The sequence below is a fragment of the Silene latifolia genome, chromosome 6, assembly GCF_048544455.1.
Source record: "Silene latifolia isolate original U9 population chromosome 6, ASM4854445v1, whole genome shotgun sequence".
Classification (NCBI taxonomy): domain Eukaryota; kingdom Viridiplantae; phylum Streptophyta; class Magnoliopsida; order Caryophyllales; family Caryophyllaceae; genus Silene; species Silene latifolia.
The window spans coordinates 20,720,393-20,787,170 of record NC_133531.1 but is presented as its reverse complement, the minus strand read 5'-3'; the positions used below and the strand labels follow the sequence as shown (position 1 = coordinate 20,787,170).

At 35.9% G+C, this 66,778-nt stretch overlaps 1 protein-coding gene across 1 annotated transcript; it reads right to left on the bottom strand.

Moving 5' to 3' along the window:
- Nucleotides 1-16,079: 16,079 nt before the first annotated feature.
- On the bottom strand, nucleotides 16,080-16,863 carry LOC141587722 (uncharacterized). Its single transcript, XM_074409193.1, has 2 exons — nucleotides 16,848-16,863; nucleotides 16,080-16,654 (listed from the first exon to the last, which is right to left on the bottom strand). Exons 1-2 carry the CDS (start codon nucleotides 16,861-16,863, stop codon nucleotides 16,080-16,082), a joined length of 591 nt encoding a protein of 196 aa, XP_074265294.1.
- Between the last annotated feature and the right edge of the window lie 49,915 nt (nucleotides 16,864-66,778).

Below are 66,778 nucleotides of genomic sequence, written 5' to 3'. Positions count from 1 at the left end.
TCGGTGGTTCTTGTCTTCGATCTACCTCGAGACAAGGGAGAGAGGCTCACGACGAAGCTCCTTCCCTTTCTTTCGACTTGAGCTCCCTAGGACGTTGGGGACCCGGGTCATCTGCTGGTTTTGCGGTCCTCATCCGCTTCATGAGGGCCATGGTTCGTCCGAGTTGATGGAGAAGGGGTCTTCTCTTGGTCTTTGTCGGCCCGGACTACGTTGGAGGTATGAACCTTCATCACTTCTTTGCCTTATCGAATTACGAAAGATAATTATTGACCATCTTACTTCACGGCGTGGGTGTACTCCTACTTTCCGAGCCTCTCGCCCAAGAGGACGGAGAGTCGCGGAGAGAAGGCTTATCCCGTTGTGAAGGATTGGGTGATGTGTCGCACGAGGAGCAAGCGTTCCTCTCATGGTGTCTACGGACGTGAACGCTCTTCACCGACGTGAGCATCTCACTTATATTCGTTTTGCTTCTTCATTACTTTTTAACCGATCATAAGAATGATTTCTTGCTTGTCTTTTCCCGGTGGGTGCCCAGGCCTTGGGCGGAGTACGCCGACGTTCCTCCTTTTTTGTGGTGAGGTCCTTCGACCTAGGAGCTCGAGACGGTTCTTTGTTGAGGACGTCGATGGGTCTGTGTGGGTATCCGGGCGGCGTTTGGCTCGTCAATGCTCTCGGACGTCTTGACGGTTCCCATCGATCCTCCTGGACGATGTTCGGGGAGCCTTCGAGGCCGAGAGGGAGACCGACCTGGGCCGGCGTTGGTGGTGACGCCCTCCTTCTTCCTGGTGAGGACTACTCGGCGTTCCTCTACGGGAGGTTGGCGTACTGGCCGGTTGTGGTGAGCATTTACTCTCCTTATGACCATTTCGAAAGTATGATGAATGATCATCGATTTAATGGCAATCCTTTGTCTTTGCGGGAGGTTGAGGCGGCGGGCATTGAGCCCCGTAGTACCCCGAGACCCTCGAGTACACTGACGCGACCGGGAGGACGACGATCTCCGAGCCGCGTGACTTTGACGTGGGCTGTGACGGATGCTTTGGCTTGGACGATTGGTAGCATCTGATTCGGAGGGTGAGCCTCTAATTTGTATGATTTTTGTGTAAGAACACATTTGATTGAACTTATCCAATTATTGAGAACCTCCTTTTGAAAATGCAGGTTGCGCTCTCGGTTTGTGGCGTTATGAAGGGTAGCCAACCTTTGCAACTCTACCGTCAAGGCAATTGTCGTGTCGAGGTCGTCGGTATGAACCTTTCGTCTACTTCATTTTTAAATTTTCTAACTTTTCTTATGATTGCTTGAAATGATTGACATGAGCCAATTTTGTTATTTGTAGAGGAGCATGGTGCCCGGTCTCGGGAGGAGACAAAACTCGTTTCTTCGAGGAGCTCGAGGTTCGCGACGCCGAGGTTGTTGCTCTCGAGGCGAGAGTTGCGGAGTTAGGCGGCGACCGGCAATAGTTTTGTTGTTGTTTGTTTTGTTGTTGGTTGTATCTTGCACATTTATACATTTTAGGACCAACATTTTGGACATTTTGATTTTGCTTGGGGCTCGAGCCCCCGCTTGTTGTACATGTCCTCTTTTGTATATATGATGGCCTCGAGTGCCTTTGTTCTGCTGGGTTGCGTTGCTTGTACATGCAGTTAGCTTTGAACAGTTTGGTAGATGACGGTTTACGCCGTCATGCTGCCGAAATTTACATAGAAATCACGTAAAACATACATTTGTATATATGGCCTAAATTAGCGCAAAACGAATGACTCAAAAGTGTAAAAAAAATGCAAAAAATGCAAAAATGAAAAAAAAATTGCCGGAAATGACCGGACGGTAGGGAGGGTTACCCCAAAAAAATGAAAAATAGAAACCTATAAGTTAGAAATGTAATATAGACGGAGTGGAATGATTCCCCCAAAAAAAAGGAAATAACAAAAAGAAATATATAAGTTTGAAATAAATTACATTTAATTGGAGAGATGATTCCCTGAAAAAAGAAAAATAGAAAGAAATATATAAGTGTGCTAAAATGACGAAAATGCTGATATTGCCTCGAAATGCGTGCCCGCGGAATTAGGAAACACGAACTATGGTAATTTTGAAGTATTTACCGAAATAATAACCCGTATGAATAGGAAGTTATTTGCCAAGGAATTTAAGAAAGATCCAACGCGGAAAATCACAGACATTCTTTGAGGAAGAGGCGCAGCAGAGTCTGCGTCCCTTTGAAGAGGCGATGAGGTCTTTGCTTGTTCCCCTTGTATCCGTCTGGCGGATTTTAGGAAATAGATTTTAGTATAAATAGAAACGTCGATAGAGGTTTTATTCACACAATTCTTCCGTCTCTTCCTTCGTCTTATTACATAAAATTCTCAAAATAATCATTCATCATGAATACTTTAGAGATTCGTCTAAAAGAGTGGACAATTGAGTTTTCCAACGTGGAGAAACACGACATGGGTGCTTATAATCTTGGATCATTGTTGAGTTTGAAGCTTATCAAGGTGGTCAAACCATTCCTAGATGCTTGTCTTGATTATTGGGACCCGAATTATCACGTTTTTGCTTTCCCCGAAGGTGACATTTGCCCATTTCCTGAAGAAATTGCTGCGATCGGTGGGTGGGACCCAGAACACTTGCCTTCTATTCCTTCTACTTTACAAGGGTATAAAAACAAGTTTAGAGACTTGCTTGGGTTGACAAGAATTGAGGTGGACCGTCTAGTGACCTCGAAAGGAGTGCGAATGTTGGACTTTATTGACCGATTCATTAACAAGGCCGACCCCACCATCTCTTATGTTGTTAGGCGAAGGGCATTCGGATTTTGCTTGTTACATGTATATGTCCTTCAAGGGCATGTTGATGAGGATTTGAGAGGTGATCCCCGTCTCCCCGGGCCTAGTTGAGCAAATGGAACTGCAAGAGCCCGGCTGTTTATGTTTAGGAGAGATCCTATTGGGTTTGGATAACAGGAAAGTCAATCGCGACCTACCTTATTTGGGAAGTCCCATTATTTTGCAGGTAAAAGAACACTTTTCTCTTTCTTCTCTTTTTTTTTCTCTTTCTTTTTTTTCGTTCGTTTTTATTTTATTTTTTTTCTTTTCTTCTTTTTTTTTTTCGTTCGTTTTTTTTTCGTTTTTTTTTTGTTTTTTTTTTGTTTCTTTTTTTCTTGTTTCTTTTTTTTAATACCCGCTTTTGGTAGGTTTGGCTTATGGAGCGTCTTCGATTGATCGAGCCCCCAGTTCATGTTCCTTCTTATCATGCTCGTTCGATTGCAATGAGGACTAGGCTCTACATGGTGGACTTCACTCGGGTCTGCAATTATTGGGAAAACAAATTAAAGAGTGATGATGGCCCCTTGATTAGATGGATTGTACCCTGGTGGCATCTCAATTCTGTCACTGGAGTATCTTCCTTGGATCCTACCCGATCTGTGCGCATTCCTGGCTTGGAATTCATGGTATACATCTTCCCAGAGAGGCTGATGAGGCGGGTTGGACTGAAGCGCATAATCCAAAGCTTGACACGTCCCAGACTAGTAGCGCTTACTACCGAGAGTCGAAGGGAGTGGGCCATCAAATGGCCTCAAAGAAACGTATGGTTATTGAACTCTTCCTTCGTTAGTGCCTTATGGGTGTCGGACTCCTATCTGCGGTGGAGGAAAGCTACTACTCCGAAGGAGCGTGAGAGATTGAGGAAGCGCGAGCCCGTTGACTACAAGGTGCGCGAGGTGGAAAAGGAGAAAGAGAAGCATCTGACTGAGGGAGAGGAAGAAGCCGGGTTTCGAGTTGTTCATCCTTCGAAGAAACCGAAGACCTCTCCTGTCGTGGACAAAGTGATTGACAAGAATGGGAAGGCTAGACCGTGAGAAAGACCGTTGGTGATTAGGTCCGGCGTGGCGCAAGAGCGTCCTCTCGAGGTCGTGACAAGAAATATGACAAAAATGACAAGGGCAAAGGGAAAATGGAGGAATAGCCCAAGTTTTTATTATTATTTATTATTATGATTGTAATAAGAAGGTGGAGTTTTTAGAATCCTAGCCTATTTTATTCTTTTCTTTAGCGTTATTACTATTATGCAACGTACTATTATTATTATTAGAAAATGAATAAAGGAGGTTAATTGGTTATGAAACCGTTGTGATTTTCTATTTATTATTCTTGTCGAATTCCAAATGCAACTGCAAATGTCCTTCTATTTACATTTTGAAATTAATGGGTTGTATCCTGCGAAGGATTGCCTACGTATTCATTAAGAAAATGAAATCAAACCCTTGCGCGTAGTTCGAGTAAATGTAAAAGAATAATTGTTCTAAGCAGGAGCTTGTAATGAACTTAGAAGATAAGCATGAGCTTTTTACTTACTCTTAAGGTGCAATTTAGTTTATTTTACAATATGAGGATGACAATTTGTCAAAATGCAAGAGCAGGGTGACATTAGCTTATTTCAGCTTGGCCAGGGGCCGTTTATTTAGTGCCACAAGAGCGACACGTGAGGTTACGCGAGGCGCGTTTTTGTTCCTATTCTAGGCATAATACCGCTTTAGTTGGTTAAGGTTTGTCGGGTTGGCAAATTCATTCCCATCTAGGTCTGTGATTCTAACCGCACCCCCTGGAAGTATGGACTTGACTAGAAATGGCCCGGCCCAATTAGGTTTGAATTTTCCTCGTGGATCGACAGGTAAAAGAGCTCTAACTGACTTGAGTACTAAGTCTCCTTCCTTGATGTTCCTTGGCTTGACCCTTTTGCTGAAGGCTCGTTTGATACGTGCTTGATATGTTTGGACATTATGTAATGCGCGTAGCCTACATTCATCCAGGAGGATGAGTTCTTCATATCTATCCCTCTTCCAATCGGCTTCCGGAATTTGACTTTCGAGTAGGATACACAATGATGGTATTTCTAACTCGACTGGCTGTACAACTTCCATGCCGTAGGTCAAATAGAAAGGGTGGCCCGGTGGGCGTCTAATGATGTGCGATATCCCCATAAAGTAAAGGGTATCTTACTTGGCCAATCTCGATAATTGTCAATCATTTTCTTGAGAATTGTGACAACGTTCTTGTTTGCGCTTCTCTACCGCGCCATTAGTCTGTGGTCTATATGGCGAAGAGTGGTGATGCCTAATTTTGTACTTGGCTAGCAATTGCTCAGTCTCGGCTTGGAAATGTGATCCATTATCACTAATGATCTCATGTGGGCAACCGTATTGACAGATGATGTTGTTTTGTATGAACTTTGCTACATTTTTGGCCGTGAGACTAGTGTAGGAAGCCGCTTCTACCCATTTGGTGAAATAGTCAATTGCCATTAGGTAAAACAAAGTGACCTCTGTTACCGGAGTTATCTTCCCGATTATATCAATTTCCCAGGCAGAAAATGGCCAAGGAGATGTCATCGTATAGAGCAATGAAGGAGGGACATGCTGTACATTCCCGAAGATTTGGCAGTTGTGGCAATGTCTTACGTATTTGATGCAATCGGATTCCATTGTGGTCCAATAATATCCCAAACGTGTGATTTTATTTGCCATCATGGGCCCACTCATGTGAGGACCGCATTCTCCATCATGGACTTCTTCCATCACTTTTCGTGCTCCTGTGAATGATCAAGGCAACGAGGATTACAACCAAGAGGTGTTCTTTTGTATAACTCTCCTTGCATGAGAACGTATTGGGAAGCTAGTAGGTGTATAACACGTTGTCCCCTTTTGTCCATATCCGGTGGATAGGTACCGTTGAGCTTGAAATTTAGGATTGCTTGGAACCAAGGTTCCTCTGTGATTTCCTCTTCATCGGTGATTTGGTGGACATAAGCTCGCTCGATCGTCGTTCGATACATAAAGGCATTTCACCATGTCATCTCGACATATTAATCAGAGATGCGAGTTTTGCAAGAGCATCTGCAAATTGATTTTCTTCTCGAGGTAGGTGTAGGTAGGTCACGTGATCAAAGAATTGGGCAACTTGGTCTATTCTGGCTTGATAAGGTGCTAGCTTCGGATTTTCCAAGATCCCGTAACTTGATTGGTGATCAGGGACGAATCCCCATCCACTCGGAGGTTTTTAATGCCTAAGCTCACCGCGCTTGTAGTCCAATGAGACAAGCTTCAGATTCTCGGCATTATTTGTCACCTCGAAGTCGAGTTTGACAGAGATCGGTGTATGCTCGCCTTCAGGAGAAATGAGCAACACTCCTATTCCAAATCCTCTTAAGTTTGATGCTCCATCAAAGTAAAGGTCCCAGGAGTCTACATCGGTTTGGAGTATATCCTCGTCTGGAAATGACCAAGTATCTATTGTTTGTGCATCATTGATGGGATTTTCTGCAAAGAATTCGAGAACGGCGCGCCCTTTATAACTTTCGGGGCACGTATTTGAGATCGAACTCGAGAGCATCAAGGTCCATCTTGCTAGCGTCCGATTGAGGACGGGTTTCTCGAAGAGGTATTTGACAGGGTCCATTTTGGAGTATATTTTGACGGAGTAGCTAAGCATGTAATGACGTAGCTTCTTCGTTGCCCACACAAGAGCGAGGCATGTCTTTTCGAGTTGTGAATATTTGCACTCGTACTCCAAGAACTTATTACTAAGGTAGTAGATAGCCCTTTCTTCCTTTCCTACGGTTTGAGCTAGCATGGCGCCCATGACTGTTTCGGTTACTGTGAGATATAAACTAAGAGGTTGATCTTGTTGAGGTGGCATGAGCACTGGTGGTTTAGCTAATATCTCCTTGATCCTAGTCGAATGCCTTCGACGGTCATCATCCCACATGGTGTGATCTGTTTTCTTGAGCTTTTTGAAGATAGGTTCACAGATCATGGCGAGTTTCGATATGAATTGACTTATATATTGCACTTTTCCCAAGAATCCACTGACTTCTTTTTCCGTTTGAGGTTGTGGCATTTCGATCAGAGCTTTGATCTTGGAAGGGTCTATTTCTATACCTCGTTGGCTAACGACGTATCCCAGGAGTTTGCCAGATGTTACTCCGAATGCGCACTTCTGAGGATTGAGCCTCATGTTGTACTTTCGTAGCCTTGAGAAGAATTTGCGAAGGTTCGCAATATGCCCCTCTCTATCCTTGGATTTGACAATCATGTCGTCTACGTACACCTCAACTTCTTTGTGCATCATGTCATGTAGGAGTGTAGTTGCGGTGCGTTGATATGTAGCTCCGGTGTTGATTAACCCAAACGGCATGGCCGTATAGCAATAGGTTCCCCATTGAGTGACAAAGGCGGTCTTATGCATGTCTTCTATGGCCATCTTGATTTGGTTGTAACCCGCGTACCCATCCATGAAGGATAGTAACGCATGATCTGGTATTGTCCACCAATATGTCGATATGTGGTAGAGGAAAGTCATCTTTAGGACTTTCTTTGTTTAAGTCCCTAAAATCAACACAAACACGGATTCTCCCATCCTTTTTGGGTACGGGTACTATGTTGGCTACCCAGTCAGAGTACTCGGAAACTTTGATGAACCCGGCTTTGAATTGCTTATCGACTTCTTCTTTAATCTTGAGAGTCCATTCTGTCCTCATTCGACGAAGCTTTTGTTTCACGGGCTTGAAACCTGGCTTAATTGGGATTCTATGTTCGGCGATATCGCTGTCGATCCCTGGCATGTCTTTGTAGGACCAAGCGAAAACGTCTTTGAACTCGTGCAGGAGGTCTATGAAATTGGCCCTTTCGGTAGAGCTCAAGGTAGTCCCTATCTTAAGTTCCTGGGGTTCTAGTTCGGTTCCTATATTGATGGGTTCGGTGTTCTCTATTACTGGTCCCCCTTCTCCCTCTTATAGTATTTCCTTGGCTATGTAGGGAGGTATCTCAATTGAGTGCCTGTGCAGGTCATCCTCGCATCATCGTAAACAGAATTGCATTCAAGATAACACAAAGAGTAAGCGAACTCGATTTATTCATATTAAATTTTGAGAAAAGTTGAAACAAAGAAGCCATCTGATCTGTGGTCAGCGGCGGTAAAGGGACAGTTGTTGGGACATTTCCCGAACTACCGTTACTATTTGAGGCTAAGCTAGGAGAAACAAAGGGAATGGGGACGGCACGGGGAGGAGACTCCCTAGTGACTTCTCTAGACTCCGACTCGACTCGACTCGAATTCATCGTCTTCTGGTTCTCCTTTGAACATCTCTCCTTCTCCAGTGGTGAGCTTGAAAAGTCTTCCTTGATTGTTGGTCCACTTGATCGATTTTCTCCATCCTTTCTGCTGGTTCGCGTTTGTTTCTGTGATTAACGCGGTAGGGTTGAAGTGATCGTCTTGAAATATCATGGTAATGATCTCATCTGCGCGGCTCTAACAAATCGATCTTCTCCAAATAGTAGACTAATAGCATGTTCGCCTAAGCAAGGTGTTGACGGGCCTTGACTAGTAGGAAGTTTTACGGAGGAATGAAGTAGCAATCGTGAAAGATCTCGATTCCGGCTAGCTTCCTTCCGAGGTAGTGCCAAGGTTCGGGAAATCCGTGAAAGAGTGCTTGACTTCCTTCCCTATTTAGGGTAGGGAAATATGGTCCCATTTGGACTCCTACGTGCTTACAGCTTTGAACTTGAGCGAGCATCTCGAGAACTTCCTCTTTAGTGGGTTTGTATCCTAGTCCAAGTGGTATTCTTTTTGAGTTGCCTTCCTTGTAGGGTGCGAAAGTGTTTCTTGGGCAGGGTTCAAAGGCATTCCCGAAGTATCCTGGATTTGAGCATGTGGTTGACCACCAAGTTGGAGTAGGGGTCGAGTATGGGGGTGCCAACTCACTTTCTATGACACTTATGCTTTGAAAGCCCCCAAGTTCATATATTGGATCCGCAAGGACTTGATTATTTGACTTCTTTTCGATTATTGCCTTGATGGGCGGCGGTGATCGTCACCACTTTGCCATTTAGTGGGATTTTGATCTTTTGGTGAAGGGTGGACGTTACCGCTTTGGAAGCGTGAATCCAAGGAAGCTTCAATGTCCACTATTTGGAAGTTAACCTTTCTCTTAATTGGACCTGTGGCTATGGTTAGGTTAATGAGTCCTACTACCTTTCGTCGCGTACCATCATATGCGCGGACACCTTGATTGGTAGGGGTCCAATCCGACTCTTTCATGCCTAGTTTGTATGCCGTTTTCAAAGGTATGACGTTGACCAGCGAGCCAGAGCCATCATCCACCAAGGTCATTGGCACATTCTTCTTTAAGCAAACGACAGTGATGTAAAGAGCCAAGTTGTGACTAGCGCCAAAGGGCGGCAAATCTTCATCTGAGAAAGTAATAGGATTACTTAGCTTCGGTGATTCTTGGAAGACCAAGTTGACTACATCGTCGGGTGTGGAGTTATGTGCTACGTTTAGTTTGGCCAAAGCTTGCAGTAAGCTTGGCGATGTGGGAATAAGCTTGCTACTAGTTGCGGATCGAAAGATCTCGCCAAGTTGGTTGGACCATTTTGAGTAGTATTTTGATATGGACGCCCCGAACGAGTTAGGTGGTCTACATCTTGGTCTTCACCATTTTGGACTATTTCCTTGACTAGGGAGTGTTCAATGAGATACTCGTCTTCATCATCATCGGCCCATACTCCATTGACTGTAGCTAGTTCCCTCATTCTCATGATCTCGTCCTCTAATTGTGTAATTTGGTCGATTAGTTTATCAACCACGGCGACTATTTCTTGCATAGTAGTATTTTGGGAGAAAATTAGTGGCGCATGTTCTTTAGATGTTGTATTGGGGTCATATAAAGTTGTCACCACATTTTCCAATTCCGAAACTTGACTATCCACACTCGTTGCCCATGCGATGAAGTCGGTAATGGTAGGGGAAATGGTAGAGTAAAACCCTTCATTCTCGATCGCGTGGATCTCATCTTATTTGGAGAAATGAGGTGTGAACAATCTAAGGTAGATTCTTCACTTGTGATCACTACAATTCCAAGAGGATTCTCAGTGTTGTTGGGCTTACCTCCCGGCGGTATTGGTAGTCGACCATCCTCAATCATGTCTTGAAGCACATTCTTCAATTTGTAGCATTTTTCTGTGTCATGTCCCTTGCCCCTATGATATTCGCAGTATGAGTTCTCGTCCCAGAACTTGGATTTCTTTTCTGGTTCGGTCGTAGGGCCTATGGGTTGGAGTTTGCCTTGTTTTATTAACCTTTTTAGAGCATTGGAGTAAGTGTCCCCAAGATTTGTAAATTTCCTCGGTGGGATACTCTTCTTGGATGGCTCGAGGAGGTTAACTTCATCGGTTTTGCTAGTGGAGCCGTAAGAACGACTTGTTGAGCCTTGATATCCTCGGCCTGCCGTTTTGGACAAGAGCCCTTTACGGATGTCATCTTCGATCCTTGTTCCTAGTACGGTTAAATCTTTGAAAGTCTTGATGTTTTGATACCTCAAATGATTTGCATAGATGGGCTTTAGGTTGTCCACGAATTTCTCCACAAGGGTAGCCTCATCCGGGCGTTCAACAAGTTGAGTACTAGTCTTCCTCCACCTACTTAGGATGTCGGTGAAACCTTCTTTGTCATTTTGGGTAAGAACCTCTAAAGTGCGCATGTTAACTTGGATCTCAGCATTATCCGCATATTGCTTAGCAAACTCGATCGCGGCGTCTTCCCAAGTAGCGATTTTCTTGTGATCTAGCGAATAGAACCATTGCTTTGGGATGGTGTCAAGAGATGAAGGAAAGATCCTTAAGAACATCTCGGGTTTGATGCCTTTGATAGACATGTAATCCATGAAGGCACGGATGTGGTTCAAAGGTTTTCACGCCCTTGAATTTAGGGATATCCGTCATGTTGAAGTTGGTTGGCAACTTGGAACTCACGGCCTTATACTTGCGGTTATTCTCCCTATAAATGTCATCCCCTTTAAGATACATCAATTGCTTCTCTAAGTATTGGAGTCGTTTCTCAGCTGCAGTCATACCCATGGGAGGGTTTTCGTCCCCGAAGTCATTCACGGAGTCATCAACGATTTCACTTACTCGAGGAGGCATCCTCGTTTCTACGGCATATATTCGGCCCTCGATGGTGTCAAGGCAATCATACACTTGGTCTTCATAACTTGAGACGAGCTAGCGCGGTTAGGATTTGATCATTACTATCTGGAGTTGATTGAAGTTCACGTCGCTTGTTCCGGCATCTTGAAATCGAATAAGAGATCGGCGATGAATCAAAACACGATCGACCACTCTAGCACACTTACTTGAAAAGAAATGTTTTGACTCGTGAAATGGGAGTGTGCCACTTGTGTTAGTGAACTTTTGAGGAAATGACAAAATTTGAAAAATGTTGGTCCTAGTCAACTTTAGTGTAGTTGTAGGAGTGGACTCGAAGTGAGGTTTTGAAATGGGTTTTGAGGCCCGAAATTTGACTCGACAGAGGACAAAGTTTTGACTCGGTTTTGCGCTAATCATTGGCTTTTTTCGAAATTTACATCTTAAAGGGATTTTGATTTTACAAAAATCGTCATGGTTTCGTTTAGAAATGGTGATCACGTAAGATACAAACATTTATACAAGCATTATAACGGGATGCCGAGTGCATTTAAAAGGGTTTTGGTTTAAAGGGTGGGTTGCCATACCGAACAATCAAACCCGAAGTCTGTGGAGAGGCTCGTACCAAACAAGAGTAAGGCCGATTCCTAGTCCATTTCCTCAAGTAGTGAAAGTCCTTGATACAAACAAGAGTAAGTACCATGGTATGGATGACGTAAATCGTTATCCATCCTTAGGCCCAAATAAGAATTAGGACCGTTTAGACGGGACGATTGGTCGAATGGGTTGGGTTGGGCCTAGGAAGGCTGAATAAACGATCTAGGAAGACCGAGTTATGAAAACCGACAATTGTCTTGTACAAACTATTTCCTAACCTTGTTCAAGTTTCACCCTTGGCTACACGTAAGTGTGTTATCCCCAGCGGAGTCGCCAAACTGTGGATGCGGGCCCACGGGGGCGCTTGGGAGGAGAACAAGCGTTTGCATTTGTGGAGTCGCCACCAATTTATTGTGTAAAATTGGAAACCGTTCGAATACCTCGTGTCATGTCAAGACACAAAGTAGTGACATGAACACCAAGAACTCATTACCCTTAGCATTCTATGTCTAGAATGACTCGTGGATGCCAATGAACACGTATGTTCACAAAGATCCGGAGTAAGGGGTAAAGGAAGCTCTTTTGATCGAACACCTAATCCCGCCCGCCTCGATAGCGGCCTCTACTAATGATTAGGGAAAATCGTCTATACTTGATATATTGTCGATTATATGCATGCAATGCAACATCCAAGTTTTAATCCTAACATGTGAGAATTAATACTAAGTCGGTTAACACGTAATTTAATCATACATTTGGGTCAAGGTTGGGATTTAGATTCAATTACATATGAAGGCATACAAACAACGCGATAAAAGAAATACAATAATACAATAATGAAAATTACAATAATTACATCGGATTAATGATTTATGTCGAAAATACATTTAAAACGGATAATTTGAGAAAGAACAAAATAAATAAATGAACAGATTATTAACGATGATACGAATAACAATTAATTGGATACGTAAACTAATAAACTAGGTCAAGGCGAACGGAAGTTCGAGAGGCAATCAACCTAGAACAGTGCACGGCTCGGAAGAGAGCGCGATGAGTTCTTTGCGTCATTCCCAGGTTGAGTTCGCCGTGAAGCCGAAACTGCAAATCGTTAGTATTCGTGGGTGAATTTAATGATTGATTGCGATATTCGACTCGGATGAAAGTGATTTAATACATTAATTACATATGAATGAGTCATAAAAACGATAAAACATGGATGAAACGAATGTAAACGAATTAATTACATGAATGAAAGATTGATTAATGACATGGGTGAACTAATTAGGTTAAATATGATGAATTAATGAAGAACTAATTACGGATAAACAGATGGGAATATATCAAAGATCGAATTTCAGAGACTTAATATGAATGAATCGAATCTCTACAACCCGGATTGATTTTAATGACGAAAAACCAAAATATTGGCTATAAGGGATTTAAGTCGGGATTTAATGACGAATTATATATTAATAGTGATTAATAATATGAAAAACTATTATGTGAACGAAATAAGAGCAAACAATGGCGAAAGAAATTAAAGAAACGAAACTAACGAGAAGACGAAGGAAGAAGAAGAGAAGCGAGAACGGCAAGCTCAGGAAGAGGCGCAGCAAGTGTTGCGTCCTTTCCAAGAGGCGCAGTGCTTTGCGTCCTTCTCGACGCCGTCTTCTTTAATCCGTGAAAAGGATTTAAACAAAGTGTTTTAGAAATCGGTTTTAAGCGTATTTTCGACATAAATCTTACATGATGATTATAAAAAGGTAAATAACAATAAATAAAAGAAGGATTTATACCCTCGTACTTACATGTTTGACGAAACGAGATGAACTAAGTTTATGTTTTAGTGATGCTCGACTCGAATGTAACAAAAGTGCCCTCGTAAGAGGAAAACGATTAAGATTAATTAAGTTGATTATGGTGTAGTTGGTCAAATTGGTCGGTCATGCAAAACGAGGTTGGTACTCAGAAAGATCCGAGCTTACGTGGTCGAAAGTTCAAGCATGTAGACGCCAAAAAGTAAGAACGTGGTCTAGAATGCAAATGGAGAAGAGAAGGGCGGACACTCGCGTGAGAAATATGAGGAGCGAAGGCTCCTATTTATACTAATCACGTGAAGGAGTTAGGGTTTTCAGAGAAACTTTGGAAGTGAATCTCGAAAAAGATATGAAAAGATACGAAAAATACGCAGAAAAGGACTTGGGAAGAGGCGCAGCAGTCACTGCGTCCTTTGGAAGAGGCGCAACACATGCTGCGTCTGTTCCCAAGTGGTTTCCTCCTGCGGAAGAAAGATTTCCGTGTTTAATTTATGGAATAATTGATTAATCTTATTTTCCTTAATATTTTGTATGAATATTACGGGAAATTCTTTACCAAAGATTAAAAAGTCGTGAAATATGGAATAGAAATATCCGGAACATTCCAGAACATTCTGACTCGGGATTTAGCGGTTATCAGAAAATGAAGACGGTTTTAGGGCTGGACTCCAAATGTACTCTAATTATCACAAAACGACCAGTGTCGGCGCGTAGATGACAATTAAGAGGTAGACACCAGTGTTTGAGCAATCACTTGACGATAAACTTATTAATCACAAAATCGTTCCGCGTACCAAACATGCGGCCCAATCATCACCGGGTGGTTTTGCGGGAGGTGCGAAAATGAGTATCTACACATATTTATGAACTGCAGTTTTGTACTTGGGCGGCAACTAATTTTTCATGTTTGCAGAAAAAAGGCAAGCAAAAGCTGCTCGTATCAGGGAGAAGTATCCTGAGAGAATACCTGTATGGCTACTCTTAGCCGCTAATTCTTTATGAATTACTTCTATGATTTGTTAATTTACCGGTGTCTTTGTGTATGTGTTGACTGAGAAATCCTCACCCAGTTGGAAAATATATGCAAGTGATTGTAGAGAAGGCTGAAAGGAGCGACATACCCGACATTGATAAGAAAAAGTCCGTTTTTTTTTCATGCTTCTTCTCTTATTTGATACTTCAACATTTGTTAGTTACTTTGAATGCAAAAATCTCTAGCTGATCTTGTTTACAACTTTAATTTCATTTCCAGTTAAGTCAAATATTCGTTATATTTTCCCTTTTTTGGTGTAACCACAAAGGCCACCGATTTCGAACGATTTTGAAACCAGTTCTTGAGCACATCCACTCAATGGAGTTACCAACTACCAACTAAGACATTCAATTTATTTAGTGTAAAGGAATACAACAGTCGCCAACCACACCGTGTGCGTTCCGAAAGAGTGATATTAGTAATGTGATCGTTTGGAAATTGTCTCTTAATATTTTCAGCCTAGTGGGAAAGTTGAGCGCATCTAAGCACCCCTCTCCTTTTACTCGCCATAGGCAAGGGCCTCTAAGGCACTCGGGTGATGTTGTTGTAATGTGTTCGTATTCGAGGTTTCTTGACGTATGCACATCTTCAATAAATGCGGTCTCCATGAGCCCGATTAAATCCGTGTGTTTTTGTTTTCATTAAATGCGGTTTCCATGAACTCCGATTCACTGTGCGTTTTTGTTTTCAATAAATGCGGTTTCCATGAGCCCGATTCGATTTGTGTGTTTCGTGAAAATATTAAATAATTCGGTACCTTGTACCAGCTGAATTGATGAGGAACAATTTGTCTATGTGGTGAGAAAGCGAGTGAATATAGTCCGAGAAGGTGATCTTTGTGTTCGTAAAACATTTTACCTCCAATGGTAAGTCAAAATCTCCTTTTACACCATCATTGATTTATATGCTCGATTGCGATGAAATTTTAATCTTATGTTGAAATGTTTGTGTTGACCCCATTGTTGATATTGCCAATAATTTGCCTTAGGAATAAGATAGTGTGCACTTGAAATTCTTCAATTCATCTTTGATGGGATTCTCTTTTTTCAATCAGGGTTTCAGAGAGAGTTTTTTTTGTGGTAAATGGTAAAATTAGGCGACTTGGATTAGCAAAGTTGAACTATATTTGGGTTTCTTATCAAGCTCTCATATTTTGGTTATGTTATGGATTTTAATGGGTGGTTGATATTGGCAATAAGTCAAGGCTAGTTATCTTTTTTATTCTCTAATAATCATGCTATAGCTTTTAGTTGCATCAAATTATTATATTTATAAGACGAATGAGAAAGGAAAATGAAAGAACAAATTAATTAAAATAAAAGATAAATTACTTTAAATAAGTTTCCAATACATACAAAAATAGAATAGTGTATCAAATTAGGAAAATCTAAGACAAATTTATAGTTTGTCGAAAATCTCCTTGTAAACAACATTAGATGTTTTATTAGTCACTCCTTTGTCTTCATCTAGAAGAAGGACTTTTAGACCTTTCTTACTTGTAACCCTAGATAAGGCAACGTACAATTGCCAATGGGTGAAGACTGGTCTAGGAAGATAAAGTCCAACACGGGATAGAGATTGCCCTTAACTTTTGTTAATAGTCATGGCAAAGCAAACCGCTAAAAGAAATTGTCTCCTTTCGAACTTAACTGGGAACATTGTAGTGTCGGAAGGTGTCAACGTGATCCGGGGAATAGACTTTGCTACCAACATGACTTCCTAAAATAACAGTTGCACTTATTACTCGATTTCCTAGATGATTTACCTCCATTCGGGTGCCATTGCACAATCCATTTGCTTGGTCGATGTTTCTAAGAAGCATGACTATAGCTCCAACTTTCAGTTTTAAGCTGTGATTAGGTAAACCAGAACATCTGATAGAGTTGAGAAACTCAGTAGAGTAAAGTTCCCGAACCCCACAATTGGTCTTTTCCTTGCTGATTTCATCAGAGCTTAAGTAAACTTTCTCCTCCTTTTGAATTTGATCCAAGACATAATCGTTTACCACTTCGACGACATCATGAGTAGGTGCTAGTACAACTCTTTCAGTGAAGTACCAAGGGTCGCCTAGGTGATGTTTTAAAGATAGGTATGTGCTCTCTACAATGGTAGCTATTGGATCTAATCCAGGCTGTATTAGTATATCCTCGGGTAATTCAATGTTAGCTACACCATCATTTGGGCCACCAGCTAAACCACCACCGACTTCGAGAATCCACTCTGAAAATTGTCTGATTTCATCAACGTCTGACTCTGCACTTCCGACTTGGGAGTCTCATATTTTTCGTGAGCTTCAAAACCTTAAATTTAATAATTAAATAAGAAGGTCAGAATTGAATTACTAAGTAAATGTAATTATCTTAGCATTATAGTAGATTTTTTAGGTAAAATAAAATAGACATTATGTTCTAACCTTGCAATATCTCCATAAAGGAGAAGAATTGATAAGAAAGACCAACAATATCTTGCGCTCGCTTCCTTAAGGTATAACAGCAAGATTTGTCGAAAATCACCGCCAAAGACCACAACTTTTCCTCCAAATGGTTTTTCAGGGTCTCATTTCGGTGAAGTTCTCATGATATCTCTCAAGCTTATATCAAGAGCTTCAAAACAATAACGATTAACCATAGGTGCCTCGTCCCATATGATAAGCTTTGCCCTTTTTAGTAGCTCTGCCAAATCGGTTCCTAGTCGTATTCCATGACACGTGGAGTTTTCATCGACATTAATAGGTATGCTTAGTCGGGCGTGGGCTGTCCGCCCTCCTGGAAGAAGGATAACTGCAATGCCACTTGAAGCGACAGCTATAACGATTTCACCTTTCGACCTTATTCCAGCGCATAAGCTTTTCCAGAGGAAAGTCTTACCGGTTTCCCCATACCCATAAACAAAGTATACACCACCTTGACCATTTTCAACGGAGTACATAATTTTTCTATAAATTGACTTGTTCATCGTCATTGAACAAGTAAGCACTTCATGTTCCTTCTTCAAAGCATCTTTATCGTAAGATAACTCATCAGCCAAGAGCCTATTGGAGCACGTAGCAAGAATATCAACGTCCGGATATGGCATGCTGTCAAAGTTACGCAGGGAACTACCATTTCTTTGAAACCAAGATTCAATCTCGGATAGTGCGTAAGTCCGCAAATGCCGCGAGAGTTGCGGATCGTAATCACGAAAAATACAAAAATTTAGGTTAATGGAAGAGAACGTTAGTATATTGAAATAATGAATAACGTAAATTATGGATCCAAGTACCTGGTTACGTAGTTCCGTTCGTCTTCCGTGTAAGATATCATCCGATAATAACTTCCACGTCTTCTCACACTAATTCCTACTTCACTAAGCTATTTGTGAGCAAAAGGGTGGAGAAAAGATTCCTAAGATAAAACCCCGTCCCCCAATAACTCGCTTCCTCAATGGCATCAATGTACTCTTTATCATCACCAAGTAAGCCTAAAGCGTAGCATGCCTCTTTGAAAGTTGTGTGAGGGACTCCATTTACAGTTCGAATATCTTTATATGATTTGGGTCCTTTTACAAAGTTCAGAAGAGTTCTCAAATAGTACCTCTCACCACTATTTGGAGACATATGATACATTCTGCCAAGAGTAAATCTTTTTTCCCTCGGTTTCCATACCCTTTCCTTTTTTTCCATACAAATTTTTGTGGAAACTCGCAATAGGTTAGATCTCTACCATCAGATTTCAAATTGTTATATTCCATCCAAGCTGTGAATTTTGTCCTACCTCCTGAAGACCTTTCTACCACTTCACAATTAGATCGTCATCATGGGAAATAACGTTTTGCTCATTAGGTAGATGATAATCCAACCTTAAAACAGGGGGGGTCATATAGTGAATAGGAAAGGCAAAAATATTCCAAATTGCTTCACATGGTGAAATGTAACTGCAGTCATAGTATTCTTGTATTTGATCAATTTGATTTGGGTCTTGACTACCTATTTAAATAAAAAAAAGGCATCATAAGACATTTAAGTGTAGATTTTTATGACCAAAAATATGAAATAGAAAAGAAATGAATAAAATTGAGTACCATTATTGCTGCGAGTTGCACTAACAAAGGACACGGTCATATCCTTTATTAATTTACTTGAATAAGTACTTGATGGATCTTGCTTGGTTGCACCATTCAACGTTAATGTGAGCACGATATTTCAACAATAAATCAGCATTGTATGGAACAACATATCTGTTATGAATGGTTTTACCATTTTTCTCAATTGTTGTTCCATTCTCCTTCTCTTATAAACTGGATAACCATCACCGTCAACAATAGTTCTTTCATTAAACCTCTTTGGAAACTTTTTAGAGCAAATTCCATCAATCATGCATGGCGCATCTTGGTTTAGTTCTCCACATGGACCATGAATCATACAATCTTTCACCGCACATAAAGGGTGGGTTTTCTAAGGGTCTGAATTTGACAAGACTTATAACACGGCAACATCGACGCGGCTGAACTTGTCATCCCTTTGTAAAAATAGCAAAATATGAGCATGAGGGAGGCCACGTTTTTGGAATTCACTAGTGTAAACAACTGGAAAAAAAATTAGTTAATTCAATGGAGTTAATTATCAAAATTATTCTAGCTAAATATTATAAAAGATATGTTTAAAAAGTAAACTAAATAAAATGATAAATTCACCCATACTTGTTCGTCCAAACATATGTCGTTTCTTTAAGGTCCTGTATGAGCTCGTCGAGTTTCAACTTAAATACTCGAGTAAGTATATCGTGTCTATCCTCCGCCGCAGTCCTCTTTTTTTTGAACAAACCTAGTAATTTCAGGCCATTTTGGGTTGCATGTGAAGGTAATAAACAAATCAGATACCCACAAATCCACACCACCTGCAAATGGTCATTGTATCTTAATATGTTTCTCTCATGAAACCCTTACTCCCTTTAAAAGATGAGGGGACAATGAAACGAACACCAGCGGAGGATGGGTTCGTTTGTCCTATAGCGGCTGCATTTTCTATATTCTTGAAGTTCTCCGACCGCAACTTTGGTTGGTTGAAACAGATGTACTTTTAGCGGTCAGATTCTATCATCGTGCAACCGTCAGCAACGAATTGTTGAAATAGTTTTCCTGACAAATAAATAAAGTTAGAACATTTTTTTTAAAGAAGCCATATATTTAAACACTAAATTAATTGAAGGTTAAAATAATAGAAAACTAAAATAAAAAAGGAAAAAATTAATAAGGACAAAAAAATTAATTAGGTCCAAAAGAATATACCTGCCATCAAAATAGTTGGAAATTCTTTGGTTGATGATCTGTCTTGAATGCGAAAAGCAAACCACTCCCTCAAGGTTAACTTATCCCTAGCGTTCTCATTGCTACTTGAAGATGATATAGAATGTTGACTATGAGGGATACCAAGTCTATGACCATCCTCTCCACGCGAAAGAGAATAGGGTATGCTGAAGGCTAAATAAGAAGCATGTAGCTCTAATATACGTTGTAGTCTACCGGAGCGTTCCTCAACCACAATGTCCCTACTATCAACCGTGTTCTCCATATCTCCCACAATAAGGGCAGCCACCTGCGAGACAAAGAGGTAAATTATATGTCCTCCCATCTGTATTACGTGATCTCATGAGCCTTAACCTCACCTCACCATCAGCACCTTGGTGTAGCCGATCTCTAGCCATTCTAAATGATTTTGCCAAAACATTGTAACGATCAACCATTTCTTTTAAATCCTTCATTAGACCATCGTAAACCGAATACCATTAGTAGAGCTGCATATATAATTGTTAAAGATTAAAATATTAAACTGAAGAAAAATTGACTAAAACTTTAGAGAACTTTGAAATAGAAAAATAAAAAAGGCTAACCTTAGAGCGTTCTTCCTGTGCTTCAACTCCTCTTCGGTGTCGTAAATATAAAGTTGACAAAATTTGGGTGGTGCGTCATTATTAGGTAATAAGCTTCCAATTAAATGTGTATTTTCCCCACCTATTCTAAATGTGTAAGGACCCCTACCTCGGTTCACTGAATGATCTATTTTGCCACCCATAGATGTAAATGAAAACATATTATTGTAACTACGTATGTTCTCAATGAAATGTTTACTTTGGGGGTGTTTTCGCATCAAGAGATCACATAACAACTTTGGAGGTTTTTTATATAAACGGAAGTTCTACTATTCCATTTTTACAACACATAGTAAAAGAGGGCACCACGGGCTTCGTATCCATACGATCCCTTTCACCGTACCACATCTGAGCTCCACATTTAGTGCAAGTGTAAATAGGGTCCCCGATATCATCGTATCCTTCAAGATCTGTTAGTAAAGAGAAATGTCAATAGAAAAGAATGAAAAATTATAAAAGTTCACTACTACAAATACAGGCAACCACAACGGCCCTTTAACAACGATTATTCACGAAAATCACAATAGACGTTGTAGAATGTGTGGCGCGAATTTTACTAAAATCAATTACAACGGGTATGGTTATAAAACCGTTGTTATTAGTTTTAACAACGGTCACACATGCACAACCGTTGTTAATAATTTAGCGCAAAATTGGCGCAAAGTTAGTGAAAAGTAATCACAACGGTTATTTTGAAACCCGTTGTTAAAACTTATTTAACAACAGTGTATTTTACAACCGTTGTTAAAACATATTTCACAAATCGTTTGTTGTTTAATAACCGTCAATACCTTCCATACTATAAACCACACAAGCAAGTCTGCTGCGAACCTACAAAACACAACCCTTAATACACAAACACAAACACAAACACAGCAGACAAACAAACACAAAACACACACTCTCTTTCTCTCTTTCTCTCTTTCTCTCTTTCTCTCTTTCTCACTTTCTCATCGCCGATTTATCTTCTCGCGTCATCTTTGTTGATTTCATCGTCTATTACGTTCGTATTTATCGAAGGTAAATCTCGCCGTACCTTTGTTAGTTTCATCGTCATTATTTTTTTTTTCTATTTATTTCTTTTGCATGTATGTGTTTTTATCGACCATTATGTTATTTGAATCTAGTTAGTTAGTAAAACAATGAAGAAGCAAGATGAAGAAGCAAGATAAACATAATTAATATATATATATATATATATATATATATATATATATATATATATATATATATATATATATATTTATTTATAAATACATAAATTAAAAAAAAATTACATATATAAAAATGCAATTCTTATATTTTCATAGAGGATCTTATTCCGCTCTATCGTATCCGTCCTCTCCTCCTTGGCTATTTGGAGGTTCCGTTCGCAAGCTTGCTATATCGTCATATAGCCGCAATCACGCCCTTTCTTTGCCGTCAAGCCATCTTCTTTGGCGTGCTTCAATCGGATCGAGCATCCGCAAGGTAGCTCCTGAAACTTTCCTCAATATGGAGGAACCTGCGGATGAAGTTTTGTTGTTCTCGATCATGGTAAGAGTCTTAAGGATGAAATCATTCATTTTGTTGGAGTTTTTGGAGTTTGTTTTGAAAAATTAAGTAGAGTTTGTTTTAGCAGTTAGGGTTTGGAGATGAATATATTGAGATAATGGAAATGTTAGTTGAGATAATGCAATGTATTTATACTAAGCAATGTGTGGGTTGAGTTGTTTTTTAATTAATATATATGTTAGAAAGTTGTGCCATAATCATCATCATCTCTCTCAATAATGCTGCTTCAAATCTTATTACTAACCCTTCTCATTCCATATTATCCGTTCATATATGCAGAAGATGTCATTAATAATGCATGCATCGAATTCTAACGGGGCCGTAATTATGCATGCATCTAGTAATATTTAATTTAATTTTTTTTTATTTTTTAAGAACAAACAACAACGGTTATTTACAAACAACCCGTTGTCTTTAGTTATAACAACGGTTTTGTATATTAAAACCCGTTGTTATAACTTTCCCCCCAAAATTGAGTCACACTTTCCACAACGGGTTTTATACTTAAAACCGTTGTTAATATTTTTCACAACGGTTTCCTTAAGAAAACCAACCGTTGTTAAAACCTTTTACAACGGACGCTTTAACAACGTCCGCTTTTTTATACAACAACGGTTTTTAACCGTTGTTATAGCCTGTATTTGTAGTAGTGGTTGTGCTTGAAATATGAAAATAATATGACCTTGAAGGTCATCATCTTCCATTCTTAAACGATTATTAGCTTCATAAGATTCATATGCTGATGAAAGATCCCTCGCTATATCTCGGATCATGTTTTGCCTTTAAAAATGCCGTAGTGAAGTGTTATCCCGGTGATCTCATTTTCATTCCCGAAAGTTCTTTGTTCAATATTATCTCAGACAAATGTATAAATTTTGTAAATGTTAATTTTTTTCCTTTATTTGAATAAAGTGCAAGGTTTTGATGAAAAGTACCAAATGTGATGGTGCTGGATGGAGTTGTGCGTCTTGAGCTAGAAGAATGTTTAGCAATCCTTCTTTGACATAAGATAAGCTTCCTCTTTTCCCTCGCTAACTTTGCTGCCCGTTGTTGTTGGGTTAAATAGATATTATGGCCCGTAGAAACTAACAAATTTGCATTGGATCTTTTCATGGACAATTTTTATTTCCGTTGTTTCCTTGAGGTTTGTGCAAGTAGGTAGTCGTTTACACCTTTTCCCAACTCATAATCTATGAGACAAAATTAAGGTACACATTTGGGTTATTAAAAAAGCAAATAGTTATAAGTTAATTTTTTCTAAAAGAGGTAGTAAGTAGATTACCATTCCAAAAGTTGTTTATAGAGGCTGCCATTAGTTTATTTTTCGTCCTATCTGGTGATTTTTAAAACAACAAAAATTGTTGAGTACATTATTCAGATAACGAAAAACAATAATTTTTCATGTTCAAAGCTATACTTTATTTAAAAACAAATTCACAAAGTGATAGACATACCAGTTTGAGATTGATACAATGGTGATTTACCCTTATGTGGCTGAATTTACAACTGACTTTGAATATTTGGATGCGGTTGAAGTGCTTGAGTAAAATTAGTCAATTTAAGATAATGAGGAAAAAATAAATAAATAAGTTAGTAACATAAAAATCAGTGTGATTGGGTACGTACTTGTTTTTATAGAAATCCTTAAACTGAGAAACATACCATTTTCGGTGTTATACAACAGTGCTTTACCTTACTTTGTTGAATTGATGTTTGCCGTTGGATATGTGGAGGTGTTTGAAATACTTGCGTGAAATCAAACACTATAACATCATGTGTGGTGGGAAATTATATAAGTAACCATGTAACTGTGAAAATGGTTTTATTTTTTGCAAATGTATATGTAAGAAATATTTATATAAAAATAATTAAAATTCATTAAATTGAGAGACATACCATTCTGAGATTGAAACATTGGTGCTTTACCATGATTTGGTTGAATTGATGATTGCCTTTGTCCTTGTTTGTTTGTTTGTTTGTTATGTCACGTAGCGACAACAAAGACGTACCTTACATTATTTTTAAATTAAATATAAATAATTACAAAATAAATTAGTAATTCACTTTGTTATATAAAAATCAATGATCCATCTCATTTTCACAAAGCAGATTTTTTTCTCTTTTGCACGTTATCTTTTTTTCTCTACAAAAATTAATACAACATCGCTTCCTCTCTATACAACATGAGTTACCTCTCTAATACAACGGAGTTTAAGTTATCTACGGAGTACTGGTATAAATGATTTTATATTTTTTTGTATAAATAAATAAAATTTATTAAAATGAAAGACGTACCATTCTGAGATTGAACCATTGGTGCTTTACCAGGATTTGGTTGAATTGATGCTTGCCTTTGTCCTTGTTTGTTTGTTATGTCACGTAGTGGTAACAAAGACGTACATTATATTATTTTTAAATTAAATATAAAATACGAATTTGAGTGTAGTAATACGCTTTGTTATATAAGAAAACAAATGTGAATTTAGATGACATACCTTGGTAAATTAGAGTACTGAACATGTTTATATTAAATTGGTCAATTGATATATGACTGGATAACTGTGAATGAGTGTTACTGGACATTGACGTTGTTTTTACGGTGGGTCTAATATTCTCAAGGTCACCGCAAAAATAGTGAAAATAAAAATTTACTATGTAGCTAATACATGAAGAATTATAAAGGGTATCTAAACTGAAATTGCATTTAGTAAATTAATTAATAAAAAAGTAAATACATGAGGTATTTCCATAAAGTGGTGCTTTACTCTTTCTTTGTTGTGTAGTTGTTTCTCTTCTTAAGCCCATGAGTGTTTGTTATTTCACGAAGCTCTAAAATGGACTATCTAGAAGATATAAAAATAATCGAGAAAAGGAAAAAAAAAAAAAAGAACGAACTTCACCATCAACTGGGAAATATTAGAATGCATCCGGAATGATTGAATCATTTGCAATTGCTTCATCAAACTGTAATAGGTAATACATCACATTCAACTTGATATTGAATCTGTCCATGAGCCTTCATTATTATTCTTACTTTGATTCAATTATTTTTTGTTTTTTTTTGTTTTTAATCCGGCCAAGTCACTCATAAGTTTGCATTTGCACCATTATTCTTTTTATTTTTGTAATGCACTTTTACCAAACTTTCACATTGTTTACCTATTTATGATATATGGCCTTTATAAGTTTGCTTTGTTGTTTTAATGAGGGTTGGAACTTGGAAGAATGTCCATTTACAATGAAGGCATTGCATTAAGTCTCTATGGCTTTGAAGTATAATTTATAAAATAAGATGGCTCGTCAAACTATAAATTTATTCTTTTCTCGAAAGTTGCATAATAGCAAATATTTAAAAAAAAAACCTGTTAAATGAAGCCATCTGAATGTTTTTGTTGCCTCTCTGTTAAGAGTTAAGACACGTCAGGTTACTTGTAGGTTCTTTATAAATTGTGGGACTGTGTGTGCTCATTATAAATTGTTTACAGTAGCAGTGTAAGTTTCAATCGTGAACAGTTACTTGTAGGTTCTTTATTTGAGTGAAAATCAATTTTGTAAAAATCGACAAAAAACAACTTCTACAAAAGATATCAAAATCGACAAAATACAAATCCGTAAAAATCAAACAAAATAAACTCTCTCTTAAATAAAGGTCAATATTAGTATAAAAGAGATGAACTAACCTTTATCGCCTTCACTGCTTTTTCTTTTACTCTTCTTTGCTGTTTGTTGTTGAGATTTAGATCCTGCCATGGATGGAGATGTTTTTTAATTTTTCTGTTTTGTGAGAAGATGAATTACGTGATATTGAATGGAGTTAGAGTACTTGTAGGGCTTTGGAGTTGTAGAATTGTAATAGTCAGGTTGTAGAACATTCCAAATACATACACAATTACCTAAATTACAATGAATGTGAAACACGGTTATCTATAAAGGATTGAATAACGTGACACATTGATTATTACTCTCTCCAATTCTATGTATTCTTCCCCTTGTTTATGGGCACGAGAATTAAGGAGAGTAATAAAATAAGAGTAAAAAGTTGGGTGGGTTTGGTGATTGGAGAGAGGGATGAATAATTATGAGTTAAATAAGGAATGGTGGGGCCAAAACTTTAAGAAAAGTAATAAAATATGAGTAAAAGTGTTGGGTGGGTTTGGTGATAGGAGAGAGAAATGAATAAAATAAGAGTAAAAGTTTCCAAAATAAGAAAGGGGAAGAAAACCTGAATAATCCGTTTTAGGAAATGGGGAAGAATATATAGAATATGAGGGAGTATTTTTTATTGGTTGAGAATATTGAAGAGATTTTGACGACTATTAAAATTTAGTAATATCTAACATGTTTTTGAGAACAGATTTCCAGAAAAATTTAGACGTCTATTATTTCTTTTGAGAACAAAATATTATCTGAATTTATTAGTCAATTTTGAGTACAGGTTATTCGAAATCTAAAAATATGTTCTTCAAGTTTAGACGCGGGTTTTTTTTTTTCCTTATCATAACATTATCTCAATTAATTAGACAATTTTATTAAACTCTCAAAGTCGACATCCAATTTTAAACTTGTAATTATTTCAAGTCTACTAAAATTTGCTAAGAGATTGGAAATTGTTTTTAGGATTTTGTCAAATAAGATAACATATGATTAGGTTATTCGCTTATGCTACATTTAAACAATTTTTTTCTTTTTAAATATTTCTTAAAGTAGTCTTTTAATAAATAACAAGTGTTTTAAGTTTTTTAATAGTGACATTATAATCGAAGTTCAATCATGGCAATTTTCTAATATTGACTCTTAAATTAAGAGTAAATGTTTAAATGTAGCATATCATAGTAGATATGTGAGGTATGAAATTGCTCCCAAAGAAATTCAAAAGGTTTAGTGATGAAAAGACAAACACAACCAAAATTTAAAAGAAGTTGCTTTAAAAGAAATTCAAAGAAATTGTAAACATTACACCAGTTTAAATCCATCAATGAAAAATACGAAGTTCAGGTGTTAACACAATCTAACCAAAAAGTAGCCTTATAAAAAAAACAACAATCGTCCAAAATAGTTCTAAAGTTTAAATCGAACATTATCAAATCACTTCTCCGTCTTGACAGTAGCGATTTTCTTAGTTGCAGAGCTTGCATCACATGATTGAAGGTCAGCAATTGGGGACGGCCTTTTCTGAGGAGTTATCTTTGGGCTATTGTCTTCGGTTTGGGACGGTTCCTCCTGATAAAAAATAGTAAGTTTTTTAGATATATTTACTTAAATACGTGTACGTAGTTTAAGTATTCGATTAAATGATATATTTACCTCGCGTCAACACGTATGAACAACCAAATCCTTGATGACCTAATAAATAAAAGAGAAAAAAGAGTTGGTCAGATTGTGAACATATCGATCATTTGATCATAAGGGTAAAATTTTTAGATTATAACCTTGAACTTTGACCATCGATCAAAGGTGTAGGCCTCGATTTAAAAGAATTCATTTCGCCTATTAATACGTCAAAAGGTAAAATAATTAATATAATATTTTATTTTTGAAGGAAATAAAAATTCGGTTTAAGAAAATTGTAGCATACTTTGAAAATTTCAAGATATCTTTGATGCCATTTATGCAATGTATCGGGGTTGCGGTCATCTGCAACGGTATAGCTAGTACCACCTTGAGCCACATTGTACTTAGGATGTATATGAATCTTGAATACAAATGACTTGTCAAGGAACACTTCTAGGTCGCGAGGTATGTCTTGTGGATCACCACCACTCTATGGAAAACATAGAATATAAATTAGAAATAGAAACATTTTTTTATTTAATAAGCTGGGTTATTGAAATTTGAGGGAAAAGAAAAACGATGAAGTATAAAAAGGTTAACCTTTTCAATTTTTGATAGCATCTCGGTGGGATTGAGTGGCGAATTGATTAACTTGACTATCAAATACAACAAAATATACCAAATCATCGGAAGGGTCCGAAACCTCAAATTTAACTGGAATCTTGATTAATAAAATTCATATTAGTCTCAGATTTGAAGTTTTGAAACAATACAACAAATTTAAAGAGGAGTCTAAAAATTATGGAAGTTGGACACAGGCACTCTAGATGTAAAACCATTAATAAAACCGTCACAACTCTCTCTGGAACAAACCCACCTCCCTTTGTGATTTTTGGTAGCCTTAGTCCAACCGAGTTTGCAAGCGTCGTAGTACCAACCCGGTTGTGCGGTCAAGGTCGATTATTTTTGCGTACGTGTAGTAATAACCCTCCTGGGAAAAATACGTTATTTAAATATAGGATTCGGTAGACGTGAAATAACAAAAAAAGCATTATAGTTCACGCCACAATTTTTATTAAATAAAGACATGGGCAATAAACTACCTTCTCATTCTCTTTTATGTCAGCGATTGATTTTATACTATCAAATGTCATGTCATCATTTTCGTGCTGCCGTCAGTCCGTCAATAATTTGCAAAGAGTTGCTTTGCGGCGGAGTGGAAAGATGAACAAAATAAGTTAGCGTAAAGTAACCATATAATTGAAGTAATCACAAATACTTTGATTTCAAATTATTTTGATCATATAATAGTTCTTTGTAGTTAAAATTGTGAAAAAAAAAATATAAAAGAGCGATACCTTTGCTCAAATTCTTTGACTTAGGTATGTCGGGATTGACTTGAAAACATTAGAGCGTTGAAAGTTGTTTGGGCGCGATTACCTAAAAATTAAGTATAAGAGGTTGAATATTAGAGTCTTATATCAACATTAAATTTATTTTGATCATATAATGTATGAGTTATAGTACCTTCATATTTTTTGTTTGAACACATTGGATGACAATGACCTTTGGTATACGGATTGGGAAGTTTGGAAATGATATCGGGTATTTGAACCGTGAAAGGATCCCATAATGTGCATGAAAGCTTTGTTCCCCTAAAATTTTAAACAAAAAAATTTTAGTTTAAGATATATAAAATTTATGAAGGTGAAATATTTTCAATTCAAGATAAATAGAGATGAGGTTCTTGAAAATCTTCAAGCTTAATTGTACGGCATGCAAATTTGTTTGGAGTTTTACATTTATCGGACCAATTTCATATAGCTTTCCTATAACATCGCAAAGGTCAAAAATTAAATATTTTTAAAAAAAAAAAAAAGTTGCTCGAAAATAAAAAAAATAACAAAGATAAATATTAAATTTGCACGGATCATACCTATATAATGTGTATTGGGAATTTTACCCTCCAAGATGTCGTTGAAACTTGCAAATCGATATAGACTTATTGGAATTGTTGGATCATTTGTGGAATGAACTTTTGTTGAATACTCAAACTTTAAGCGGTATGGATGAAGGGTTGCCTTGTCTAGGCGGTGTTGTTATCTCTTGTTAAGTTCAGAATGGTGTACACCCCACCAGCAGACAATTGTGATCCGAAATGGGATATTAATTGTTTAGAATAGTTGCTTGGATAACATCATTACGTAAAAAATCAAAATTGCCAAAAAAGTTGTTAACAAAAGAATAAATTACTAATAACCGAAATTACAAAAAATTGCTATATGCGACTTATAGGGGCATTTGATTCATCACTTTAATAATATGAAATTCCTACTCATAACTTACAAATGTGAAACCAATAACTTCATTCGCACTCTCAAATGATAGCGATTTTTTCCTTAGTGTTATTAATCGAAATTTTTACTTGTGCCATAACTTGATAACTTCATTCGCCTCTCAAATTTCTTCATCAAATAAGTTCTTTGTGTGTCCATCTATCTCAATTTTACGTATACAAAAATTGTTTATCGTGATTTTTTCTTATGAAGTAGAGTAATAATCCTTTGACAAAATTTCTTCATCAAATTGTATAAAGATATTCTAGAATTAAAGTTTATTGCTAGTGTCACAAAACGTTTTTATTTCATGATTTCTAAATAAGTTGCTGTGTGTCCATCTTTCTCAATTTTTTTGTGTATACAAAAATTGTTTATCGTGATATTTTCTTATGGAGTAGAGTAATAATCTTTTGACAAAATTTCTTCATCAAATTGTATAGAGATATTCTAGAAAGAAAGGCCATATAAATTACATATTGCTTATGACATACCTCTGAATCAACAAATAATAGTTCAATGGCATCGAGTTTCTACTTATTATCTTTGTTGTTTTTGTTGCTAAATTCTGGCCTGGACCATTTGTGAACAACCCTAACATTCATTTGAGTAAGTCTAACTCCATATTTGAGTTGACTAATAGTAAGAACATTTGTCATGGCCATTTGAGAAATTGAGAAGAATTTTTTGAGAATAGTTTTACTGAATTTTTTTTACAGGTTGAAAGAGGAAAGATGGGGAACGTATGAAGAGGAAGTGAAGGGGAATTAAGAGGAAAATAAAGAGGTTTATGGCAACTGAGATTTCCGAGAAGTTTATGGAGAATATAAAGAATTATGGACTGTTTTTTAATAGGGTATAGTAAGGGTTTATTGTATAATTTATATTGTTTGTTGCTTTTTATGTAATTTATATTATTTGTTGTTTTATATGTAATTTATATGGCCTTTTTTTTTACGGTTTTTTAATAGGGTAGAATAAGGGTTTTTTAATTGGGTACAGCTATGTGAAGTTATTGTGAGAAATCTGAATGGTGAATTTGAATCGGCCGTTTTTAATGGATAATTGGGTTGAAAATGCAATAATTTCACACGGTTTAATGTGAATTGTGATTAGTGGTTTTTTTTATGGAAAATTGGGTTGAAAATGCAATAATTTCACACGGTTTAATATGTGAACTAGGTTTGTGACCCGTGAAATTCACGGGTTTATCTGTTATAGTTTTGTTATTTTTATCGTATTGTTTCTATTTGTCTGAGCAATTAGTTGATCCATCTCAAAAATATATTCTTGAAATACATAAAAGTTAGTTGGTTAATGCCTTATTTTTTTTGACAACTTTGGTTTATTTTCAAAACTATATATTGTACTTTAGTTGTTATTTTGATTAATATACTAATAACATGTGGTTTTAAAAAAATTACCTTCAATGAGTCCAGTCATTCATGACATCCATGTTAAAAAAATTTAAATGCTTAAGGTTGTCTTTTAATTAGATTGTATAAATTTTGTACTAAATTTTCTATGTGAAAGCTTGAACGTCTCTTTGTGATCTAGGCAAATAAAGTTAGTAAGTGCAAAAAGAAAAGGCAAATTAATGCATAATTTTGAACTATTTCTTCTTCTTTTTTAGAATGAAAAATCTCACAATGTAAGGAGCTTAAAATATATAGAATTATAGGGTTTTTTATCTTCTCAATATTTTAATTCTCATAAATAATATTTTTTTTATAGTAGCATAGTTATGAAGTTTAATAAATGCTAATTTTAGTATATCATCCATATCAATTTGTCAAATATCCTAAATTTTTAATTTTTGCATAAATGATAAAATGAGTTAAATAGTAGCCTACTACAAATCTCATTACAATCTCATTATGTGTTATAAGACATATGCATTAGATAATATGACATGTACGCATAAATATTAGATAATAATTTACATTTAACCATTATCCATGTCAATATGATTTTTTTGTCCAACTTGTTAATAAGATTGAGATCCTCGCAACTCCAATTTCATTATATGAGAGCTATTTTTCAAAGGAAAAATGATGAATACAAAAAATTCATATACCCAAATAAAACATACATTTGCAAGATTTGATAGTATATCATTATAGAGAGATTAGTAATCAATTAAAGTTAGGAGGGATTAATAATTTTTGGACAATGGATGAAGTATGAAACTTCAAAACTCAAAACTATTTAAATCAATCCCAACATTTTACTTGATTGGTTTTTAATTTGTACTTCATAATGACTTACTCATACTTTCTAATTACGAAAATGGGAACATCATGAGTCCATTATTGAGTCGAGATTAATTATTGTTCACGAATTTAACAATTTCTACAAGTTTAATCACAATTTTCACGAAAGGAACAATGGTAAAATGATTGAAATCACAGGGCTTCAAGTTAAAAGCCTCAACAAATCTTAGTAAGAAAGGTGCGAGGAACAAACCCTGGTTAGATCAACAAATCAATTTAAAAATGAAGATTAACACAATCAAAAAGGCAAAAACATGAAAATTAAGATATAAAAGAAATTAATTTTAGTATACAACCTTCTCCAACAAAAAGATCATTTTTAGTGTTCCTTTTCAAATATTGGGCCTGCATCATCCTCTTGGCCTACAAACTAATCAAATTGATGAACTCTAAAACCAAATACATATAAAAACAATTTTCAATAAGTAATCAAAAAATATATACAATATGCTTCATATATGATATTAATATCGAACGAATTTACAAATAACATTACATAAAATTTTAAAAAATTATACTCATATAACAACACATAAGCTAAGTTACACTCTTATTGATAGGAAGGAAACATCGACATAAGCTATTATCGTGAAATATTTTCTTGACAAACTCAAAAACGGGATTTGGAGAGCAAATGTTTACTACGGGAAATATATATGGGGTTTAAATAATATGAGAAATGAAGTGAAGATGAAAAGGTGGAAAATAAAAGAAGAGCTTAATTATAGACATTAAAGAGGATAATGAAGTGAACAATAATGGCTTTGAGTAATTATTTTGTGGCAACTCAAGCGTCTCCTTTTATTTTATTTTTTATTCACAATGGCTTTTTACAATGGGCCAATTCAGTATCCAATATTCTTGTATAATATTGACGTTTTTTTTGGCAATGTGGCATTTAGTAGCTCTAGGTGGCATTTAGCCATGCTTATGTGGCTTTTAATTGGGGTTTTATTTACTCTTTTTATAATATTTATAGAATATCGAACGAATTTACAAATAACATTACATAAAATTTTAAAAAATTATACTCATATAACAACACATAAGCTAAGTTACACTCTTATTGATGGTAAGGAAACATCGACGTAAGCTATTATCGTGAAATATTTTCTTGACAAACTCAAAAACGGGATTTGGAGAGCAAATGTTTACCATGGGAAATATATATGGGGTTTAAATAATATGAGAAATGAAGTGAAGAGGAAAAGGTGGAAAATAAAAGAAGAGCTTAATTATAGACATTAAAGAGGATAATGAAGTGAACAATAATGGCTTTGAGTAATTATTTTGTGGCAACTCAAAGGCTACAGATACACTAGGTGTACAAATTTTTTGTACACCATCCAATACGGACATGACACATGGCAAACCATGGTAAATTAGGTTAAATGGATTTAGGGTTAGGTTAGTCATTTTGCATATGTAGTTAACTACTATATGGTTAGTTTTATTTCCTATTTCATTTATTTTGTTTCCAAAAAATGAAATAATTTATTATAAAATAACCATTAATGTTTACAAAATAATTAATTTTTGCATCAAACAATTATTTGCATCAAATTAACGAAACTCTAATTCAATTACACATCTGACTAAATTAGGGTTCATCCCAAAATTGAATTAGGGATCAAAACAATTGAATTTCGTATAATATTTCCCCCCTAATTTAATTGAATTAATAAAATTAATGGATCGATATTTCAATTTTATCGAAATTGTTCATTGTTTTCGTCCTAAAATAAGTAATTCGAATGTAGCCCTAATCCAAAATTCAATTAAATAGAAAAATTGTTTATTCAATTGATGATGAACCCTAATTGAAATCGTTCTATTAAGAATGATGAAACCTAATTTAATGACTGTGTGAATTTCATTGGTTTGGAATTAGTCGAAAATTTGAGGCTTAAAAAAACAAAAACAAAAGATGTTGTGTTGGGGTTCGAACCCGCGTTGATGAGAATTGGGTAAGTTAGTTTTTGCAAGCATACTCGTAACCAGTTAAGCAAGGGGGTATCAGCACGTCAAGTATACAATATAATTGCATTTTATAGTGTGAAATAATCTCAATATATAAAATAGTCAAACTTTCTTAATATATTGCATTAATATTCCGTCTTATTGTTGCCTATTTGGATGCCCTAAATTTCGGTCATTTTGATTTATATGCATATTCTTTATTTTTGTAAATAAATTATTTAAGGAATATTTTCTATACCATTTACTTATTTAAATTTATTCTAAAATAATCTTATTATATTGTGTAATCTTATATTTTATATTTTTAATGGATTGTAAATTTATTCTTAAAGATTTGGTAATTCTTAAACGTGGGTATGATTTGTGGTTATTTTTGGAGGGAAATTTTGGAGGAAAAAAATGGAGGGAATTTTGAGTTGGGATTGTATTTAAGTTCAACCATTTGCTCATTTTAACTCGCACACAGATCATCCATAATACACAAAAATTCTAAAACCTTATCAAACTAACCCTAAATTAGAAATGGATAAGCGAGATGAAAAAATTGCAAAACTTATGTTACAAAATCGTATGTTGAAGCATCGACTTGCAAAGGAGAAGAAAGGTCGCGCACAAGATGTTTTGGAAACAAGACGGTTCATTCAAGCAATGATGGAAATTCTTCCACAAAAGAAATTTGAAAAAGCTCTTTATGGGGTCCCTTGCCAAAATATCGAGTACATATATGAAGAGGAGTTTAATGCGAAAAATGCTCCAATTCTACCCGATGACCATCTTAAATGGCGTCAAGTAGGTGACTTGGAGTATCTACCCATGCCCGTTGCGGACGCTGCAATAGAGGTTCGGGATGAGTTTGGCAATAATGGAGATCAACTTACACCTCCTCCTCCTATTTATTTTGGATGGAGGTCTAGGGATCGATATCGAATGCCGCCACACGCAATTAGAAGCCTCCAGTTTTAGTTTCTTTATAGTTTTGGGTTATTAATTTTGTCATTTCACACGTTTTCCAAGTTTAGTTTTGTAGTCTTGAATTTCATTCAGTTTATGCTATAGAATTTTTAATTCAAATAAATTTGATAGTCATTTCATCAATATCCTTTTAATTATTTGTTTGAATTAAGAATATGTGTGAACATCGAATCGAATTAAACGAATTATGGTTCAAAAGCAATTAAACTACTTGAAATAAGTCGTAAAGTAACTTGAAATGGTAAACCCTAAAGTGATGGACATGGTGGAAAAAATGTGGTTTTTGTAGGATTCGAACCCACGATGCATAAGAAGTCCTAAAGGGATAGTCATGGTAAAAAAAAAGTTGTGTTTTGTAGGATTCGAACCCGCGTTGCATTAGAAGAGATTATTGTTTGCATTTGAGTATAATGTGAATGAAAATCAATGGAATTAATAAATTAAAATGTGATCTCCCAAAATAATATGATTTCTGAAACTTAAGTAAAGTTTCCTAATTTTATGCCCTAAATTTTGGCCCAAAATTTAGTTTCCTAATTGTATCCCTATATTTTTGCCAAAATATCTTGGTATAACTTTTAAAATCTTGAAATGAATATATTATAGCAATATACAATAAAATTAAAAACGGAAAAGATATGAAATATCGTAGTTTATTATGAATAAAATTTGAAATGTAAATTTAAGAATAATGATTCGAAGATAGAATATTGCGTGAATCAAATTGAAAGCGGAAAATATATGTTGCTAACAAAATAAACGCAAATTCGATTTAGTTTATATTTTAATTTAAGTGATTAGTAATCGTGCTGATACCCATTGCTCAACTGGTTTGTAATAGTAACGCATAGCGTAGGCCAATCCGTGTTCGATTCTTCATAGACACATTTATTTGATTTTTTTAATTTACCAAATTTAAAACCATTGGCGCAAAATTAATTAGTTTGACTAAATTTAAACATCATTGGTGCAAAATTGAATAATTTAAATTAAGTTTGGGAAAAATTTTGAATTTCACACAATTGGCGCAAAACTGAATATGCTTGTTTTGGTATAGAGTATAGGGTTTAGGGTATAGAATATAGGGTTTAGGTTTACAATATAGGGTTTAGGGTTTCTAAGTTTGATTGTATGGAATTACTTAATAATTAATTTTATGTAATTATGTGCTAACTAGTCCGACTATAGCTTACTATCGACAATTTACGTAAATTAGGAACTAACTTGTTTCGATTATAACTTACTATCGAAATTTTACGTAAATTAGGAACTAACTTGTTCCGATTATAGCATACTATCGACATTTTATGTAATTATGTACAAACTAGTTCCATTATAGCTCACTATCGACATTTTACGTAAATTAGCCACTAACTAGTTACGATTATAGCTCACTATCGACATTTTATGTAATTAGCCACTAACTAGTTACGATTATAGCTCACTATCGATATTTTATGTAATTAGCACTAACTAGTTACGATTATAGCTTACTATCGACATTTTATGTAATTAGCCACTAAATAGTTTTGATTATAGCTTACTATCGACATTCCATGTAATTAGCCACTAACTACTTACGATCATAGCTTATTTTAACTATTTCATGTTAAAACATAATTACGTAGCTATAGTGATCATATCTTTGTTTAGGGTTTAGTTTTAGGGATTAGGGTTTCAAGGAATTTGTTTTAGGGGTTAGGGTTTCTAGGGTTTGGGGGTATTTCATAGCTTATTTTAAGTATTTCATGTAAAACCTACTTAGCGATTCCGATCATAGGTAATTATCACATACATTGAAGGTCATATTTCATAGTTGATTTTAACTATTTCATGTAAAAATAAGATTACTTATACCGATCATAGTTTAATATCTTTATTTCATGTAAAAGTGTTTTAGCTTATTTTTTTTTTGGTACAATGTATATTATTGCTAATTAACCAAAAAGAAAAACAAAAGGTAAAGAATGTAAACCAAAAAGGAAAGAAAAAAAGGTAAAAAAGTTTAACGTAAAAGAAAAAAAAAAAGATAAAAATCTTCTTATAAATAAATCCACTACCCCCCCCCCCCCCTCCCCTTCAACTTCCTATTTTCCAACTCTTCATCTTCATCTCCTCCTTCAACAGTTTCATCTCTAAAAACCCTCTCCTTAACCCTAATTTTTTTTTTCCCAAAAATATCCTTATCAAAATCCATGGCTAATCAATGGGAACGTGATTGGTCAATTTACTGTCCTGCCCCTTATCGACCTCCTCTACCAAAAGTAGTTAGAGATATCCCGTCTTCTGTCTCGATTGGTTCTACCAACAAGAATACCCCACAATTTCAAGTTGTTGCATGCAACGATTTGGTTCTGTTCGAAATAATGCCACGTTGTTATTCGTGGGATCGTGGTTCAATAGTAGCGGTTTGCAAGTCATGGTGCCGTGGATGGGCAAACTACCAAGATCTGAAGTGGAGAAAGAAACACGGACTTGCATGAGGCCGTGGATGGGCATACTACTAACGGGTTATGTAAAATAGGTTTTTAATCATATAATCGTATATTAGGTTATGTTTTAGTTACGTTTTAATTATTAGTCCGAAAAGGTTAATCGGATTGCATGCAATCGGATTTCATTTTGGTATCAATTTCGGCCCAATCTGATTGCATGCAATAGGATTTGATTTTGTTTTTTTTTGCATGGCGGGCTAAATGATGTGATAGGGTTGTATAATCTGCCGCCTAGTCTCGTAGTTATTGTGTAATCGGATAATCGGTTGTATGGTTGTAAATTGCGTGGCTTAATATGATGTTTTTCCGTCTTGTAATCAGATTAATCGAATGGTACTATTTTTCGCTAATTTGGCTCAATTTCTTTTTTACGTTCAATTTTGATTTAATCTGATGCTAAATAGTTGAAATTTTCGATCCTGCCAATAGGCTTTTATAATTTTCCTTATTGTGATTCGAGTTTACTAAAATAATCGCTTGATAATTTCCGTCTTATAATCGCTGTTATCAAATTCGTTTAATTTAGTTTATAGCGTAATTGGTTAATTGGTTCATTCGTAATGTGATTCGAGTTTACGAAAATAATAAAAACCGTAACACAATGAAAGTAATCATGATTTCCTTAATCAATGGTAAGTCATCATTAATTTTTTGGTGTTGTCATATGTCAAAAGGTTGAGTAAGTAGAGGGATAAAGTCACTTTGCATGCAAAATAGTGTAAGATTTACCAATTTGTCAATTCAATAAACACGGTTTTTAACCCGTTTTTAATTTTAACCCGTTTTAATACAAAAATTTGCTTAACTTTGATACAAACTCATTAGAATCACCCTAAATTAACACGGTTTTTAACCCGTTTTAAATTTAAACCCGTTTGCAAAGTCACCATTAATCAATGCATGGGAAGTCATCATGAAGTTTTTGGTGTTGTCATATGTCAAAGGTTGAGTAAGGAGATGGATAAAGTCATTTTGCATGCAAAGTAGTGTAACCCGTTTTATTAACCCGACAGAATTGGACCCGTTTAATTTGATCAAACATATAATTCGTATAAGCTTCAGAAACCAATAAAATTCGTTTAGTTTGACGACGTTTGACAAAATTCGTATAAGGTTATTGCCGTAAAACTCGTTTATATTAAGGACTAAAACTAACATAAAACTCGTTTAATTTTACTAAGTTGGACAGAATTGGACCCGTTTAATTTGATTAGCTTTGACAAAAACTCATTAAAATCACCCTATTCAAACACGGTTTTTAACCCGTTTTTTACTTTAACCCGTTTACTAAAACGCCATTAGAAGTCACTAGACAACTTACACAATCATTATTGACTATAAATGTATGTAACCTCTCATTCATTATCACCCAACCTACCCTTCATCAATTACTAATCTCCATCCATAATCTCTATCTATTACCACTTCAACTTCCCCTATTTCTTTGAAAAAAAAAAACCCTATGGAAGATGATCGTAACCCCGACTGGCGATGGACGCAACCACGGCCTAAAAGAGTTTACCCAATACCCGGTGTTATTCAGGATATGACCGAAGCACCAACAATTGAAGGTACGTATGTTCATCCGCCTTTCAGGTTGCCGCATGCATGGACCTCATGTCCATGTACATATTTCCTAGGAGTGGTGCATGGCAGAGAATACATATGACCCGTACTTGTAAGTTGTGGGCGTATGGATGGGCTCAGAGAAGGAAAAGCGTTGAAGCGGAGCAGAAAAAAGTCGAGGAAAAATACGGTGAAGGGGCGAAATATTGCCCTTAATTTGGCGTCTTCATTTTATAATCGGTCATCATCTATGTTAATGTAAATTAACTAGTTTTTCATATTGTGAAATATGTTATCGGATTATTATCGTCTTTGTGTTGATGTTTGATTTTCCTCCCCTATTGTAAAATATGTCAGTTGTAATCGTCTAGTCAAGTCTGATGTTTGTAATATGTAATCGGATTGTATAATTATGTTGGTTGTAAGTCGTATGCTTTTGGGATCACTTGTAATCGGATGATATTCCTATGGTAATCTAATCGGATTTTGATAAGTTGGAAGGCGTACAGTATTGTTTTCAATTTTTTTTTTTTGTTACAAGTAGCGGGATTATATCGACTATAAATCAGTATGCATATGTTTACGTTTCACTAAATTGTAGCACAAACTTTTCAATTCGACAATATCGACTATAAATCAGTATGCATATGTTTACGTTTCACTAAGTAAATGTATTCAATTAACTTTTCAATTCGCCAATATCGACTAATGTTTATAAGGATACGCTTTAAATTAGACTAATTCTCATTAAGTTTAGAACGGTTCCACGAACTAAAAAATTGGACTAACTATTATGCAATTACACTTACTCATAGACAAATTGGAAAAACTTTAGAACGGTTCCACAAAACTGATTAATAAACTAAATTAATTCGACTAAACTAACAGAAAATTGATCAATTCGAATAAATTGCAAATAGGACTAAATTAACATTGTCTACAATTGAAATAAACCAAATCAATTCAATAAAATTGACAAAAAACAATTGAAATAAAATCGTCTCAAAACTTAATTAAAGATTCATCTACTGCGTGTTACGAGCTGTGCTTCTAGTAGCCCTCCTCCTTCTCGGCGTAGGTTGTGAGGGACCTGGCTCGTCGACGTTTAAAGCCCTCCTCCTTCTCGGCGTAGGTTGTGACGGACCTGCCTCGTCGACGTGTAAAGCCCTCCTCCTTCTCGGCGTAGGTTGTGACGGACCTGTCTCGTCGACGTTTAAAGCCCTCCTAACTGTAATTTGTCTAGGCCTAGGAGCTCTACCCGTTCCTCTCTTATCAATGGGGTCTTGCAAGCCGCCTTCTCTACGTGGAGTCGCATTTCTGACCATGTAACGCTGATTGTCTTCCTTCCGTTGTAGTCTCCTTTTCCCCCACAACCGATTAACTTCGCAACCTGCACCCATGTCGTTGAGGGTCTGAATGTCAACCGTTGCTTCCATTTCTTTCACCATCTTCGATGTATCTCTATCATATATGGCGAAAGCATCATCGGATTGTAATGCTAGCCCGAATATGTAGTCGTTCCTCAATGTCACCCCAAGTGAATGCTTAAGGCGTTCCTGTTGGAATATGTGTCCTCCGACAATAATGCGATCACAACTGTTGATCATGATGATCACATGTTTAAGTCTCATTTTAAAGAATACAATTGGGAAGTAATATTTTACTATCAACTGGTCCACACATATCGGTAATGATTGGTTGACTAGAGTTTGACATTACTGTCGTGAGACGGTGGTGACCAGTTGATCCCCTTAGGTCATACCTAAAGGGTAACACTCTTAATTGATCATTTAATTGATCGTATGACGATACGAGTCAATTAAATTACTTAAAATTGACGGACGATTTTGGAAATAATATTTACGTGTCTCATTGTAATTTGATTAAATGAGATACGGTCTAAGTAATCGAATTGTTTTAATTACTTAGATGAAATTATTGTTTAAGGAAACAATTGCATTTGAATGAATAAATTATTATAAATACAAGATGTTGTGATTTATAATTGGTAAAATATTTTGGTACAAGTAATTATGAATTACTAAGTCGATTTTGTATATGACGTATTTTTATTAATGCGTTGATTTTTAATATGTTAAAAATACATAACAATTTTATGTGACATGTGACATGTGACATATGACAAATTGACAAATTGACAAAGATAAAATGGAGTCCATTTTATCACTAATGACCGAAATTAAGGGGAGTATTAGGAATATATTGTGTTGATTATGTTAGTGGTAAACATAATCATTTCCTCCTAAACCTAGCCATGCAACCCTACTTGCTCTTGTGAAGACCACCTTGTGCATGCATTGGTCCCTTTTCTTCCCCCTTACCGGTTTTCATAGAGCAAGGCCAAGGGTTTTTGCTCTATAATTTATCTTATACACTACATCAAAAGTTAGTGTATTATCATTCATTATTCAACATCTAAAAATAAGAGTTTTAGAGAGATAAAAATCTTCCTCCTTCTCCCTTCCTCTCAACCGAAATTATTGAGAGATCAAATAATTTTTGGGTCAATTTTATACAAAAATTAATATTGTTCTAGTAATAATAATATTAATTTTATTAAGTTGTTACTTTGGGTATAAAACCTTGGGAGGGATTCTCTACTTGAATCCTTGTTCATCCACTAAAGGAAGCTCAAGAACAAGTGAGTAGGAGAACTCACTTGTGCCCATAAAATCCGAAATCCTCAATGTATGATGATGATTTCTTCTTTAAATCTTTTACTGTTTGCATGCATAAGATCATCTTTTAATTTTATGAATAAATTAAAATCACCACATATATGAATATGTTAAGTATAGGGATATAGATTTCTAACAAGCGGTATTAAGAGCCTTGGTTGTTTGCATGCAAATCGGTTATAGTTTTTCCGAGTTATATGATTAACATATAAAACTTGTAAATTTGTGTTATTATGATATATCACGAAATAAATTATGTATGTTAAAGTTTCTGATCCTAAAATATATTTAGGATATTTTGATTAATATATGGATTTTTATTGTTCATCTTATATAATAATGGCATTAAAAATGTGATTTTATGATTAAAATGTCATTTTCGGACTAAAATTAGCTAAACTTCGAATTTTACAGTGGTTTTTGGATATGTTTTCACATATATTATTTTTAGATGACCTGTAAAGTTTCATAATTTTTGGAGTTCTTATGCTCGAAATATGGATTTTTCATGATAAAAATCGATTTTAAATGAAAAATAGGTTAATATGACATAAATTTCGAATATGGTCATAGAAATTTAGTATGTTGTCACATACAATTTTACAAGATGTGTGTAAAATGATAGGCTATATTGAAGTCCTTATGCATGATTTATGAATTTTTGATGAAAAATAGCATAAATAGTGACTTAATTAGTGAATTATTGCTAAAACATACTCCATGACTAAGGAAAAACATCACATGTTGCATTTTATTACCTATTTCAGATATAAAATTGAAAAGTTGATAAATATAATTTTTCTCACGTTTTTATGATTATATTTGTTAAAACCGATAAACCGCAACATTGTTTTTCCGGATAAATTTCGAAATTTTTAACCTAAGTTTTTTTAATATTATGAGTGTCATGGTATTTTTCCAGAATGTTCATGAGTTTAAATTTCAAATTTTGAATTTATTTGAAATTTTTGTGATTTATTTGAAGTTTATAGCATTTTATTGTAATTTTGAGTCCATTAATGAACAATTTCAAGAAATATAAGTTAATTATAGTCAAATGGTTAGTGGAGACTAATTTTGAGTCCTAAGAGGTTAGGGTAATTAACTTGTGCATAAATATGAATTTATGTAATTTATTGTGATTTTAAAACGTTGAATCACGCAAATCCGTAAAAACCGTTAAATATACGATATTGGCTCCTTAAAGGCGATTTAGCATAAAATTGGGCATGTTCATACATATTATAATGCTGCATTTTATTTATGATTGTCATAATTTTATTTTATGTAATTTTTGAATTATGTAATTTTACTTAGTATGGCCTTAATTTTTTAATTGGTATTACCCGAAATGTATGGGAATATCGATTCGGTTATAATTTATTGTGATCTCGTATCACCGTTTTGTAATTTAATAGATTTATTTTATTTTATTTTCATTACAAATGTATAATAGGAAATTATGTAATTTGTTATGTAATTTATTTATTCCGGAGTTCCTTGAAGACGGTGTCACTCAAGAAGACGATACATAAAGACGGTGTTACCTCGAGATGCGTGTTATAACCGAAGTTCTAGGGACCAATGGAGTTGGTTTCCGAATATGTAATAGTTAATTAGATTTTCTATTTTAGGAAGGTCATACTAGGATTTATTTTATGTTTTGCATTTCATTTATATGTCGCATGCATCGCTAAATCGCCATAACTAAAACATGCATTGTCATTTTAATCGAGTATATCGACCGTGTCAATTAGAATTATCGTAGTTCACCGCTTTAGTTCACTTAAAACGTGATAGATAATAAATTGACATGACCTCTCGCTAAAAATAAACAATTGAGACTTAGCCTTACCAAAGAGTAGAAACCATGAAAACCTATTTCGTGAGGGAGTGCGCTCGGCCACACCGGGGTACAAACCTTGTTACGTAGGGGAAGTGGGTGATAAATGTCTATCCACCGAATTCATGTTGATGAGGGATGTATCGGCCACACCGTGCCCAAGTTGATGTGGATTTGGATCATGGACACATTTATTTGAAATTTGGGTTGAACTCAACAAAAGTTTTTGATAAGGGATGTATCGGCCACACTGTGCCCTTGTCGGATGTGTTTTGGGCTAAAGATAAATGTTAATGTAATTTTATCGACCAAGAGTTCTAAAAGTAGAATCGATTAAAGAGTTAATCTACCGAGTTGTATTGATAAGGGATGTATCGGCCACACCGTGCCCAAGTTAATATGAATTTGGGTCTTGGAATCATTTATCTAGTTGGGTAGAGGTCACTAGATAAATGCTATAAAACTTGTTTAAATTAAATTTTTACGAGTATTATTATTTTGAAAATGACATATGTTTTATTCCTTCTATTTTGTTTTGTAGACCGCTTTTATTTCTCATAACAAATGGCCAAATCCAAATGACAACGCCACGCCTCTCACTAATACTTCATGGCTCCGATCCTTCATGGATCGTTGTAAACTTGAAAAGAACGGGTCAAATTTCTCCGATTGGGATGCCCAACTCAAATTAGCCGCCCAAGGTGACGACAAGCTTCGTTACCTTACCGAGGCCTCTCCACCCGAACCTAATGCTAGGTCAACCGCCGCCACTAGGGAAGCATATGAGGCTTACCATAAGGAGTCCGCCGCAATGAAAAATGTGTTAATCTTTGCGATGGAGGCGGATCTCCAAAGGAGAGCCTTTAAAATGGGCACCGCTAATGAAATCTATTCCAAGCTTGTGACAATGTTTTCACAAACTCCGCGGATCATCCAATATGAGGCGGCCGCGGCATTCTTTGATCTCGACTTTAAAGAGGGCCAAAAGGTTAGCCCTCATGTGCTCAAATTAATGGAGCTAGTCGAGACCTTGAAGATTCAAAAGGTTGAAATCCCCAAAGAACTCATTGTAGATAGGATTCTACACTCCTTATCCAAAGTCAAGGCATATGTTCAATTCCGGGTGAATTTTAACATGCAAGACAAGGACGTGTCTCTTGAAGAATTGCACAAGTTACTTGTGCAAGCCGAAAGAGACAAGGGGTTAAATGTCAACCCACCTAAGGATGTGCTTAACATTAGCACCAAAAGCAAGGGGAAGTTCAAGAAGAATGGGAAGAAGGGTAAGAAGCAAGCTCCCACTTTCACCAAAGCTAAGACTTATGAAGCTAGCACCTCCAAGATCAAGAAGGGTCCTCTTGATAAATGCCATTATTGTAATGGTGTTGGACATTGGAAAAGAAATTGTTCCAAATGCCTTGGTGACATTAAGGCTGGAAAGATCACTCCAGTAGGTAAATGACTATCCTTTCTTTTATGTTTCTAATTCAACTATGGTATTGTGATACAAAGTTGTGATAATGTATCCCCTTTTTATTGTAAATAGGGCCTCCACCAAGCAAGGACAAGGGAAAAGAAAAGCAAGCTTGAGAAACCATCGAGAAGCTAGGAGTAGCTTCCATGAAGCTTGTCTTTTTATTGTCTTATTTTAATTTATGTTTCGGATTTTAGAACCTTTTGATTTCTGTGTTCGACATGGAGATGTATTTTGGATATTGGTTGTATTTTGGATAATGGTGGCTTGGTTTGCAACCCAAGTCACCCGTTTTATCGTATTTTATCCTTGTTCTAAAATTCGTCTTTATCCGCTTGCTCATAGAAACATATGATCATTCACTTAAAGTGATCTATTAAACAACTATAATGATGGGATTCATTATATGTCCACAAGCTTAAGGCTTGTATATGATCAATTATAAAGTGATGATTGAGTTAATGAACTCTCTTAAAGGAATGTCAATCACCAAATTCACTTATCAAATTTAAATCAATTAGTCAACCTATGAAATAGTCCTCCTTATACTTCAAAATCATTATTTGTGTCCCATAAGCTATCTTTGAATCTCTAGTGTATTTATTCTAAAGATAGAGTGAGAGAAAAATGAAGACACAAAGAACATCAAGAAAAATTTGTGTAAATGAGATCTACGCAAGGAAGAATGATTTGAATAAAGGTATATCTATTTATATAGTATACACGAATAGATGAGATCTATGGTCTCGAATAGATCTACATGACAAAAGAGACCAAGTGAAGTAATCAAAAGAATATGTTCACAAGATAACTACACGAGGAGACCAAAAGAAAGTTTTGGAAGAAGAATGACTAATGTAAAGTCTTAATTGACTAGTTTATGATATTTTTGACCAATAGTTTTAATGTTGATATTTACTTAAGAGCCTAAATGAATCGAAGTTACATCCTAGAAATTAAATGAGATTTATGACTAGAAGTTGCAAGGATTGATATACTAGCTAAGTTAAGTATTAACCACGCTAATGTCATTACTTCACCTCATTATGAAAATGAAATGGTTAAACCTCCTTCCGAAAAGGGTATTTTGAAGGACGTGTATTAGATATTATTCATATTTAAATAATGACATTGTTATGCATCATTATAAAATGAATGAATTAGAGATCAAAATCTCTTTCCATAAGGTTAAGATGAGACCTCTTAAAAATAGGTATTTTGAAAGGATATGATGGGAACATATATGGTTTTATCTTAATAACTTGGCAAAGCAAAATATATTTCAATTCTTGAAAATGTGTCAATTGAGTAGTTAATTACGAAACACGTGAAATTAAGTAGGAGTTTAGAAATTATCATGTGAAGACATGGAATTTAGTGGGAGCAATCATCTTGTAAAAGTTTATAACTCATTACTCATTGAGAATGACGAGCTAATACTTTCTTTCACAAAGAAGTATTTGAGTTTTCAATTCTGGATGAAAATGGACTATGATGAATCCAATTACATCATGAGATGTTGGATAAGTATTGAGATATACACATCGAATCAACGAGAAACATAGGTTATTCATGTCAATGAAAATGGAATTGTCATTAGCAGTCATGGTCGTTCATTGAACCTAAGAATGGTTGATCACATGATTATTAGTTACTAATGTTTCCGCCATTAGAATAATCATGCACATGTCCAATAATGAATCATATGCATAAGTGGCAAGCCATAGAAGAAACGTCATGAATTCTCAAGGAGAATCCGATAAGCGATTTCGGTGTTGGATGAGAACACTCTGTTATGTATCAAGAGGTTGCACATATTAAAGTTCGAACAACGCGTAAGGATTTATGAAAATCCTAAGCCTTTCAAGCTAAAAAGAGAAATAAAAAGTTTGGAAAAATACTTAGTTGAAGTAAGAAGTTACTCAAAACTAATATTTTCTAATATGCTAGGACTTGTGAGAAGTGCTAGGCTAATCATCTTGACAATTGTTGCAAGACTCTGCAAAACATTTACCTAGTGCATTATGAGTGGGTGGAGTACTTGATCAGTGCAAGTTATATCATTCACCGCAAATTCATTGTTTATGTGATAATCGACAGGAAGTTCTTTCAAGATAAAGAACCCAAACAGAGGTTGGGAACCTATATGTACTAAGTGAGGTTCATGCTATGAGAAGATAACATGAACGTAAAGGAAAATGCGATTATAAGAAGTTTGAACACATGGACACATGGCATGTTAAACTTCTATTGCAATCAACAAGTGTTTACACACTTACGATATGCATCACAAGGTTGTAATATGGTATGGACTACCCGAATGTGATGTCGACATTTGTCGTTTGAGTTATTATTAACTCACCTTATACTTTGTTACATCCAAACGGGTTGTAGAGACAATTGAACCCCGTTAAAGTGAACGCGGATTAGCATTGTATTCGCCCATAGTCACTTACATGAGGTGACGTCTCGAAGTGACTAGAATGTGATGCGATTGATGGCAAGTTCAAGTGCCATGGAGTCATATGAGAATGACTAGTCGATCACATAGGCAGATGTTAGGAACACCTTGTCGGGTCTTATGACCGCTTATAGAGTTCTGGCAAATTTATATAGCCTGGTCGTGGCGAGAGCTACTATAGTATTCTAATGAGTCGATTCTTTTGACTAAAGACTATTCGCCTAAGATGGCACAGTTTCAGATTAACTTTGATTTGTGTTACTACGACCTTCGTAAATGGGGTCAAATGGGCATATTTTGGGTTATGATGGCTGTGGCTAGTCGAAGGGAATGAGTGCGATAGGAATTGTCCATCCCTAGTCAGGGTTATAACAATATCTCAGGGCCACTCGAGGAGTAATGAACTGGAAATGCGTGGCCACGCTCGGAAGGTATCTATGATAGATAAATCCGGTCAATCAGTTATTCTCCAGATCGAGGAAACCACTCTCGATATGATCACTTGCAAGTACGACCTGAAAGACACCTTGCATTGAGTGGGAGATAGTAATAGGACAAGAGAATTGGTGACGCACACTTGTCGAGGACAAGTGGGAGATTGTTGGAATATGTGTCCTCCGACAATAATGCGTCACGACTGTTGATCATGATGATCACATGTTTAAGTCTTATTTTAAAGAATACAATTGGGAAGTAATATTTTACTATCAACTGGTCCACACATATCGGTAATGATTGGTGACTAGAGTTTGACATTACTTTGTCGTGAGACGGTGGTGACGATTGATCCCCTTAGGTCATACCTAAAGGGTAACACTCTTAATTGATCATTTAATTGATCGTATGACGATATGGGTCAATTAAATTACTTAAAATTGACGGACGATTTTGGAAGTAATATTTACGTGTCTCATTGTAATTTGATTAAATGAGATACGGTCTAAGTAATCGAATTGTTTTAATTACTTAGATGAAATTATTGTTTAAGGAAACAATTGCATTTGAATGAATAAATTATTATAAATACAAGATGTTGTGATTTATAATTGGTAAAATATTTTGGTACAAGTAATTATGAATTACTAAGTCGATTTTGTATATGACGTATTTTTATTAATGCGTTGATTTTTAATATGTTAAAAATACATAACAATTTTATGTGACATGTGACATGTGACATATGACAAATTGACAAATTGACAAAGATAAAATGGAGTCCATTTTATCACTAATGACCGAAATTAAGGGGAGTATTAGGAATATATTGTGTTGATTATGTTAGTGGTAAACATAATCATTTCCTCCTAAACCTAGCCATGCAACCCTACTTGCTCTTGTGAAGACCACCTTGTGCATGCATTGGTCCCTTTCCTTCCCCCTTACCCGGTTTTTCATAGAGCAAGGCCAAGGGTTTTTGCTCTATAATTTATCTTATACACTACATCAAAAGTTAGTGTATTATCATTCATTATTCAACATCTAAAAATAAGAGTTTTAGAGAGATAAAAATCTTCCTCCTTCTCCCTTCCTCTCAACCGAAATTATTGAGAGATCAAATAATTTTTGGGTCAATTTTATACAAAAATTAATATTGTTCTAGTAATAATAATATTAATTTTATTAAGTTGTTACTTTGGGTATAAAACCTTGGGAGGGATTCTCTACTTGAATCCTTGTTCATCCACTAAAGGAAGCTCAAGAACAAGTGAGTAGGAGAACTCACTTGTGCCCATAAAATCCGAAATCCTCAATGTATGATGATGATTTCTTCTTTAAATCTTTTATTGTTTGCATGCATAAGATCATCTTTTAATTTTATGACTAAATTAAAATCACCACATATATGAATATATTAAGTATAGGGATATAGATTTCTAACAGTTTCGACTCTCCGGGTGTGTGGTATCCAACCTGAAGATGCTCATAACCTCTAACCAAATCCTTTCGAAACCGAGGCAAAATGTACTTATCAGGAATTAACTGCACTTTCTTCAGCAACATAGCACGGATAATATGCCTACATAAAATTCCTCGGAATTCAAAACGTTGACAACTACAATTATACTCACTTGTACCCGTGTTGATTGTGACATTGTAGTTCTTATCCCGTGGAACCCAAAACGGATGTTTCACCTCCTCGGTTACAACAAAAGAAGAGAATTGTCCGATATTCATTTCACTAGAAGCATTAATGTGTATAAGGGCGCACACCTCTTTTTTTACCTTCGCGAACATCTTATTAGTATAAGCTCTTTGGAAGACTTCCTCAACGATTACACTCTTATCGTACGAAGACGGTTTATTGGTGCAAGCAAAGTTTAATCGTTCTTCCTCCTCGACCTTGACTCGTAGGGCATTTTCGTAGTTGCCTAGGAATGCGAACAAAGTTGTTTTCGGATTAACATAATTCTTGAAGAATCTGTTCGTCTGCTCACTTCTTTGTGTGGATGACATACCTGCGCAAAACATGTGCCTCCAATACAACGGAACCCATGACTCCCTTTTTTCATACATCTCCTTGATCCAGCTATGCCGTCGTATCCCATATTTATCGACAAAAAATTGCCAAGATGCCTCAAAATCATCGATGTCCTTACTCTCATAAACCACATCCCTTAAGCCAGGCTTAATTTCACGGAACCTAGCAAAGTTCCCCAAATTCTTAAAACCATTTCGCATTATGTGCCAAAGACACAAACGGTGTGGCACATTAGGAAATACGGTCTTCACAGCCAAACCAATCCCCCTACACTGATCGGTGATTATAACTGAAGAGGTCTACCCATACAGTCTAACCATCTCCTAAACACCCAAGTAAAGCTTGCGGCGTCCTCGTGTGAAATCAAAGCGGATGCAAGTACAACAGTACTACCGTGATGATTTACACCAACAAACGGAGTAAACGGCATTTTGTACCTGCAATTTAAACATAAGTATAAGCATTTTAATGTAAATTGAAATCGTATTTTAACCTAAATACGGTTCTCCTACCAAAACAGCAATCAATGATCCAATTCAATAAGAAAAACCGGTAGCAGAAACACCCAAATAATGAAAAAGGAAAATTGAAAAAATAGTAATCTAATTTCGTATTTGCGCCAAACTACTAGAGGATAAAAATGTAATTTGTTAGCATTTGTTTATGAAGGCGATATCTAATCACAAAAACAAAGTTTACGTATCTCTTATGCTTTTATCACCTATACAAAATCCACATTCATCAAACCATCACTGCGATCATTCACGGCAAGCTTGCTAAAGAATTTGCTACTGTAAATCGATCGATAAAGGCGATTATATGTATTGAACACAAAGTGAGTAACAAAAATGAATTGTGCGGTTAAGTCCCACCCAAATCGCAATTGATGACAATTTATAGGTTTTGGATCCAAATTGAATCATATTAACTCCAAAATCATTGTTGGAACTTTTTATAATCATCATTGGTTTTCAAGCTACGAATCATCAATTTATGACTGATAAAATTTGTCAAAAAATTTGGTGGTATAAAAGAAATTAACGGGGATGGTAATGTTACCTGTTACAAAGGAACGTAGCGTCATAAGAAATCGCATCACCAAATACCTTTGCCATAGCTCTGCAACGTCCATCGGCCCAAAATACATTAACCAACATCCCTTTTGAATCCGTCTGGATTGCATAGTAAAAATCGGGATCGATTTCTTTCAACTTAATAAATCTTTCTTCAAGAGCATTAGCATCACCTTGAATTCTAAAGCGTCGTCGTTCTTAATTGAGCATGTTCCTCAAATCACGCTCAATGACTGTTAAATTCGCGTGACCACCAACTTCTCTGACCAAGGTGTTAAAGTTTTTAGCAATTGGGATACCGGCTTCATCATTCATCAAGGTTCGTCTCTTAAAATATTCATCCCATACCCTGTATCCTACCATATGTCGACTATTTGCAGGATTGAGATCATCATGATTGTGGTCCAATCTAACCTGCTTGATGACCATGAAATCATCTAGTAAAGTGGCTTCTACGACACATTCGCATGGCTTAAATGAGGAGACGTCAATGTTCTTTTTCCTTGGTTTAGCCGCCCTTGTGCAACATAATCTGACTCGTTTATACATGTAGAAACGAGGCTCGCTCTTTCCCACACCATATCGCTTTACCCCTTTTTCTGAATAGCATTCCAATAGTTTGCTAGTCCTGATATAAAATTGAAAGCCTTGATTATAGGCATATTGGTAACAATATGCACCAAGCTCATCACCATTTACAAAATGCATTCCTTGTGTCGGAGGGTCAAGTTCAACATTGTCGGTGTATCCGCTTTTTAGGAACTTAGCGACCTTCTGCACATACCCCCCTTCAACAACAGGAGATTCATGCAAGTCATCTACCTCATTTTCGACGATAATATCATCGTTGTCATTGACGTCATCCTCATGGTTCTCGTCACCCTCATCGTTGACGTCATCCTCATGGTTGTCGTCATCTCCAATGTTGATAGGTTCACCATCAACACTGTAACACCCCGTATTTTATTAAGTTGGATAAAATTCTTTTAATTGCTATTTTGAATTTAATTACATCATTTAACGATTTATATATATATGCTTAGCTAATTAATTAATTTCATCATAATTCGATACGTTAATTTTAATAATCATTAATAAGTTTATTTAAAGTTAGTTCGAGTTTATTGAAGTTAGTTCGAGTTTATTTATTTAATAATTTCCGTTTCTTTACGAGTCCTTATGAAAGTTGTTTTAAGTGAACCCGAGATGGATTTTGGGAACAAAACCGTCCAATTAGCTATTTTGAGCTTATTTAACTAAATTAGCAATTTTTATTAATATCCGTTAGTTTCGTAAAAATTGCTAATAATTCCGATTCAAGCTGATATCGTATTATTTCCGTTAACTAGCTGAGTTTATTTTATTTTCATTCATTAAATTTATTTATTATTGAGTATGTTTTATCTCGAAAACCTTTACTTAAATCGGTTTAGTTTAACTCGAAACGGTTTTAATAACTATCGAAGTTTCTTAACGACGAAGAAACGTACGTATAATATATAGCAGGCTAGCAGGCTGCTGTCTCATTTTCACGAACGCCCGTCTCTTTTCTTCTTCTTTGTTCTTTGTTTTCTTCTTCTGGAGAGTTCTCTTTCCTTTTCAAAATTTGATCTGTTAATCGACGTCGGTGCTTCGTTCCTTATCCGTTTTCTACTATTTTTGTTCCATAGCACTCCTTTCGTCGTTCTCGTCATTCCGATGTAAGTAACATTCATTTTCTTCATGTATTTTTACAAACCCAATTTATACTTTCAGCTTTATTTATTATAAGACGGTTGTAGATGCTAAAATAGACGGTCTGGTAGAAGATTAAAAGGTAACGATGATGGGTTACTCGATATTACTTGTAAAATATGTTTATTTCGAATGCTGGTTAGTCTGTTTTATATTTGAGACGGTGTATAATTATATATAGGGATCCTTATGGATGTTAATTAGTCAGTTGTATAGTTGAGACGGTGTATACTGATATGTGGAGATGATTGAGACGGTGTATACTGACCTCTAGGGATCATTTGGGATGCTAGCTAGTAAGTGGTATATTTAAGACGGTGTATGCTGACATGTAGGGATTGTTTTGGACTGATTTGGACTCTGTGTTGGGGTGATTTTTGTAGTCTTTAGGGTCTGTTTTTGAGTTGCTTTATACTTGTGGATTTCCGCTCTAAAACCGTTTTAAATGCTGACTTAGTTGGCTCAGCTAGGACTGTTTTTAGGCGCGAGAATGGAGTCTTAAGGGGACGATTGGTACTCTGTTTTGGGCAGGGACGAGAGCTGTCATCGTGGGTTTTCACTTTGCATTTGAGGACTGGAGTTGGGGTCGAACTTAGGCATCTTTTGGGTTCTGTTTTGGACTGATTTTTTTGGGTCAGGTTATGAAGTAGGGTGAAGGGTGGCTATGGGTAGTCGGGTGGTGGTCGTGTCGGACTTCTTGTGGCTTGCTTTTAGGCGCGAGTCCGATGGCTGCAAAGGCTTGGTCAGTAGTTTAGCAGTGGCCTGGCCGTGGCCTAGGCAGTGGCCTAGCTAAGTCACGAGTTTGAGGCCATGTGTAGTTGGTGGTTAGATCGAGTTTGAGGTTGTCATAATAACTTTTGGGCCGTGTCTATAAATTGTTTTGACGCAAGTTTGGTTTATTTGAAATAATTAATTTCCGTCTCATATTTTATATAAAGATAATTCGTTAATATCGTCCTTTCACATAATTATTTTAGGTGACTCATATGTGGTTGAAGATGAAGAGTAATTTTGGGTTTTAGGAGCTTTCTCAAGGGTTATTTGCCTTTTTCTAGCTTAAGGTAACTATTCCGAGTTACTCGACGATTTAATGTCACATTAGTAGTTGATGTTGTGTTTGTTGTTTGATAAGTGTTTAGGTGATTGATAATGTATTACTTTCGTTTTTCACATGATAGAAATTTGGAAATAGCATGAGAATAATATTGCGATAAAATTTGTGATTTGGTCCAAAGTAGGCCAAGACTCTGAGCTGGGCCAGATTGACCGAACGAGTTTGGTCAAACTAGGTTTAAACCAATCAGCCTCGATTTGACCGATGACCCGTCGCGGGACTCGGGTCGAGGGTTTGTCTTTGAGGTGAGATTGGTTGTTACTGGAGGTTTTATGTTATGCCTTGATATTTGTAATTATCATTTCACATGTTGGTTGTTGGATGCTTTGGATGCCTTATGCTTGAGTCTTGTCGCCTCTTTGCCATTTTAGCTTATTCTCATGAATTATGAGATTAACGGTTAGCTGGAATTTGGATTATTATTGATATTGGAGATATTGTCGGATTGTCAGCTGAATATGCTCTTGTGTAGCCTTTCATATACTAGGGTGTGTATGATCTTTTGTGTGTACAAGTTTGGACTCTTTGTCCCTTTTATGGTTAATTGGGTGTCCTACTTGTCTTGTGTAGTGTGGGCTAAAATATTCAAGCTGGGACTAGCTGGGACTAAGTCCTAGGTGAGTATTTCGGCCTTCATCATAGATAGGCCAGTATAGTCTTTGACGAGTATATGTTTGCAGCTTAATAGCCTTTGTGTTCCTGGCTTGGTGGGTTTATATCCAAGCTGGGGCATGACCTTTCTGCCTATTTTGTGAGGAGATGGTCAGCTTAAGTACTAGCCAACCCTTTGGTGGACTCCTTAGGGTACTCATGTGGTTTTATCATGAGTCTTGGGTGCGGTGGTTTTATCCGCATTTCTCTAGGTCTGCTTGTGATCTTGGATTAGGGTTGAGTCGTATCTTGGCCATGTTTTAAATGTAACCTCTGAGCCAAGATACTAGGTATTTTGGCCATGTTTTATTCATATTAACCTCTGAGCCAAAATACTAGCTTCCCTACCTCGTGGTATAGACTCGAGTTACAAAGTGACTATTGACTGTACTAGTAACTTATGCCTGTCTCTAGATATATTGTACTTTCTTGTTTGATGATTCTATGAATCATAGAAGGTGAGATGCAAGCCGGCTATGGTTGATAGAGTTTGGATTCCTGGATGTTAAGTGATTCACATGATAGTGTAGTATGAGTCGGTCTAGTATTCGTATGCTAGGACTATGTGTTGTTATATTGTTGTTCACATGATAAGCACGATTGTCTAGCATCTATATGCTAAGGCTATGTGTGATTCGTATTCATATCCTTATGTTTACATGTTATATTAATTATGACATTTCATGGCTGGGAGAACTCGGAGTTACTCCCCACTTTTATGGCTTTCGTATTTGTATAAAATGCGAATGACCAATAGGTGATGCATATATGGGGTACATGGACGAGCTAGCGAGCAAAGTAACCTTGGGACCTAGATTGGTTTTATTTTATTGTGACCCTTAAACATCTTTTTTTATGTCACATACATTTTAGGGACATATGTCTCCCTTTCTCATATTTGGGTTGTATAACTTTGTTTCGCGACTTTAGCGATGTTTCACTCATGAGATTTATTTTGGACCTTGCATGTTTGACACCTTCCCATTTGGATATTTTTATAACAGGTTCAGGTTTCGTTTCAGGTTATGGTTTTAAAAATTACAGGTTTTTACCCAACTGAACCTATTACAAACATATCCATGCAGCTTTATTCTAGAATTACGTCCTTTAATTTTTCCGCAATAAATGAGGGTGTCACAGTTGGTATCAGAGCATATTTGCTCCCGACGCACGTTTGTGCACCCCAATATAAATAACTTGACCTTGAAATAATAAACTTGAGAGATGGGTAAGATGGGTAGACTTAGGACCTTATGTTGTAGTCTCTTTGTGTTTGCTCTTTGTTAGGTACTAACTTGTTTGTTGATTGTCATTTAATAATTGTTGCGTTCTTGGATCAATGACCGTGAGCTTATCTATAGCTAATGGAGTTATTACTCTTATTATAAAAAAATTTTTGAACTAAAGGTTTTGAAAATATTTTAATGTTTTTCACTGGTTTTAACGTCAATTAGTGTTAAGGCTTGTTATTGGAGACGTCTGATAATTAGTTTTATCATTTGTTGGTGTAAAAATGTATTTTTATGTCTTTGAATTGGAATATTGATGTTCTTGAGTGATCGCCAAGAGTATCTCCGTTCCATTGAAAGGACACTTATATTTTAAGAAGATCAAGATTTAATGCCTATTGTTGAGGATTGAAGATTTGTTCAACCTTTGAAGAATGCTTCTACTTCCTTGAAGATGTTTCTCGTTCTTTTTGTATCTCGCCTTATTCTTAATCTCTTGGTGCTTATCCTCCTTCTAAACTCCCTTCTGTTTTACTTTAAAAGCTACGCTTGTACTCCTAACTTGTCTTTTGTTCCTTGCTTATCCTCCCTTAACGCCATTTGATAGTACTCTTTCTTGTGAGGAAGGTTGACCTTGGTTGGAAAACTTGACTCTTGAGGAGATTGTTTGTGTCTGACCCTTAACCCTGGTTTTGAGAGGATGTGATGTTAGAAAGACTTAGGTAATGTGATGAGACATACTTAGTGATTCTTATACCTAGTTCCTTGATAAAGTGAGTATAATTGATCGGTGGATTCTGTGTGTCAAGTGTGAGTTGCCTATGTTACTAAAGTTATAGGACTTGGCTTTGTTGTTTATGTTTGGGAATTGAAAGCTTAGTAGGTTGAGCGTCGTCACCTTAGGAGTAAACATGAGATAAGTTTAGAATATGAATTTGGAAGAAAACCCATTTTTAGATGTTAACAATCCCGTATAGATTGGGAATGTGATTTGGTGTTAGTTGTTTCTTGAGAACTTTGTTGAGAAGTCTTTGTCAATTCATTCTTTGGTTTTTAAAACATTGGGGTTGTGTCGAGTGCTTGAGATACAGAGATGCTTTTATACTTGAGTGGTAGATTTGTTTTAGGGAAATCCTAATATGTGATAAGATAGGTGGAAGAAGTATCTAACCGATTTATCACCCCTTAAGTGAGCGTTTATTTTACCTTGACCCTTGTTTGGGATTTGGTCGTTTTGTCATGAAGGTACAATACCCTAATAGGCGTGGCCTTGTTAGAGAGAACCTTAAGTTTTAGGAAGCGTATGGATTAAGCCTTAAAATCCTCTTTCATACCATTAATCGTTTTCCTCCCTTTCGTTCATACCTTGGTTGGATTTGATTCTTAAGTATAAAAGTTTACTCGTTATTTCCTTGTCTTGAATACCTCCCTAATTCTAATATCTCTTACTGGTTGTTAAATAGTTGTCTTTATGATTCGACTCTTTTAGTCTCACATCTTGACATGTTCATATATCCCTTTTTAAAATTTCCTATCATTCCTGACCTGGTTATTACCCTTTGTTTCCTTTGTGGAGTGATGACATTGTTGTTTAAGATTTGAGTATCTGGCGTTTCCTTGTTGTCTAATTTTCCTTTCTCCTTGATCATAAGCGTTACCGTTCATACCTCATTTCCTCGCTTCATCTTGCTCCTCCTTTAAGTTTGACACTTGTATCTTGTGAAACTCTATCCTTGACATCCTTGTAAATTTGACTTCAATTCTTATCCCTAGGAAGTTCATCATACCTCTTTTGTTGGTTAAGCTTGAACCCTCTTAGCATACTTGTATCTATGATGTCTAACTTACTTTTCATTTCGCACAATTTCTAAATATTTCAAGCTACCATTTTTGGTTCGTTGTTAAAAATTTATGTTACTATTACAAAATTTTCCCTACTTGTAAAGATTTGGAAAAATGAAAATTCGATTTAATTCTCTAATTGTTCTTTAAGTATAGACTTCTTTATCATGGTTTTGAGTTGCTAAACCTGTGATTTTTGTAAATTTTATCCAATTTCTATTCACTTTGATCTAATTATGATGCCTTTGTCAAAGTTTAATATTATATTTCAGAAATTTAACTCCCCTTTTAGTTTAAAGGTGAAACCTTTATTTCTATTTTGGCTTTTTGCAAAAGAAAATTGGAGTAGATTACCTTTCTCTTATTTTGATTTTAACGTTGATCGGATGTTAGAACTAGTTATTGGAAACGTTTGATAACTTGTTCTACGCTTGTCGGCGAATAGTATTTGTTTTAAATTTGTCTCTGACTTGGAAAGTTAACGTTCTTGTGTGCACGACAAGAGCAATTCCGTTCCATGAATGAGACTTATATTTTTGAAAACTCTTCATTAATGTTTTTGAAGGTATTTTGATTTTTAAGTTATACAAATGATTTGCCTTCTGACCTTATCTTTGATTTGGAATGAGATGTTCTTGAATACGTAACGAGAACACTTTCGTTCCTTTGATGAGAATATGGTTCTGTCGGAAAATTTTAGTTGAAGCTCTTGAAAGAATTTTGATTCTTACGATAAGTAACCTTTTAAATGTTTTAGTTACCGATCTCAATTCTAGTTTTATTTTCATAACCTTCCATTTCTACTTTCAAGTTTCGAGGACGAAACTTTTTAAAAGATGGGGTGATTGTAACACCCCGTATTTAATTAAGTTGGATAAAATTCTTTTAATTGCTATTTTGAATTTAATTACATCATTTAACGATTTATATATATATGCTTAGCTAATTAATTAATTTCATCATAATTCGATACGTTAATTTTAATAATCATTAATAAGTTTATTTAAAGTTAGTTCGAGTTTATTGAAGTTAGTTCGAGTTTATTTATTTAATAATTTCCGTTTCTTTACGAGTCCTTATGAAAGTTGTTTTAAGTGAACCCGAGATGGATTTTGGGAACAAAACCGTCCAATTAGCTATTTTGAGCTTATTTCACTAAATTAGCAATTTTTATTAATATCCGTTAGTTTCGTAAAAATCGCTAATAATTCCGATTCAAGCTGATATCGTATTATTTCCGTTAATTAGCTGAGTTTATTTTATTTTCATTCATTAAATTTATTTATTATTGAGTATGTTTTATCTCGAAAACCTTTACTTAAATCGGTTTAGTTTAACTCGAAACGGTTTTAATAACTATCGAAGTTTCTTAACGACGAAGAAACGTACGTATAATATATAGCAGGCTAGCAGGCTGCTGTCTCATTTTCACGAACGCACGTCTCTTTTCTTCTTCTTTGTTCTTTGTTTTCTTCTTCTGGAGAGTTTTCTTTCCTTTTCAAAATTTGATCTGTTAATCGACGTCGGTGCTTCGTTCCTTATCCGTTTTCTACTATTTTTGTTCCATAGCACTCCTTTCGTCGTTCTCGTCATTCCGATGTAAGTAACATTCATTTTCGTCATGTATTTTTACAAACCCAATTTATACTTTCAGCTTTATTTATTATAAGACGGTTGTAGATGCTAAAATAGACGGTCTGGTAGAAGATTAAAAGGTAACGATGACGGGTTACTCGATATTACTTGTAAAATATGTTTATTTCGAATGCTGGTTAGTCTGTTTTATATTTGAGACGGTGTATAATTATATATTGTAGACACCTCGTTTCTGCACCTCCCGCAAACCACCCGGTGATGATTGGGCCGCATGTTTGGTTCGCGGAACGATTTGTGACAGTTCGTAAGATTATCGTCAAGTGATTGCTCAAATATTAATGTCGACCTCTTAGTTGTCATCTACGTCCTGATACGGTCGTTTTGGCAGTAATTAGAGTACATTCGGAGTCCGGGTCAAAAACCGTCTCCATTTTCTGATAACTGTTAAATCCCGAGTCAGAATGTTCTGGAATGTTCCGGATATTTCTATTCCATATTTTACAAATTTTATCTTTTGGCAAATAATATCCCGTAATATTCACAAGATAATCGAATTATTTCCGTCCTACCATAACTCAAACGCGGAAATCTTTCTTCAGCAGGAGGAAACCTCCTGGGAACAGACGCAGCAGGCGCTGCGCCTCTTCCAAGGGACGCAGTGGCTGCTGCGCCTCTTCCCAGGCCCTTCTTTGCATGATTTACGTATCTTTTTTATATCTTTCCGAGATTCACTTCCAAAGAGTCTCCGAAACCCTATTCCTCCGTGTGATTAGTATAAATAGGAGCTTTCGTTCCTCATATTTCTCACGCGAGTGTCCGCCCTTCTCTTCTCCCTTTGCATTCTAGACTTCGTTCTTACTAATTGGCGCCTACGTGCTTGGACTTCCGACCACGTAAGCTCGGATCTTTCCGGGTACCAGCCTCTCCGTTGCATGACCGACCAATTTGACCAACTACACTCAATCAACTTTAATTAATCAATCGTTTTCCTCTTACGAGGGCACTCTCTTTGCATTCGCGTCGAGCATTCACTAGTCGATATCTTAGTTCATCTCGTTTCGTCAACATGTAAGTCTGAGGGTGTATAATCCTCTTTTATTTATTGTATTTTATTTATCGTAACGTCGTTGTAAGATTTATGTCGAATACACCGTTAAAATCGATTTCTAAAACCCTTTGTTAAAACCTGTTTTTGCGGATTTCCAGTAGACAGACGTCAAGAAAAGACGCAGCAACTGCTGCGCCTATTCGAAGGAGCGCAGTTCCTGCTGCGCCTCTTCGTTAGGCTGCCGCAGTTCCTGCTTCTTTTCTTCTTCCTCGTCCTCTGTAATTCGTCTTTGTTTATTTGTTGTTTACTTGTTTTCTTAAATTCTTCGTTCATCATCATTAATATTCACATGTATATTATTTATCATCATTAACATGCTTAATCCGTTATTCAAGTCCGATTTAAATCCTGAATAATCCATATTTACGGGTTTTCGTCATTAAGTTCAAACCCGGATTTCAGAGATTCAATTTGTTCATATTGGATTTCTGGGATTCGTCATTGATATAGTTTTCGTTTGTTTATTCACATGTTCGTCACTAATTTGTCATTAATTCATCATGTTTAGTTTGTTTCATTCACCGATGTCACTAATTAATCGTTCAATCTATCATCATAATTTCATGTAATTAATTCGTTAATTCCGTCTCATCCATGTTTATTGCTTTCATGACCATCATTCATATGTAATTAATGCATTAAATCACTTTCATCCGAGTCAATAATCTAATCAGTCTTTAAATTCACCAATCGACATTAACGGTTTGCAGTTCCGGCTTCACAGCCAGAATTCACCCTTGGAACAGACGCAGCAACTGCTGCGCCTCTTCCAGAGGGCGCAGTCCTGCTGCGCCTGTTCCAGGATGATTTCTGCCTCTGAACTCCTTTTCTGCCTTGACGTAATTAATTAGGCTACGTATTAATTAACTAATATCCGTAATATCACCTTCTGTTCTGTTCATATTTCTTTCTTTTATTCCTTTTTCTCAAATTATCCGTTTTAAAGGTATTTTCGACATAAATCGCCTATCCCAATGTAATTATCGTAATTTATAGTCATTGTATTCCTTTTATTACTTGTATGTTTTCACATGTAAATGAGCATTAAAATCCTACTTCGACCCAATTGTGTGCTAAATTGCTTGTCAACCGACTTAGTTAATTTTCACATGCTAGGATTAATCTATTGGATGTTGCATTGCATGCATATAGCCGACGATATATCAAGTACGAATAAACTTCCCTAATCATTAGTAGAGGCCGCTATCGAGGCGGGCGGGATTAGGTGTTCGATCAAAAGAGCTTCCTAATACGTACCCTCACCCCTTACTCCAGATCTCCGTGAGCACCCGTGTTCATTGGCATCCACGAGAGTCATTCTAGACATAGAATGCTAAGGGTAACGATTGCTTAGTGTTCATGTCACTACTTTGTGTCTTGACATGACACGAGGTATTCGAACGGTTCCAATTTCCCATAAAAATTGGTGGCGACTCCATACAAAATGCAAACGCTTGTTCCTCGTTTCTCACCAAGCGCCCCCGTGGGCGGCCCGCTGTCCACATATATAAGGATCCTTATGGATGTTAATTAGTCAGTTGTATAGTTGAGATGGTGTATACTGATATGTGGAGATGATTGAGACGGTGTATACTGACCTCTAGGGATCATTTGGGATGCTAGCTAGTAAGTGGTATATTTAAGACGGTGTATGCTGACATGTAGGGATTGTTTTGGACTGATTTGGACTCTGTGTTGGGGTGATTTTTGTAGTCTTTAGGGACTGTTTTTGAGTTGCTTTATACTTGTGGATTTCCGCTCTAAAACCGTTTTAAATGCTGACTTAGTTGGCTCAGCTAGGACTGTTTTTAGGCGCGAGAATGGAGTCTTAAGGGGACGATTGGTACTCTGTTTTGGGCAGGGACGAGAGCTGTCATCGTGGGTTTTCACTTTGCATTTGAGGACTGGAATTGGGGTCGAACTTAGGCATCTTTTGGGTTCTGTTTTGGACTGATTTTTTTGGGTCAGGTTATGAAGTAGGGTGAAGGGTGGCTATGGGTAGTCGGGTGGTGGTCGTGTCGGACTTCTTGTGGCTTGCTTTTAGGCGAGTCTGATGGCCTGGCAGTGGCTTGGCTGTAGTTTAGCAGCTGGCTGGCCGTGGCCTGGCAAAGGGCCTAGCTAAGTCACGAGTTTGAGACCATGTGTAGTTGGTGGTTAGATCGAGTTTGAGGTTGTCATAATAACTTTTGGGCCGTGTCTATAAATTGTTTTGACGCAAGTTTGGTTTATTTGAAATAATTAATTTCCGTCTCATATTTTATATAAAGATAATTCGTTAATATCGTCCTTTCACATAATTATTTTAGGTGACTCATATGTGGTTGAAGATGAAGAGTAATTTTGGGTTTTAGGAGCTTTCTCAAGGGTTATTTGCCTTTTTCTAGCTTAAGGTAACTATTCCGAGTTACTCGACGATTTAATGTCACATTAGTAGTTGATGTTGTGTTTGTTGTTTGATAAGTGTTTAGGTGATTGATAATGTATTACTTTCGTTTTTCACATGATAGAAATTTGGAAATAGCATGAGAATAATATTGCGATAAAATTTGTGATTTGGGCCAAAGTAGGCCAAGACTCGAAGTGGGCGTTATTGACCGAACGAGTTTGGTCAAACTAGGTTTAAACCAATCAGCCTCGATTTGACCGATGACCCGTCGCGGGACTCGGGTCGAGGGTTTGTCTTTGAGGTGAGATTGGTTGTTATTGGAGGTTTTATGTTATGCCTTGATATTTGTAATTATCATTTCACATGTTGGTTGTTGGATGCTTTGGATGCCTTATGCTTGAGTCTTGTTGCCTCTTTGCCATTTTAGCTTATTCTCATGAATTATGAGATTAACGGTTAGCTGGAATTTGGATTATTATTGATATTGGAGATATTGTCGGATTGTCAGCTGAATATGCTCTTGTGTAGCCTTTCATATACTAGGGTGTGTATGATCTTTTGTGTGTACAAGTTTGGACTCTTTCTCCCTTTTATGGTTAATTGGGTGTCCTACTTGTCTTGTGTAGTGTGGGCTAAAATATTCAAGCTGGGACTAACTGGGACTAAGTCCTAGGTGAGTATTTCGGCCTTCATCATAGATAGGCCAGTATAGTCTTTGACGAGTATATGTTTGCAGCTTAATAGCCTTTGTGTTCCTGGCTTGGTGGGTTTATATCCAAGCTGGGGCATGACCTTTCTGCCTATTTTGTGAGGAGATGGTCAGCTTAAGTACTAGCCAACCCTTTGGTGGACTCCTTAGGGTACTCATGTGGTTTTATCATGAGTCTTGGGTGCGGTGGTTTGATCCGCATTTCTCTAGGTCTGCGCAGTCTAGGATTAGGGTTGAGTCGTATCTTGGCCATGTTTTAAATGTAACCTCTGAGCCAAGATACTAGGTATTTTGGCCATGTTTTATTCATATTAACCTCTGAGCCAAAATACTAGCTTCCCTACCTCGTTGTATAGACTCGAGTTACAAAGTGACTATTGACTGTACTAGTAACTTATGCCTGTCTCTAGATATATTGTCCTTTCTTGTTTGATGATTCTATGAATCATAGAAGGTAAATGCAAGACGGCTATGGTTGATAGAGTTTGGATTCCTGGATGTTAAGTGATTCACATGATAGTGTAGTATGAGTCGGTCTAGTATTCGTATGCTAGGACTATGTGTTGTTATATTGTTGTTCACATGATAAGCACGATTGTCTAGCATCTATATGCTAAGGCTATGTGTGATTCGTATTCATATCCTTATGTTTACATGTTATATTAATTATGACATTTCGTGGCTGGGAGAACTCGGAGTTACTCCCCACTGACTGTGGCTTTCGTATTTGTATAAAATGCGAATGACAGGTAGGTGATGCATATATGGGGTACATGGACGAGCTAGCGAGCAAAGTAACCTTGGGACCTAGATTGGTTTTATTTTATTGTGACCCTTAAACACTTTTTATGTCACATACATTTTAGGGACATATGTCTCCCTTTCTCATATTTGGGTTGTATAACTTTGTTTCGCGACTTTAGCGATGTTTCACTCATGAGATTTATTTTGGACCTTGCATGTTTGACACCTTCCCATTTGGATATTTTTATAACAGGTTCAGGTTTCGTTTCAGGTTATGGTTTTAAAAATTACAGGTTTTTACCCAACTGAACCTATTACAAACATATCCATGCAGCTTTATTCTAGAATTACGTCCTTTAATTTTTCCGCAATAAATGAGGGTGTCACAAACACCGTCATCATATAACAAATCATCTAAGCTAAAGTTGTCAAAGCTAACAACCTCCTCTTGATCATCCTCGTCCAGTTGAACTTCCACGTTATTAACAACGTCCTCTTGATCATCCCCGTCTTGTTGATCTTCCACGTTATTATGAACATCTTCTAAACTGATATTGTCAAGATCGTCTTCCCAAGGCAAAGGCACATTAAGGTCAAGCTCATCATCTTCCCCAGGCAAATTAAGATCAAAATCCATCTTCAATTACTAATGCTTGTGTTTTTCTTAAAAAAAAAATATCTCTTTGTTTTTCTGTTAACACTTCAACGTTGAGATACAAGAAAATAAAAATAATTATACCAAAAAAATCTCAACAAAAAGATATGATTTAGAATACGGTATTAAAAATTATACTCGTATGATTTAAGAATCAATTTAAATAAATAAATTTAATTGTGTCAAATAAAAGATTCTTAAAATCATTTAGTTACCAAAAAAATCTAATATGAAAATAAAAGAATAAAAGGAAACAATAAAAGGCGAATATTTAGGGCAATATAATAGGAAAGTTTGACTATTTTATGAGTTAAGATTATTTAACACTATATAATAAAATTAAATTGATTATTAGATGTGCTGATACCCCTTGCTTAAATGGTTAAACACCCTTCTAATGCACAATGCATCTCGTGTTCGATTCTTATTAACAACATTTTTTGGTTTTTGTATTCTATTTTCCACTTTTTTTCCCCCAAATTGCACGAATTAGGGTTCATCACGAATTAGGGTTCATCAATCATTAATGATAACAAATATCGAATTACATACTAGATCAATTTCACCTATTTAATTATGGTTCATAATCATTTGATTACTCGAATTAGTGCTACCCTAAATTTATGCACCTATTGACGAATTAGGGTTCATCAAATCGCATTCAAGAACAAAAAATTCACGAATTGAATTAGGGATGGTATTTCGATTTTGATTATTGTATATGGAATATTAATCAATTTAACACTCTATCGAATTCAATTACGAATTGATTATTCGGATAAAAATTAGGGTTCCAATAATTAGGGGTTTTTCGAAAAATTATGCAACCATAAAAAATGGTGAATAAATTCTCATAATGTTTACGAAAATTTTGAAAACTAAATTGGAAATTTAGAAAACTAAATCAAATATAACAAAATTAACCATAAATAATGTTAACTAAGTGTAGTTAACTAATTAACTATATATGTAAAATGACTAACCTAGCCCTAAACTAATCTAACCTAATTTACCACGGTTTGCCACGTGTAAAGCCACCATTGGTTTGTGTACAAATTTTTTGTACACTATGTGTATCTGTATCATCTTCCTCAAGCGTCTCCTTTTATTTTATTTTTTTATTCACAATGGCTTTTTACTATGGGCCAATTCAGTATCCAATATTCTTGTATAATATTGACGTGGTTTTTTTTTTGGCAATGTGGCATTTAGTAGCTCTAGGTGGCATTTAGCCATGCTTATGTGGCTTTTAATTGAGGATTTTATTTACCCTTTTAATAATATTTATAGATTGTGATTAGTCGTTTTTTTTCACACGGTTTTTTAAGTGCATTGCAATTACTCGTTTTTTAATGGAAAATGTGCATTGTAATTACTGAGATTGTGAATAAAAATTGCTGAATTGACACGGCTGGCATGGCAATGCTCCTGGAGCTTCTTGATAGTGATTTCTGATTGATTGATTAATCTAGGATTTAATAATAATCGATCGATTGTCATGTTTGTAAACGAGAGTCATGTTTTCTTTAGTACACTAGTCGAGAGTCATTTTGTTTAATAATAATCGATTCTTGTCAATAATCATCGCATCTTAATGTCAATCGCCAAAATAAAACTTATTATTAAATCCGTCTAACCATAAGACGATCTTGTAGAAAAATTTTATACCACCAAATCCAAATGAAAATAAGATAGCACCACCCGGTGGCGCCCAATCTCGGTACCACCGATGGCATTTTTGTAAATTCGATGATGTTTTTGACATTTTGAAGATTTAATCAAATCACTTCATAAAGGGCAAAATAGGAAGACTAGATAAATATTTAAATGACATAGATGAGTTCAAAGAAGTCTCGCTCAACAATACCAACTGCCATGTTCGTTGTCTAAAACACATTTTGTTTCAACTGACACGCATATTTACAATTGAACATATGCGTGTCAGTTGAAACTACGCATATTTACAATTGAACATATGGTCGCAATTAGACCACAATACGAATTGAAATGGGTATTCTAGAGTTATTTAATACACATAATGATGGTCGGCGAAATTGATTCACAGAAATTTATTGTTTACATAATGGTGGTCGGCGAAATTGATTCACATAAATTTTTTACGGTTTTTTAATAGGGTAGAGTAAGGGTTTTTTAATTGGGTACAGCCGTGTGAAGTTATTGTGAGAAATCTGAA